Here is a 53,350-nt window from a genome sequence, read left to right as displayed (position 1 = left end):
ATATCAGCTGTGGCGGCCCGAGCCGAGGCGAGCGGAGCCGAGCGGGCGGTGCCGCGTCTAGAGACGGCGGTAGCGGGGCGGAGGAAAGCGGGGGGTGGATGGGTTGGGGTGGGGGGGGCAAAAGCGCGTCCGTTTGCTGCTCTCCGGGACCGGCCAGTGGGGCCTGCCCAGGCCCGGCGGGGCGGAACGGCTCGGCTCGGCTGAGCACCGATCGGCTCAGCTAAGCTCAGCTCGGCACGGCTCTGCTGGGCACGGCTCAGATCGACGCGCCGCGGCTCGGCTTGGCTAGGGACGGCACGGCTCGGCTCGGCACAGCTCGGCTTGGCTCGGAACGGCACGGCTCGGCTCGGCACGGCTCGGCGGGACATGGGATGGAGCGGCGGGTGCTGTGTGCGGGGCTGTACTGGCTGCTGCTGCCGCTCGCTCTGCTCGCTGGTGAGTGCTCGGGGAGTGTTTTTGCGGTGCAGGAGGGCTTTGGGGCGCTCGGGTTATGTGCCACGGCCGCGAGTGAGCCGGGCGCGGAGTGTCCCCACCCCGGGAAGAGCCGCCGGCAGCCCCGGGAGTGGTGACAGAAGCCCCCCTCTACGAAGCCTGGAAGGTGGGACCCACCCCAGCCCTAAACCACCTTGCACGGTTCCCCCCAAACCCACGAGATGCCCCCGGCGCTATGGGGGACTCCTTCCAGACTTCCCCAGCCCCACATAGGGCCATTCTACGTGCCCCCCCCCCAGCGCTATGGGGGACTCTTCCAGACCTATCTTCAGCTCTTGCGGCGGACCATGCTGCATGCCCCACCCCAGCCCCACGGGGGATTCTTCCAGATCCCCCCCAGACCCACACGGGACTCTTCCAGACCACCTCTCCAGCCCCCCGCGGGACTTTATTTTGCATGGCCCCCTCCAGCCCCGCAGGTACTCTTCCAAACCCGCCAACCCCACGGGGGACTCCTCCAGAGCCCCCCAGGGGAGCACCTGCCCTCCCCGTCCCATAGGGAGCTACCCTATGTGTCCCCCTTGAGCCCCACGAGTGACTCCTCCACCCCCCACCTTTCAGCCCCACGAGGGACCCTCCCAGCCCCATGCGGAACCGAGCCCAGCCTCAGGAAGCGCTGCAACTTCTCCCGGTCGTGTCTGTGTGTGCGTGTCCCTCCTGTCCCCCACCCCGGGCACAGCCAGTGGGCACCCCCACCTCTGCCGCTAGGGGCCAGCTGATACCGAAAGCATTCCAGTTTGGACACCCCCTTGTCACCCCGCTCACTCCTGTGGCTGTTGCATGGTGGGAGGCAAAGAGGGTGCTGGGACAAACCAGCTCACGGGGTGCAGCCGGCACGGGTGATGCTTGGGGGAGGGTGCATGTGCGGGGAGGTGGCACCCATGCGGGTGCCATCCCAGTGCCGTGGAGGGGAGCAGGGCACCCACCTCGGCTGCACGCTTTCCGAGCCGTTCCTAACGTTCGGAGGTGGATCCACCACCCAGCGAGGCAGCCGTCTGGCTACTGCTCTGGAAAATCCCCGTGTGCTGGGACGCGGAGCAAGAATCGGCTCTTTGAACCCTGGCTGCTGGGGTGGAGGGGGGAGCCCCTTTTTGGGGGGGACACACAAACTCTGTTTGCCTTTCGGTAGACGCAAAGGAAAGGAAAAAAAAACCCTCTCCATAAACAGGATTGTTCAACGGGCTCCTTGTGCTGGGGGGGGTGGGGAGGGCACGGACAGGGCTTGGCTGCCCTCGCTGCCTGCACGCCGCCCATACTGCTGCACCGGCAGCCGGGGGACGATGGGGTGGCATGGCTTTTGGGGGGGGCATCACGCCGAAAAGAAAAGGGTGGTGCACCCAACACGGTGGCAGATCCACCTGAGCGGCCCCCTGGCCTGGGTTGTGTTTATTTTCTTTCGGGGGGGGGTGGGGGAGTGGGGGAGGCGGTGTTGGTTGTGCCACCCGTGTGGGGTGAGCGCGGCTGGAGAAGGAAGTTGGTGATGGTTGGAAGGGGGGGGGGGAAAGCAGCTTTTTCTTTACTGGTTTTTACTGGAGTGACTCAGTGCGTGGCGCAGGATGTGAGGAGGTTTAATTATAACCCTGAGGAGGAGCGGGGCTGGGGAGGGAAGGTGGCCCACTGCCCCCTCCTCGGCCTGGGGGGGTGACAAGTGGGGGCAGGGGAGCTGCTGGGTGCGTGCCACGGGCACACGGGGTGACACGTGGCTTTTGGGTGCAGGCTCCCGCTTGGGGCCCTTGTCCTCGGCTGTGCCACTTCGGCCCCAGGTCCGTGCTGGGTTTGCTTGTCTGCTCGCCCTGCTTTGTCATGGGGACTTGTACCGGGGGCCCGCCGCCTCCCGTGGCTGGGGGTGCTGGGGGTGACGTTAATGTGTCCCCACAAGGAGCTCAGAGGTGGCTTGTTTAAATCTGGGGCTCCACTTGGGCAGGGGCTGTGATGGGTGAGCAGCCTTCCCCCTGCTCTGGATGTATGTGAGGGGTGACTCGGGGGGATCCAGGGGACCCCAAGCCCCCCACACGTAGATGGGGGAGACTGAGGCATGGGGGAGAACGGAAGAGCTGCTGGACCACGACCTGCCTGTAGCCTTTCCTTCCCCAGCAGTTAGGCTCTTCCCAAACGTCCGGAGGATGTTTGCTCCCGGCTCCCGGCCAGCTCTGGAGCCCGTGGAGGGGCAGGAGCTGGGCCCCCCCTCACGGCACAGGTTGGGGCAGCCTCCCCCACCCCCCAGCTTCCCACAGCTGGCACAACCATGGGCCCCCACGCTGCAGGTCCACGGGCTGTGTCCCCACCCTGGCACAGGGCAGTGCCAGGCTTTATGGGGATAGTGGGATGCATGGAGGTGGGGGGCACACAGCCCGTGGGGTGACTGGGGTAGGGGCTCTGCGTGGCAGCCCCCAGGCTGGGTGGCAATCCAGGCTGTGCCAGTTGCAGTGTGGCTCTGTGAGGGGTGACAATGACACTGCCCCTCTCTGTGCCATGCCCCCCAAACTGAGGAGCTCGATTCAGGGTGGGGTGAGGACACACCTGGCTAACCCCCCCCCCCACGGAGGAGGTGTTGGGGTGCCCCTGGCTGGCTGTGGGTGGCACAGGGGGCTGGTGCCCAGCTGGATGCTGGCAGGCGTGTGGGCTGCAGCCGGCTGCCTCCTGCGGTCAGGTGCTTTTTATAAAAGAAAGGGAAATAAAAAGAGGAGGAAAAAAAAACAGCAGAACGTTAAAAAAAAAAAAAAGACAGCAAAGAAATTAAAGAGGCAGCAGGGCCAGGGCTGTGTCCAGCAGCAGCTCACTGCTGCTTCCTGCCCTGGCACGCAGGGCAATGGGAGGCTGCCTGCAGCCTGCCCCGGTGCTGCCCAGCTTGAGGTGCCAGCCGCCCCTGGGTGCCCATCTCCCTGGATGCCCACCTCCCAAGGTGCCTGTCTCCCTGGAGTGCCCAGCTCCACAGAGTGCCCATCTTCCCAGGGGATCTATTTCCCTGAGGTGCTCATCTCCCCTGGGATGTCCATCTCCCTGGAGCACCCGTCTCCCAAGGGTGCCTTTCTTCCCCAGGTGCATGTCTCCCTGGGGTGCCCATCTCCACAGGTTATCTGTCTCCTGGAAGTGCCCCTCTGCTGAAGGTGCCTGTCTTCTCAAGGTGCCCATCTCCCTGGGATGCCCATCTCCTTTGGGATATCCATCTCCCCCATGTGCCCATCACTGTGAGGTGTCCATGTCCCCGGGGTGTCCATCTCCCCAGAGTGCCCATTTCCCCTGTGTGCCCATCTCTCCCAGGTGCTTCTCTCCCTGGAGTGCCTGTTTCCTTGGGATGCCCACCTCACCAGGGTGCCCATCTCCCTGAGGTGCCTGTCTCTCCAGGCCTGAGCCCTTTGTACAGCTCTATTTATCCCTTTCCCCCCTTATCACCTGAGTTGCCGCAGAGTCCTGGGGTGCCTGGGGAGTGGGTGAGGAGCTGGGGGGTGGGGTGGTGGTCTTTGGATTCTGCTTGGCAGTGCCATATGGCAGACATTGGCATGGCCCTGAGCTGAGTGTGTGAAATACTGTGGTGGAGCTGGGAATGTTTGATGCAATGGGAATATGGGTCCTTGTGTGCCGTTGGGTGGCATGCATGGGCATCCCAGTGCTGAGCCCGTGGCTCTGGGGATTCCTTGGCATGAGCTGTGCCATCCTGGCATGTGCCCAGTGTAGGGGCTGCAGGTGCCAGGCAAAGGGGAGTCCCCAGGCCCTGGGGTGGCTGCTGCATTCCCTGCCTCACTGCATGAGCTGCTGGCTGGTTACTGGGATTTCCCAGGCTGGCAGCAGTGGCACCAGCTGGCACCCAGCCTGTTGCCCTCCTGGGGTGTCTCCCATGGGATCCCCTGGGAGCAGGGCTGGCTGCTGCCTCAGCGCTGGCAGGAGTGGGATTCACTTTCCATAAAAACAGGATATGGCAGGAGGGCTGGTGGGGCTGAGCCCTCTTCCCGGAAAGAGGAGCTGTGCCTGGGAACGTGCCCGCGGCAGGCTCTGCGGGCACGGCCCTGGCGCTCTGCAGGCATGGCCGCGGGCTCCCTGCTTCGGGGCTGACTGCATTCTGGGATGGGCAGAAATCCCACGGGAAGGACCTCCAAGGCTGGAGCTTGTCAGCCTGCCTCTGGTTTGCAGCCAGCTGGTGCAGAAGGCAGAGTGCAAAGTGGTGCCCAGGAGGACGCTGCCTGGGCTCCCCTGACCCTGGGGATCTCGGCTGGGGGTTGGTTAACTGGGAGCTGGAGGGAAGCAGCTTGGCCGAGCTGCCTGGCTCCGGCAGCAGGTAACGGATCCGTGTGGATGCAGCAGGGCAGGCAGGGAATTAATGAGCTCCTCTAATTAATGCTGGGTGGCCACAGGTCCCAGCAGAGCCAGTGCCGGTGCCAGTTGCTGTATGGACGTGAGGGGGACGGTGCTGGGGGACTCAGACCCACCTTTCCCCGGGTGGTTGGGTATAGAGCTATCCCTGGCGCTGCCTGGGCACGGAATGGTGCCCAGTTTGCAGGGAGGGGACTGGACCAGACCCCAGCCCTCTCCCTCAGCCACCATTCCCATGCTTCCCCATCCTGATGGCAATAGGAGAGACCTCAGTGCCAGCTCTCCCCACCAGGTCCCTGCCTTCCCCTGGGATCCCTGGCAATCCCAAACCCTTCCCACGGGATTATCCCACCAGTGGTGTGAAGGAATCCCAGCACGTCTCTCCCATCTCCCCTGCACTGGGATTTGTCCTCATTAAGGCTGTTAATGCTGGAAGCTCAGGCAGTGAATTCCCTGGCAGTTCCTGACTCCCTAGGGTGATGGGTCTGGGAAAGCAGGGATTTGGGGTGTGGATTTGGGATAACCTCGGGGAGCACTGCAGAGGTGCACGACATGGGCCAAATCCTGCCCGGTGCATGCAGCAGAGGCGAGGCCACAAGGGATTGTGGGTGCTGCTGGCATGGGGAGGGGGTCATTGGGTGCCATGACCCTGCACCCACCCACCCACCTGGCTCCCCATGGGGAGGTGGGTGTGGGCAGACAGGTTTGGCTGCGGGGTTGCTCTCCCCACACACCAAACTGGTTTTTCTCCCCGTGCTGGCACTTTCCCTGCTGTCAGCAGGGCAGGAAACCGGTTTCCTCCCACTCTGAAGGATGGAGCACCCACACCCCGCTGCAGCCAGCCCCGCTGAGGAGATGTGGGTGCCAACCTGGGCACTGTGGGTGCTCCCCAAACGGGCTGTGTCGTGCTGGGGGGCTGCTCCCTTCAGCATATTTTTTTTCCCGACCCCTTTTCTCATCCTCAAGTTCTTAAAAGCTGGTTGAAGCTGCTGCTGCAGTGAGCACTGACCACCCCCCGGGAGCTCTCCCGGTGATACTGGGAGCTGCCAACCAGGGGGTCCCAGGGTGCTGGTGCAGCCTTGGGGTGCTCTGCGTTTCTCTTCCCCCTGCCACCGGCAACCCTCGGCCACTGCCACTGGGATGCCTACTGTGTTCTGGCTAATGTCCCCAATCCCGGGGGGCTGGTGGCATAAAATGCCATCACGGGTGCCCAGTGATGCCCGTGGGTCTTCCCACAGTGCCCCACAGCCCTACAGCCTTTGGGTAGACCCCAACCCCGGCAAGGCGAGAAGGGTTCTGTCCTCTCTGTGCCACCGGCACCGCAGCTGGGGCAGATTCACCCTGAGGATCCCGCCCTGGCTCGGGTGTCGGTGCCAGGATGGGGGGTGTCGGTGGCAGTGGTCGTGCTGAGGGGGTGCCGGCTGGCTCCCAGTGCCGCGGAGCCGCTCGCCCCCGCGGCGGGAGGGCTGCTCGGAGCTCCTCTCGGCTCCTCTCGCCCCGCTGGCGCGGGACGGGGAATATTTGCTCCATGAGATCATGGTTTGCCGAAACAGGGCCAGCAACCGCTCTCGGCAGCGTGCGGGGAGGTGACGAGCCCTGGGGGTCATCGCCCAGCGGCAACTGGTGGGATGGTGGTCCCGGTCCCCCCCACCCATGCAGGGGAGCTGCCTGTGCAGCCCGGGGGAAGGCAGTGGCTGGGGACCATGCTGTGGGGCCGAGAAATGAATGGGGTTAGCCCCAATGAGTGCTGTGGGGGATGTGTCCCGGTGCACGCCTGGGTGCTTCCCCTCCCACCGCCCCTGCGCCCTCTGAGGACCCCTTGCTGTCCCCAGGCTGCGTCGTGTGTGTGTCCCCTGCACTGTCCCCCGGCCCAGGATGGGCTGTCCCGTTGCAGCCCGGTAAACACAGGAAGGGCTGTGCCGGGCTGGTGGGACACAGCACGTCCCCTGGCTCCCAGCCTGGCGCCCCTCACTCCCTCTTCCCGAGGGCACACTTGGTCCCCTCTGCCTCATCTCCTTCCCAAGTGGGCTGCCAAAGGGAGCACCCCACGCAGAGCTGGCATCCCCAACACCATCCCTTTCTGAGGGGTCCCCCCTGCCAAACAGGGGTCCCCCCAGCGTGCTGGGTGGGGGCATGGGGACATGTCCTTCTGGCTGGCCGGGGAGGAGCCAAGAGGGATGTCCTGGGACCATGCAGGGTGAGGGCACAGTTGAAACTTTTGTGTCCAGCACTGATTTCTTTGGTGGGTGTCTCACAGTGGCCATGCCCACCACCGCGGCCTCACGGCTGGGTGTTCTCAGAGCTGTCCCACGGCTGGTTCCCAGCTCACACCAGTGCATATGCTGGTGTCTGTCACCGCTGGCCTGGCATATGCATGCAGGGAATGCTGTGTCCCCAGCCAGGGTGGCAGCTGCCCTGGGCTGTCCCTGTCCCTGTTCTGTGGGGTGCAGGCTCAGCCCAGCTCCTCCAAGGGTTTCATGCCTGCAAACAAGCTGTAATTTATGTCTAAAAATAAGCAAGGGGAAAGGTGATGAGGTGCTGGCACACCCAGAGCAGGCCTGGGTTCAGGTGAGGGGCTGGGTTAGCTCTGGGGTGACTGTGGGTAGGAGTCCCAGCATGGTCACGGGGGTCCCGTGGCTGTGGGGTCCCTGCAAACCTCAGCATGGTCCTGTAGCAGTGATGTGGAGATGCAGCAGATTTTGCTTGTGGTTCTCATCCCCCTGTCACCCAACACGTCTGGGGATGTTCCCCCAGCCCTGTGCCACCTGTGTTGGTCACTGGGACTGACCCAGCCTGGAGTTCTGCTCATGTCCCTCACTTCCCGCTGGCATCTCTGGAAGGCTTGAGCCCACCTGGGACTTGCTGTCACGCTGGGATGCCTCTCGCTTTGGGGTGTCCCTCACCATGCAGGTTGAGGTGCCATCCTCTGAGATCCTTGGGGTGGAGGGATGCCACCAGGAGCCTGGTGGGGTACGTCGCCCTCCCCATGCCACCTCCCCAGCACTAATCCTGCCCATACCTTTCCCCCCAGCCTGCCTTTTCCGCTTCAACGTCCTCTCCCTGGTGTACCTGCTCTTCCTGCTGCTCCTGCCCTGGTTCCCGGGGCCTTCCCAGAGCTCTGCTCGAGGTAAGGGGCTCAGCTTGGGGTGCAGAGACCGGGCAGGTAGAGTGGGCAGCGAGGTGGGCACCATGCGGGCAGCGCGGGGGCTGCCAGCTGCTCTCTGGCAGGTACCTGCTGTCCTTCCCCTGCGGTTTGCCCGCCCTGAGGCGGGCAGCGTGGCTCCGTGTGGCAGCCTGGCTCTGTTAATTATAGCCCAGCATGGCTATTAATAGGCCTCCAGCTCCAAAATGGCCAGTTCTGAGCCCCAGCCTTATTAACCACAAACCTCAGGGCTGGGCTGTGCCCACAGGGTGGGCAGCGATGTGCCACAAGCGGCCCCGTCACCCTCTGAGGGCACGTGGGGCACGTCCCCCGTGGTGGGCATGCGTTGGAAATGCATCATTTGTGGTGGCTGCATCCCCCCCACAATGGGTGCATGGAGTTTAGTGGGCACTGGGTGCCCACAGCTCCACTGTCTCCTTGTCCTTTGTGCCAGGCTGAGCCGCGCTGTAACACAAGCCGGGCAGCGCCTGGCACGGCCGCAGCTAAAAGCTCTGCCCTCTGAATATTTCATGGGCTCCTAGAGTCCTGCAGCCTGGATTTCACGTGGATTTACAGGAAAAAACAAGCAGAGGGAGAATTTTTGGCCCCAGTCCTCTCTCCAGCCAGCGTACAGCTGCGGTGGGCTCGCTGCCTGCCCCGTGGCCAGGAAAATGGGCACGCCGCCCGGGGAGCAGGGTGGGATGGGGGCATGGCTGCAGCTGGTGGAAGGTCTGACAGGGCTCACGGTGTGGGGGAACCCTTGGCACCCACCCACGACGCCCCCTCGCCCCTCTCCCTCCCCCCCCAGGATGTTCCATCAGAGATCAGGATGGGCTTGGTGAACTGCAGCCTGAGGCTAGTGCTGGGAAGCACCCAGTGCCAGCTGGGTGGGGTGGTTGGTGGTCCTGGGTCCCTGTGTCACCCCGAGCCTCGGTTTCCCCAGTGATGCAGCAGAGAAGCTGTTCTTTGGCTGGGTGGGTGCACAGTGGGACATGCAGGGTGCTGGTGGGACCATGTCACTGGGACAGACCCCTGGCATTTCTGGGCATGGCTGTGGTGCAGCCCTTCCCATCTCTTCTAAAGGGCTGCTGGGTCCTCTGCTGGGGGATGCTGGCACATTCTGCTGTCACCTCAGGTGGTGGGTGATGGGGTGCCCATGTCTTGCAGGTCACCCTGGCCGCTTTCTCAAAGCTCTGCTGGGGACCAGCATCCTCTTCTCCGTTGCCCACGTTGTTTTCCAAGTATGCCTCTACACACTGCCCGTCCTGGACCAGCTGCTGGGGCCCAGCTGTGAGTACAGGGCGCCAGGGCATGGAGGTGCCAATGCCTGCCCTCACCCCCCTTCACCTCCACTCCTTCAGGCTTCACCTGCTTCCCATTGTTCCCTGGGGCTGGGTCTCCAAACTGGTGACCCTGGGGTGTAGAGATTCCATCCCTCTGGGTGCTGGGGCTCCGGGGGAGGGTCCCAGTCACATACCCAGCACTAGGGGCATTCCGTGCCATGCCAAGGGTGCCTGCTGGGTGCCTACTGTCCTGGACACAGACACCATCCTGAGTGGCAATGGATATGAGGTGCTCTGGGAGAGGCTGGGAGCCTGCCCATCAGGCTCTGCCCAACTCAGCACCCCCCCTGCTTTCCCACAGGCAGCTCCTGGGAGGTCCTTGCCCGCCACATTGGGGTCACCAGGTAAGGACACGCCAGTGGTGGTGGGCTGAGGGCTGGCAGTGGCAAGGAGGACACCCCTGAGCCCTGCACTGTTCTCCTCCCTTTAGGCTGGACTTAAAAGATGTCCCCAACTCAGTGCGTCTGGTGGCCCCTGACGTTGGCATCCTGCTGGTCTCCTCCCTCTGCCTCTGCCTGTGCCGCTCCCTTGTCCCCAAGGCCAGCGCTGCCACCCGCAGCCCAGAGCCCCTGGAGCCCTTGGAGCAGGTGAGAGCCAGCCCTAAGTGCCTTCAGCAGCCTCTCACCCACCACATCCCACCGAGCCCCTGCCGCCTTCCCCGGGCAATGCCGGCTGCGCCCTGTCCTCTACCCAAGGAGGGCAGCCTGGCACACTGGGGATGGGCACATCCAGGGGGGTTGGGGAGCTGGGCAGGAGAGGTTTTGGCCATGTGAGTGAGCGGGAAGAGGTGGAGGGTTGGGTCATCATCATCATCACAGCACCTCACCCTGGCCGGGGTGACTCAGCCGTGGGGGAGTGCTGGTGTTTGCTCCTGCGTTGCCGTAGGGATCCCAGCAAACAGCCCAGCACATCATAGGATGTGGCAGCTGTGCTGTGCCAGCCCTGCCTGGCAGTGCCAGTGGGGCACCGGGGCGCTGTGCTCACGGCACTGGGCTCACCAGATGGACACAACCCCGCACTGGTGGCACCTCCCCAGCTCAGCAGACACCCCCCAGGGCTCAGTCCTGCATTGGGGTGCTCCCCAGGCTGTAACTGGAGCACTGATGGATGCCTTTGCTGTGAGTGGGGAGGCAGCCTGGAAAAAAGCTGAGTGCTGGGAACCCAGGAGGCAGTGCCAAGATCAGCAGCTGCCTGTGGAGGAGCTTTCCAAGAGGCTAATGGGATAAACACAGCCAGGAGCTGCACAGCAGCAAGCAAGGTATCCTGGCTGTCCACCCTTGTTCTGACCAAACCCCAGCATGGTAGAGGTCAGAAGGGACCTCTGGAGATCACCTGGTCCAAGCCCTCTGCTAAAGCAGGGTCACCCACAGCAGGCTGCCCAGGCAATGTCCAGGCAGGTTTGGAATCTCTCCAGAGAAAAAGACTGCACAACCTCCCTGGGCAGCCTGCTCCAGGGCTCCAGCACCCTCACAGCAAAGAAGTTTCTCCTCATCTTCATATGGAACCACCTGGGTTCCAGTTGGTGCCCACTGCCCTTTATCCTGTCACTGGGCACCCTTAAGAAGAGTCTGGCCCCATCCTCTTGCCCCCCACCCTTTAGCTCTTGCTGAGCATTGAGCAGATCCCCTCTCAGGCTGCTCTTCTCCAGGCTAAACAGCCCCAGGTCTCTCAGCCTTTCCTCCTCACAGAGATGCTCCAGGCCCCTCAGCATCTTTGTAGCTTCCACTGGACTCTTTATTAACCACAAGTAGTTCCCTGTCTCTGTTGAACTGGGAAGCCCAGAACTGGCCACAATACTTCAGCTGTGGCCTCACTAGGGCAGAGTAGAGGGGAAGAAGAACCTCCTTTAACCTGCTGGCCACACTCTTCCTCATGCACTCCAGGAATCCATTTGCCTTCTTGGCCACGAGGGCACATTGCTGGCTCATGGGGAGCTTGTTGTCCCCCAGCACTCCCAGCTCCTTCTCCCCAGAGCTGCTTTCCAGCAGGTCACCCTCTCACCTGTGCTGCTGCAGGGGTTATTCTTCTGCAGGTGCAGGACCCTACACTTGCCCTTGTTGAACTTTGTGAGGTTGTCTCAAGTGTGGAAACCAAGGCACAGCCAGGAGCAGCCTGGAGCTGCCTGGTGTCCAGTCACAGGGCTCACACCACGTTCTCTCATGGCAGGGGGAAGAAGACACAGAGCAGCAAGGCGGCAGGGCTGAGAGGGCTGCGCTGCTCAGCACCAGGCTGCGGGAGACAGCTCACTGGCTGCTCTGGGCCGCTGGGAAGGGTTTGGCCGTCCTGCTGCTGGCCTTGGCTGGTGGGTACAGAATGTGGGGGGCATGCAGAGGGCTGGGGGTGTCTGGTGGGCATGCTGATTGGTCCAGAAGTGAATGCTTCATGCAAGAGGGTGTTCAGTCTGAGGGTTATTTGGTCCAGGGAGATGCTGGGTCCAGTGGGATGCTTGGTCCAAGGGGATGCTGGGTTCAAGTGGTGCTTGGTCCAGTGGGATGCTTGGTCCAAGGGGATGCTGGATCTGGTTGACACTCAGTCTAGGGAGAGGCTTTGTCTGGATGATGCATGGTCCAGGAGTGTGCTTGGTCTGGGAGATGTTTGCTCCATGTTGGGATGCTCAGTCTGGGCCATGCTGGGTGCAGGGGGACACTCAGGCAGGGGCTGCCTGGCTGGAGGAGCCTCAGCCGTGCTCTGACTGCCTGCTGCTCCCCAGGGATCACCCTGCCCTCCGCCTCCTCCAGCATCTACTACCTGCTCTTCGTGGGGCTCTGCACGTGGTGGGCCTGCCACCTCCCTGCCAACCGCCTGGCCTTTGACATCCTCTGCATCCTCGTTGGCATCTACACTGCCAGCCACATCCTCTGCCTCTATGCCTACCAGACACCCTTCATCCAGGGGGTCTTCCCACCCCCCACCATCTGGGCACGGTGAGTCCATGGGGAGAAAGCCATGCCACAGGTCCCTGTGCCACCCTGGGGGAGCAGCCCGATGTCCTGCTTGGCCCCCATCCTGCTGCAAGGTCCCCGTGTGCCATGCCAGTACCAAGACAGGACACTGGCTCATTGGTGGGGGTCCTGGTTTGGGGGGTAAGGCCACCTGCTCTGTTCCCACAGGTTGTTTGGCTTCAAGGACATCATCCTGTACCACAACTGCTCCTGGCCCAACGCTCTGGAGCTCAACACCAGCCACCCCTGGCCTGTCTATGCCAACCCTGGCATCCTGCTCCTGCTCTACTACACTGTGGCCACCCTGGTGAAGCTGCGCCGCCGGGATGCCAAGGTGAGGGTCTGCTGGAACCCGTGGTGATGCCCCCTGTGCCCCAGGGCTCTGACTGCCGCAACTCTGGTACTGTGGGTGCCCAGTGAAAGGGAGGTGGGGGGCAGTGGGGTGAAAGTGGCTGGGTGGTGTCTGAGCAAGAGGTTGGAGCATGATCCTGCTCCCTCAGTGGGTCTGAGCTGGCTCTTGCCCCTCATAGAGATCCATGGCACGGGCACAGCTACCAACAAGATGCCCGGCAAGGGAGCTGGTGGAGCTGGAGAGCTGGCCCAAGGACACTGACGGTGTGACTGAGGACACCAAGGTGAGTTTGGGATGGCTGTGCCCCAAGGCGATGCCCAAGCTAGGAGGGGAGTGGGTGTGGGTTGCTCCAGGGCCGTCAGGGTGGGCTCTGAGTCCTCTCTGCACCCCCAGCCCATGCTGTCCCCCAGCACGGGGAAGCCAGGCAGCGGCACCGAGAACTGCACCGTCCATGTCATGGCCAACTCGCCACAGCCAGGTAAGCTGTCGCTGTCACCTCCCCAGACCCTGCCTGGGCCCTGGGGGGTGGCTCACTGTCCCCCTCCCCATGGCCAGGCAGGAGGCGTCCCTCCGAGCGACTGCTCCTGCGCACCCTGGGCCACGTCGTCATGAAGCAGAGCTACGTCTGCGCCCTCATCGCCATGATGGTAAGGGCCTGGGAAGGGGACATGGCAGGGGGAGGGGGGGATGTGGTGGGGACCTCCTGGGCTTGACATGAGCTGGCAATGTGTACTGGCAGCCCAAAAAGCAACCATGTCCCAGGTTGCATCAGAAAAAGCAAGGGAGGTGATTCTGCCCCTCTGCTCTGCTCTTCTGAGACCCTAGCAGGGCTACTTTGTTCAGCTCTGGAGCCCCCAACACACGAAGGATATGGATCTAGTTGGAGAGGGTCCAGAGGAGGGCCACAAAGATGATCAGAGGGCTGGAGCACCTCTCCTATGAGGACAGGCTGAACCTGTTGGCTCTGTTCAGCCTGAAGAAGAGAAAGCTTTGGGGAGACCTTAGAGCAGCCTTCCAGTACCTGAAGGTGGCTACAGGAAAGCTGGAGACATACAGTGCTTCATAAGGACATGTGGTGACAGGACAAGGAGTAGTGTTAACCTAGAGCAGGGTAGATTGAGATTGGGCATTAGGAAGTTGTTCTTTACTGTGAGGGTGGTGAGGCACTGGAGTAGGTTGCTCAGAGAAGTTGTGGAAGTGTTTAAGACCAGGCTGGATGAGGCTTTGAGCAACCTGGTCTAGTGGGAGGTGTCCCTGCCTATGGCAAGGGGCTGGAACTAGCTGATCTTTGATATCTCTTCCAATTCAAGTCATTCTATGATGAATGTCTTATCCTGCCTGCCCCTAGGTGTGGAGCATCACCTATCACAGCTGGCTGACCTTCGTGCTGCTGCTCTGGGCATGCCTGATCTGGATAGTGCGGAGTCGGCATCACTTCGCCATGCTCTGCTCGCCCTTCCTCCTCCTCTATGGTATCACTCTCTGCAGCCTTCAGTATGTCTGGGGCATGGACCTGGTCCCCGAGCTACCCACCCGTGTTGGCTTCATGAGCCTTGAGCAGCTGGGCCTGGTGCACCCCAAATATCCCTGCTTGGACCTGGGGGCTAAGGTAAGCTGGGTGTCCCTTGTCCCTGTCCCAAACAGCACCCAGCTGTCCCCGCTCACTGCTTGCCCCCACAGCTCCTGCTCACCTTGACCTTCTGGCTGCTGCTGCGGGACTTTGTCAAGGAGAAGGTGCTGACGAGGAGGAGTCCAGCCACCCCACTCCTGGAGGTGACTATCTCCTCAGATACAGGTGAGGACTCCTGGTGTCACCCATCTGGAGAGACCCTGCGCCGAGCAGAGCAGTCCTGAGGGCCTGGAGGGAGCCTGCTCCTGGCTGAGCATCCCCATGGTGCAAGCACGCAGCGCCCTGCCTGCCCTTGCAGAGTCCAGCCGGCAGCGGGAGGTGCTGAAGGCGCTGGGCGCCCTGGTGACGGACTTCTACGCCAAGTACTGGATCTGCGTCTGCGCCGGCATGTTCATCGTGGTCAGCTTCGCCGGCCGCCTCGTGGTCTACAAGATTGTCTACATGTTCCTCTTCCTCCTCTGCCTCACCCTCTTCCAGGTAAGGGGCACCAGACTCCTCTCCTGCAGTGCTCAAGGCTTGGGGTGGAGTGGCTGGAAAGCTCCCCAGTGGAAAAGGGCCTGGTCTGGGGTGGTTGGTCCACAGCTGAAGATGAGCCAGTGTGTGTGCCCAGGGGGCCAAGAAGGCCACCAGCATCCTGGCTTGGATCAGCAATAGTGTAACCAGCAGGACCAGGGATTGTCCCACTCTACTCAGCACTGGTGAGGTCATACCTTGAGTACTGGGTTCAGTTTTGGTGCCCTCACTCCAAGAAGGGTATTGAGGTGCCAGAGTGGGTCCAGAGAAGGGCAACAAAGTTGTTGAAGGGTCTGCAGAAAAAGTCTTGTGAGGAGCAGCTGAGGGAACTGGGGTTGTTCAGCCTGAGGAAAAGGAGGCTGAGGGGAGACCTTCTGGCTCTCTACAGCTCCCTGAAAGGAGTTTGGAGACAGACAGGGGTCAGTCTCTTCTCCCAGGGAACAAGCAACAGGACAAGACAGGAAGAAATGGCCTCAAGTTGCACCAGGAGAGGTTTAGGTTTGACCTGAGGAAGAATTTCTTCCCCTTGAAGGCTGTCAAAGCCTGGCCCAGGCTTCGCAGAGCCAGAGCAATTTCAAAGCTGTGCAGATGTGGTGCTGAGGGACCTGGTTTAGCGGTGACCTGGCAGTGTTGGGTGAATGCTTGGACTCGATGGTCTTAGAGGTCTCTTCCAACCTACACTATTCAATGATTCCCCAGTGTGTCCTCACGGACGTCCCTGTCCCCACAGGTGTACTACAGCCTCTGGCGCAAGGTGCTGAAGGGCTTCTGGTGGCTGGTGGTGGCGTACACCATGCTGGTCCTCATCGCCATCTACACCTTCCAGTTTGAGGACTTCCCCGTGTACTGGAGGAACATGACAGGTCTCACCGATGAGCAGTGAGTGTCTCTGACCCTGCTGCTGGCAGCCCTCTGGTGGCACCAGGGCATGGCCAAGGGATGTGTTGTACATGGGGAAACTGAGCCACAGGGGGGAATTGAGGTTGAGTTGCAGTGTGGTGGTTCAGTGCCCGTGCAGGGTGGGAGGGCTGTGGCCCCATGCTGACTGTCCTCTTTCTGCCCAGGCTTGGTGACCTGGGTCTGGAGCAATTCAGCGTCTCCGAGCTCTTCACCAGCACCCTCATCCCAGGCTTCTTCCTCCTGGCCTGTATCCTCCAGCTCCATTACTTCCACCGTCCCTTCATGCACATCACCGACCTGGAGCACGTCCCCACCACCACTCCACCCACCAGCCACATTCCTAGGTAGGTCTCCATGCTGGCATGACCCCAACCTTCACCCTGAGACCTCCTCCACGCCTGTTCTGATCCCTCCTCCCTGCAGGCCTGAGGAGCTTCACGGGAGCCGGCTGCTGCGGGACGCAGCTGCTGCTGAGTGCGCCGGGGAGAGCGACTCTGGCACCACATCCCAGGGTACTGAGCAGGCTTGGGCTGGGGTCAGGGCTTGGGAGGGCAGGGAAATGGATTTGAGGTGACCTCTGAATGTGGGAGGGTGCAGTGATGGGTTGGGATGTCACTCAGACCAGGAAGAGGCTGGTTGTGTATGCAGATGGATTTGAGGTGATCTCCAAGTGTGGGAAGGTACAGGAGTGGATTGGGTTGCTCTCCAAGACAGGAAGAAGCTGGGAGGGTTGGGAAATGGATTTGAGGTGACCTCCAAGTGTGGGAGCATACAGCAGTGGATTGGGTTGCTCTCCAAGACAGGAAGAAGCTGGGAGGGTTGGGAAATGGATTTGAGGTGACCTCCAAGTGTGGGAGCATACAGCAGTGGATTGGGTTGCTCTCCAAGACAGGAAGAAGCTGGGAGGGTTGGGAAATGGATTTGAGGTGACCTCCAAGTGTGGGAGCATACAGCAGTGGATTGGGTTGCTCTCCAAGACAGGAAGAAGCTGGGAGGGTTGGGAAATGGATTTGAGATGACCTCCAAGTGTGGGAGCATACAGCAGTGGATTGAGTTGCTCTCCAAGACAGGAAGAAGCTGGGAGGGTTGGGAAATGGATTTGAGATGACCTCCAAGTGTGGGAGCATACAGCAGTGGATTGAGTTGCTCTCCAAGACAGGAAGAAGCTGGGAGGGTTGGGAAATGGATTTGAGGTGACCTCCAAGTGTGGGAGCATACAGCAGTGGATTGAGTTGCTCTCCAAGACAGGAAGAAGCTGGGAGGGTTGGGAAATGGATTTGAGGTGACCTCCAAGTGTGGGAGGATACAGCAATAGATTTGAGGTGACCTCCAAATGTAGGAAGATAGGAGGATGGACTGAGATAACTTCTGAGCCAGGAAAGGGCTGGGCTACAGGACTGGATTGGTGTGTCCTGTGAGCAAAAAATTGAGTGGGAGGGTAGGGTTATGAATTTGGGATGCCCTTCAAGCCAGGATGGAGCAGGGAGGGGATGGAATAGGATGTCTGCCAAGCCAGAGAGGTGCTAAGAGACTATAGAGATGGATGAGGCTGTCCTCCAAGTGTGGGAGGTTGTGGGAATGATTTGGAGTATTCTCCAAGCATGGGAGGATGTGTTGGGATGTCCCCTGAGCCAGGGTGGCTGCAGAGGTGTCCATGATAGTCTGTGTCCCTCTGTCCCTGCAGTGCCCACCAAATGGGGTCTGGTGCTGGAGCGCCTGATCGTGCTGGGCTGGACCTTCTCAGACATGCTGACCCGCACCCAGGTCTTTGTGGGACGGGTGCTGGAGCTCCACATCCTCAAGCTGGTGGCTCTCTACACTGTTTGGGTGGCCTTGGAGGAGGTACCAGCCGTGGGGTGCTGGGGTTGGGGAGGATGCTCTGCTGGGCAGCCCAGGGTGCTGATGTGTCTGGTGCATCACCAGGTATCAGTGATGAACTTCTTGCTGGTGCTGCTGTGGACCTTTGCCATGCCCTACTGCCGCTTCCGGCACATGGCCTCCTGCCTCTCCACCGTCTGGACCTGCATCATCATCATCTGCAAGATGCTCTACCAGCTCAAGATTGTCAACCCCAGCGTGTACACCAGCAACTGCACCCAGGTGCCCCATGCTGAGGGCATGCCTAGGTCTTGGGGTGCTTGCATTGGCACAATGGGGATTCTCTTGCTGGAGGTGGGGTCTGGTGGGAGAGGCTGAGGGGTGCTGATGCCCGGTGGTGCTTCTCGTTGCAGCCTCAGCTCAACAGCACCAACCTGAGCCCTCAGGAGCTGGTCAACTCCACGCTGTACCGTGGCCCTGTGGACCCTGCCAACTGGTTCGGTGTCCGCAAGGGCTACCCCAACTTGGGCTACATCCAGGTAGGCACAGGGACAGCCAGTCCGTGGAGACAGCGTGGGAGGAAGCTCAGTGGCACATTGTGGTCCTGAGCATCCCCTGGTGCCCCCCAGAACCACCTGCAGGTGCTGCTGCTGCTGGTGTTCGAGGCGATGGTGTACCGGCGCCAGGAGTACTACCGCAAGCAGCACCAGCTGGTGGCCCCCGTCACCGAGACCATCTTCGAAGACATCTCGCGCGAGCACCTCGACCAGGGCATCATCAGCTGTGCCAAATACTTCCTCAACTACTTCTACTACAAGTTTGGCTTGGAGGTGGGGAGCAGGTGCTGACAGGGGCCAAGGCTCCCACCATCACTGGCAGCACCCCTAGGGCTGAGCCTTTGCATCTCTGCCCCTCAGATCTGCTTCCTGCTGACGGTGAACGTGATCGGGCAGCGGATGAACTTCCTGGTGATCCTCCACGGCTGCTGGCTGGTGGTCATCCTGACGCGGCGCCGGCGGGCGGCCATCGCCCGCCTCTGGCCCAAGTACTGCCTCTTCCTCGTCGTCTTCCTCCTCTACCAGTACCTGCTCTGCGTGGGCATGCCACCCGCCCTCTGCGTGGGTAAGGGGCAAGGGTTGGAGGAACCCATCCTTTTGGGGAGCACCCACCCTTTGGACGGGTCATGGAGCTAGAGGGCTGTGCGTGGGCACGCTGCCCGCCTTGGGTAAGGGGCTCAGCGTGCCCACTGTGTCCCCCCAGACTATCCGTGGCGCTGGAGCAAAGCCCTCCCCATCAACTCGGCCCTCATCAAGTGGCTCTACCTGCCTGACTTCTTCATGGCACCCAAATCCTCCAACCTCATCAGTGAGTAACCTCCCACCCCAGACCCTGCCACCACCCTGCTCATGGCAATGCCAGGGACATGGGGCACCCCCTGTTCACGGAGTGCCCCAGCCCTCAGTATTGCCCACCCCGTGGGGTGCCCCAATCTTCAGCCAGCTCATGGAGTCCCCCACCCCCTGGTGTTACCCTGGCTGTAAGGTGCTCTAGCCCTTGGCGTTGCCCTTCCCATGGGGTACCACAGCTCTTGGCATCACCCTGCCCACGGAGTGACCCAGCCCCTGGCATCACCCTGCTCATGGGGTGCTCATGGGAACGGAGCTTGTGAATGCCACACCCGTTTCTGGTGGGAGTGGCCTGTCTGAGCCCTGCCCACCCCCTGTGCCACCCTGTGTGCCCACAGATGACTTTGTGCTGCTGCTGTGCGTGGCGCAGCAGTGGCGAGTGTTCGAGGCCGAGCGCACCGCGGAGTGGCTGCAGGCTGCTGGGGACAACAGCGACAGGCTCGACCTGGCACGGGACCCCCACAACCCCACCCCCAACTTCATCCACTGCAGGTGGGTACCTGACACCACAGTGGCACTGCGGCGTGGGCATGGGCATGGGGCGGGATGGGGCATGATGGGACGTGGGGGTGAGAATCTCACGCCTGGGATGGGACAGCCTGGGGTGTGGGCAGGATGGGATCCCCCAGGCAGTGAGACGTGCTGGGATGGGTTGGGACCCCCTTGAAATAGACAAGATGTACACGTAAGGCAGTGAGACTGTTGGGCTGGGACCTCCTAGGATGAGATGGGATGCCTTAGAAGTATGAACAAGATGGGAACCCAAGGCAGTGGGACCTGCTGGGCTGGGATACCCTAGGATGGGGATGAGTTCCTTAGCGGTGGTGCAGTACCCCCATGGGTGCCAGGACCCCCCCAGACTGGGACAAAGCACTCTGTCTTCCATTGTGGAGCTGATGCAGGGAGTGGGACCATGCTGGATTGGTTGGGGAGTAGCACCTTGCAGCACTCCAAAGCCAGCCGGTGCTGAGTGTGGGTGCTCGGAGGGGACAGGGACCTTACTCTGAGCACCCTGTCCTGCAGGTCATACCTGGACATGGCAAAGGTAGTGGTGTTCCGCTACCTCTTCTGGTTTGTGCTGGTGGTGGTCTTCATCACGGGGGCCACCCGCATCAGCCTCTTCGGCCTGGGCTACCTGCTGGCCTGCTTCTACCTGCTGCTGTTCGGCACTGCCATGCTGCGCAAGCCGGCGCGGGCTCGCCTCGTGCTCTGGGACTGCCTCATCCTCTACAACATCACCGTCATCATCTCCAAGAACATGCTGTCGGTGAGGGCTGCTGCGCCCCGCCTCTGCGGTGCTCCCCAGGCTGCTCTGCAGGGACACCCAGCCCTTGGCCATCCCCTGGGGAGGGGATGGGTAGCAGGGCTGTCCCTGGGCAAACCCTGGCGGGATCTGGAGAGCAGGTCTTGTGAGGGAATGGGAGAAAAGGAGGCTGAGGGGAGACCTTCTGTCTCTCTGTAACTTCCCCCAAGGAAGAAACCATAAGACAAGAGGAAACGGCCTCAAGTTGGGCCAGGGGAGGTTTAGGTTGGAGGTGAGAAATTATTTCTTCCCCTTGGGGGTTGTTCAAGGCCTGGCCCAGGCTGCCTGGGGCAGTGGTGGAGTCCTCATCCCTGTAAGAGTTTCAAAGCTGTGGAGCTGTGATGCTGAGGGACATGGTTTAGTAGTGACCAGGCAGTGCTGGGTTAATGATTGGACTCCATGGTCTCAAAGGTCGCTTCCAACCAAAACTATTCCATGATGCTGAACTCTGTCCCCACAGCTCCTCTCCTGCGTCTTCGTGCAGCAGATGCAGAGCAACTTCTGCTGGGTGATTCAGCTCTTCAGCCTGGTCTGCACCGTCAAGGGCTACTATGACCGTGAGTTGCTGGCACCGGGAGGCTCTGGGGGTTGCCCTACCTGAGCTGGTGGGAATGCAGGCAGTTTGGGCTGCTGCCTGACCTGCCTGCACCTCTGCCTGCCAGCCATGGAGATGGGCAAGGACCAGGACTGCTTGCTGCCTGTGGAGGAGGCGGGCATCATCTGGGACAGCATCTGCTTCTTCTTCCTCCTGCTCCAGCGTCGCATCTTCCTCAGCTACTACTTCTTGCATGTCATGCTGGACTTCCAGGCCTCTGCTCTACAGGCTTCCAGGTGGGACTGGAGTCCCAAAGGGTCCCCATAGGTGTCAGGGTGCAGGTGCCCCCCTCACTCTCCTTCTGTCCCCAGGGGCGTTGCGTTGTTCAAGGCCAGCACCCTGAAGAGGATGCGCTACCACCGGCAAGCGGAGAAGAAGTCACTGGCCCAGCTGAAGCGGCAGTGAGTGGGTTTTGGGGGGCACTGGGACCTCCTCTTGCAGCCACCAGCACATTGGGGCACCCCGTGGGTGGGTGGGTGGGTGGATGGGGGTGCCCCTGGGGTGGAGTTTGGCGGAGCAGGCCCTGCAGCAGCCTCTGCCTGGCAGGATGGAGCGGATCCGAGCCAAGCAGGAGAAGCACCACCAGGGGCTACTGCGCAGTGGCATCAGCGAGACAGAGGATGCCAGGGCAGGTGAGAGCTGAGAGGTCCCCCATGTCCCCCAGTCCCTCTCTGGGTACAGTAAGTGACCACAGCCTATTGCTGATGCCCATCCTGGTGGAGCCACACAGATGATTTCTCCATGGGTTGAGAACCTGGCTGAAGGACAGACCTCAGAGTGTTGTGATCAGCTGGACCCCTGTAGCTCGTGGTGTTCCCCAGGGGTCAGGACTGGCTCCAGCCTTGTTCAACATCTCCATCAATGACCTGAGTGAAGGGACAGAATGGACCCTCAGGCAGTTTGCTGATGGTACCAAACTGAGAGGAGTGGTTGCAGCCATTCAGCAAGAGCTGTCCAGGCTGGAGTTGGACAGAGGGGAGCCCCATGAGGTTCAACCAGGGCAAGTGTCCTGCACCTGGGGAAGAATCACTCCCTGCACAAGTACAGGTGAGGGGCTGACCTGCTGGGAAGCAGCTCTGTGGAGAAGGACCTAGGTAAGCTGGTGGACAACAAGTTGCCCAAGAACCAGCAGTGTGCTCTCATGACCGAGAAGGCCAATGGTCTCCTGGGGTGCATGAAGAAGAGTGTGGACAGCAGGTTGAGGAAGGTTATTCTCCCCATCTACTGTGCCCTAAGGAGGCCACATCTGGAGTAGTGGGTTGAGTTCTGGGCTCCCCAGTTCAAGAGAGACCGAGAACTACTGGAGAGAGTCCAATGAAGGCTACAAAGAAGCTGAGGGGACTGGAACATCTCTGTGAGGAGGAAAGGCTGAGAGACCTGAGGCTGCTTAGCTGGGAGGAGAGCAGCCTGAGAGGGGCTCTGCTCTGCAAGAGGATGAGGGGCTAGAGGATGGGGCCGGACTCTTCTCAGTGGTGCTCTGTGACAGGACAAGGGGCAGGGCACAGATTGGAACTCAGGGAGCTCCATGCGAAGATGAGGAGAAACTTCTTTGGTGTGAGGGTGCTGGAGACTCCTTCCCTGGAGAGATTCTAAACCCACCTGCACATTGTGATGCTGGGCAAGCTGCTGTGGGTGACCCTGCTGTAGCAGGGGGTTTGGACTAGAAGATGTCCAGAGGTCCCTTTTTACCCCTACCAAGCTGGGATTCAGGGATTGTGGTGATCCCCTCCCCACCCCCAGGTGCCTTGGGGGGATGCACTGAGCGTGTCTGTTCTCAGCCCCCATCTGCCGTTCCCCAGCAGATGCCCCCAGCAGCCCTGTGGAGCCCTCCCAGCAGAGGACGCGGTGGTGGCAGCCATGGTTAGAACACGCCGCAGGTACAGCCCTGCCACAGGGCCTGTAACAGGGCACAGCCCCTCGGCAAGGTCCCTCCGCAGGGGACCACTAACACCCGCGGGGAGCAGTGGTGATGGTGCTTTGGCAAGGTGGCAGCCTGCATGTCCCCCTACCCTGTGCTCAGCTGCAGGGCACTAACCAGGGCTGCTCTGCTTCCCAGCACTAACAGGGTGTTGGACTGGGAGCGCTGGGCTGCCTGTGGGGTTACTAGCAGAGATCAGCTCCAGGCTCCAGTGCTGGAGGGAGCTCTCTGTCAGGGTTGGGTCTTTGTCATCTTTGTGGGGATCCCAATGGGTGTGCTTGGCACTGTGTTGGCACTGCTGCTGTGTCAGGCAGAGAGCCTTGGGGTGACAGTGGCCATGCCATACCACCCCGTGCTGCTGGGCACTGGCTGTATCATTACACCGTGTTCCACGTCACCAGGCTCCAGATGTCCTGTGGCACTGTGCCATGCCACTGGCTGTGCCATGGCATGGTGTGACACCCCCATGCCATGGTACTAGCTGTGCCATGACAGAGGGAGTCACGGTACCAACCATGCCATGACACACCAAGCTGTGGCACCAGATATATCATACCCTATGCCATGCCACCAGGCACCAGGTGTGCTGTGACACCTTGTGCCATGGCACTGGCCATGCCATGACATCTTGTGCCACCCAACAGTGCTCCACTCTGGGGAATATGTCCTCTTCGAGTCAGACAGCGAGGAGGAGGAGGATACAGCAGTGCCAGAGGAGCCACGGCCAGGCAGGCACAGTGCCTTCCAGGTGGGGACGGCTGGAGGCTCTGGGGGTTGTGTCTCGTGGTGCCCATGGGGTGCTGACAACCCTTCTTGTCCCCACCAGCTTGTCTACCAGGCCTGGGTGACCAACACCAGGACAGCACTGCAGCAGCAGGAGCAGCCGGAGGCGCCCGGTGCTGAGAATGCTGCAGGTGGGTCTGGCTGCCCCCAGACTGGGGCTGGGCATGGGCAGGAGGGGGCACAGCCCAGCCTTGTGCCCACTGTTTGCCCTGGCATCACCTCAGTGGGGTGTTCCTGCTTTGCTTGTGGACTCTTTGGCGGCTACAGTGGGGTTGTGCAGGCCTTCCTTTGTGTCCATGCTGGTTATTAAGCTGGATGGAGGGTACGAGAGATGGGGCCATGAGCAGAAGACCCCCAATGAGGGCCCCAATGACCCACTGAGTTGGTGTTACCCCTCCCTGGGGGTCTGACCCTTGCAGGGGACAGTGGAGCAAGGGAGGAGGAGTTGGAGACACCTGAGCAAGCCGAAGGCCAGGAGGAAGAGGAGGAGGAGGAGGAGGAAGGCTCTGGTAGGTCAGCGGCAGACTCGGGGTGCTGGGCGGGGGAGTCTGAGTGGGCAGAGAGTGAGCCTCCCTGTCTCTCCTCGCCCTGGCAGTGCACAGCAACGTGGTGCAGCGGGTGCTGAGCGTGCTGCGCTTCGGGTGGGTGCTGTGCCAGGCCGTGGTGGATGGGCTGACCCAGTGGCTGGACGCCTGCACCCAGGAGCACGGCCACATGTCCTCCGTCCTGCGCCTCGAGAGATACGTCCTCAGCCGCCGCCTGGCCACGGTGAGCGGGGGACACGCCGGGGGGCTGCCGCCCACCCCCGTGACGCGTAGCAGGGACGTAGGCAGCAAGCTGGCAGGTGACACCAAGTGCAGTTGGCATACCTGAAGAATGGGGTTCGTCCAGAGGGACCTAAACAGGCTGGGGAAGTGGGACCATGAGGCCAAGTGCAAGGTCTTGCAGCCGGGTCAGGGCAATCCCAGTATCAGTCCAGGCTGGGGAGCAGCCCTGTTTAGAAGAATTTGGGGGTGCTGGTGGGTGAAAAGCTGGGCATCAGCTGGAAATGAGTGCTCACAACTCAGAACTAACTGTGTCCTGGGCTGATTCCCAGCAGTGTGGACAGCAGGGGGAGGGAGGGAATCCTGCTCCTCTGCTCCACTTTGCTGAGACCCCACCTGCAGTGCTGGGTCCAGCTCTGGAGTCCTCAGCACAGGAGGGACATGGACATATTGGAGCAGGGCCAGAAGAGGCCACAGCAATGATGGGAGGTGTGGAAGCCCTCTGCTGTGAGGCCAGGCTGAGAGAGTTGGGATTGTTCAGTCTAGAGAAGTGAAGGCTCCCGGGAGCCCTTCTGGTGGCCTTGCAGTGCTTCAAGAGGCCAATTGGAAATCTGGGGACAGACTTTTGAGCTGGGCCTGTTGTGACAGGAAAAGAGGTGATGGTTTGAACTAACAGAGGGAGATTTAGACCGGATAGAAGGAAGAAATGTTTGCCCTGAGGGTGATGAGACCCTGGCCCAGGTAGAGGTGGGAGATGCCCCATGCCTGGCACCGTTGCAGGTCAGGTCGTTTGGGGCTCTGAGCAACCTGCTCTAGTTGCAGATGTCCCTGCTGATTGCAGGGGGCTGGACTGGATGACCTTGAAAGGTCCCTTCCAACCCAAACCATTCTGTGATTCTCTGATTCTCTGATCTCTGCCTGCTTCAGGGAGAGGACTTGCACCGTGGGGTCCTGGATGAGCTCTACCTGACACCATCATCTGAGGAGCCGCCTTCACAGGGGGCAGGGGGTGCAAACTCCCAAACTAACATCACTTCCAGGCAGGTGCATAGAAACCCCCCAAGGGGGCAGTGGGAAGGGCCTGCTGGGCACAGGGCTCATCCCCGTCCCCATGCCATTCCCAGCGGGCACCAAGTAGCTGTGCCCACCTCTGGTGGACGTCCGCTGCCCGCTGACAACCAGGAGCAGGAGACAACCTGGAGGTCCCTAGAGAATGTGGCTGGGTCTCAGGAGCTCCTGGCTCTGCCCCAGAACCGGAGCCGGACAGCCAGCGAGCTCCTCCTGAACAGGTAGGGGGAGGTGGGGAGGGTGGGGGCAGGGGTGTTGGGGTGGTGGGGCTGGCTGACCCCCCTGCCCCCTGCAGGAAACTCTGCTTCCCTGAGCTGCAAGAGTCAGAGAAGTTCTATCAGTCCCGCAATCGGTTCCTGAAGCTGCTGCTGGCCGGGTACCGCTGCGTGGCCGCCCACTCGGAGCTGCTCTGCTACTTCATCATCATCCTCAACAACATGGTGACCGCCTCCGTCATCTCCCTCTTCCTGCCCATCCTCGTCTTCCTCTGGGCCATGCTTTCCATCCCCCGGCCCAGCAAGCGCTTCTGGATGACTGCCATCATCTTCACTGAGGTGAGCAGAGGGTGGCCGGGGAGGGGCCGGTGCCAGCCAGCTGCCACCCGCTGACCCCAGCGTCTGCCACAGGTGACGGTGGTGGTGAAGTACCTCTTCCAGTTCGGGTTCTTCCCCTGGAACGGCTACGCCATGCTGGTGCGCAACGAGGGCAAGCCCTTCTTCCCACCACGCATCCTGGGCTTGGAGAAGACCGACCGCTACGTCAAGTACGACCTCATCCAGCTCCTGGCGCTCTTCTTCCATCGCTCCCAGCTGCTGGTGAGCCCAGGGGCGTGGGCACCGCTTGGGTGGGTGTCCCCAGGAGCTGGGAGTGCTCCCGGGGTGATGGTGGCTCTGCAGAGCACCCAGCGGGCGCCTGCTGGCTCTGTTGTGGTTTCCACTCAAGGTACCCATTGCTGATTGGGTCCTTGGGGTGCACCAGGACTCGATGCTGTGGGATGGGGGTGAGATGTGTGGGGCAGGGGGGGAATCAGGAACTTCATCCCACTGACCGTGGCCCTCCCTAGTCCTACGGGCTGTGGGACCATGAGGAGGATCCCTTCCCCAAGAAGAAGACGGAGGATGAGGAAGAGGAGGAAAGGCAGGAGGAAGCAGCATCCCCACCACTTGCAGTGGGTGAGGAAGTGACAGAGGTGGTGGCAGCAGAGCCAGGGGCACCAGGCACAGCTGTGGGGCCAGAGCCACAGGCTAATACCGTGGGGCAGGAAGAGGGATCTGGGACCACGCAGCTGCGCTTCAGGAGGAAGAGGAGGCGAGGGAGGAAGCAGCCGGAGGTGGCTCTGGAGGAAGGTGAGCACCAGTTCCTGACCCTCGTGTCCCGGTGAGGTCCCAGGGAGTGGAGAGGTCCTGGGGCCAGGCAGAATACAGTATCCCATGTGCCTCACCCACAGAGGATGAGGTAAAGGAGGAAGAGGGTGAGAAAAAGGAGGGAGAGAAGGAGGAGGAAGAGGCCAAAGAAAACCATGCTCAGAGGAAGATGAAGGCATTTGGGCTGCGGGTCAAGCTCTTCTTCCTCACCATGTGAGTGCCCCGTGGTGCTGGTTGGGGTGTGGGGGATGCAGGGTGCAGTCTGTGGTCACCCATTCCCTCTGTCCCCTTCAGGGCACAGAACATGTACCAGCCAGTGCGTGGCTTCTTCCGGGACATCCTGCACACCCAGCACCGGGCGGCCACCGACGTCTATGCCTTTATGTTCCTGGCTGATGTGGTTGACTTCATCATCATCATCTTTGGCTTCTGGGCCTTCGGGGTGAGCAGGGGGGTCCCATGGGACACTAAGGAGCCTGCTCCCACCACGGGCCGTATCCTGACCTCTCCTCCATCTCCAGAAACACTCGGCGGCCGCGGACATCACCTCCTCACTGTCAGATGACCAAGTGCCAGAGGCCTTCCTGGTCATGCTGCTTATCCAGTTCACCACCATGGTCATTGACCGTGCCCTCTACCTCCGCAAGACTGTGCTGGGCAAGCTCATCTTCCAGGTCATCCTGGTCTTCAGCATCCACCTCTGGATGTTCTTCATCCTGCCAGCCGTCACTGAACGGTACGGAGCATCCCCTGGGGATGTCTCTGAAGACACGGTGTGGTCTCAGGGTGTCCCCAAGCCCACATGGTAGCCCAGCCTGGCTGAGGAGGTGGCCAGAGGGGTGACAGCTTCCTTCCACAGGTTGTTCAACCTCAACATGGTGGCCCAGCTGTGGTACTTTGTGAAGTGCATCTACTTCGCGCTGTCAGCATACCAGATCCGCTGCGGCTACCCCACCTGCATTCTGGGCAACTTCCTCACCAAGAAATACAACCACCTCAACCTCTTCCTCTTCCAAGGGTAGGTCACAGGGGGCCATGTGGACCTCTGGGTGCCCAGAGGGTGCTGTACCCGTCCCCTCTCCCTGTGTTTCCCTGCCAGGTTTCGCCTTGTGCCCTTCCTGGTGGAGCTGCGGGCCGTCATGGATTGGGTCTGGACGGACACCACGCTGTCCCTCTCCAACTGGATGTGTGTGGAGGACATCTACGCCAACATCTTCATCATCAAGTGCAGCCGTGAAACGGAGAAGGTACAGCCCCACCCTGCTGGGAAGCCCCAGGAAGACCCTTGGTTTTTGGGGTCCTCCTGAGCCCTCCTGGCACCATGTGCTGTCTCCCCCCTCTCAGAAATACCCCCAGCCCAGGGGGCAGAAGAAGAAGAAGATTGTGAAGTACGGCATGGGTGGCCTCATCATCCTCTTCCTCGTGGCCATCATCTGGTTCCCGCTGCTTTTCATGTCCCTGGTGCGCTCCGTGGTGGGAGTGGTGAACCACCCCATCGATGTCACTGTCACCCTCAAGCTGGGGGGGTACGAGGTAAGGATGCTGGAGGTGGGTGCTGGGGTGTCCAGCCTGGGTACCAACGTCCCCTGCCCTGCTGAATGGCACCTTGTCCCCCTCCCCAGCCACTCTTCACCATGAGTGCCCAGCAGCAATCCATCCAACCCTTCACCCCCCGAGACTATGAAGACCTCACCAAAAAGTTTGAGAGGCAGCCGGTAAATCACCACCCCCCCACCCTCCAACCCACCCCTGCTCCACCCTGCTGGGTGCTGGGGGTGCCGTGGGACGGGGTTGTGGTTGGGTGGGGGCTGAGCTGAGCCGTGCGCCCCCTACTGGTGGCAGGTTGCCATGCAGTTCATCACACTATATGGCTACGAGGACATCGTGACGGCTCGCATCGAGGGCAGCTCGGGCTCGCTGTGGAGCATCAGCCCCCCCAGCCGCGAGCAGATGCGCAGGGAGCTGCAGAACGGCTCCTCGGACATCACCCTACGCCTCACCTGGACCTTCCAGAGGTACCCCTGGCATGGTGGGGGTGGGAGGGGGACAGCTCTACCTGCATCATTTCCCCTGCTCCTCCCCATCCCCAACACACGCCCCCCTTGCTCAGCCTCTTGTGCCCGCAGGGACCTGGGCAAGGGGGGCACGGTGGAGCACACCTTCGACAAGCACACCACCGACCTGCAGCCTGGGACGCCTCAACGCATGGAGCTGGCCCAGCTGCTGCAGGGCACCCGCAACACCCCTGTGTGAGTGTCCTCAGGAAGGGGACAAGGAGCAACCCCCCCCTCCCCTCCCTCCCCCCATTGCTTCATGCTTCAACCACCTCCCAACTCACCCCACTCTTCTGCAGGCGAGTGCCCAAGCTCTTCCCCAGGTACATCCGGGCACCCAATGGCCCAGAAGCCAACCCTGTCAAGCAGCTGCTGCCAGGTGAGTCTCACCATGTCCCCACCCCCAAAAAATCCCCACCACATCAGTGTTGGGGGCACAGCAGCAGCAGCTGTTCTGTGCCCTGAGGGTGCCAACTTCACCCTGGCAGATGGGGAGGACAGTTACCTAGATGTAGAGGTGCAGCTGAAGCGGGAGCGCGCCGGCACCGGCCGAGGAGGAGGGGACAGATTCTTGGAGTGGTGGGTGGTGAAACTGAAAGAAGACCCTCCCCGGGACGACAACATCCTGCCCATGGTCATCTTCAACGATAAAGTCAGCCCCCCCAGCCTGGGCTTCTTGGCTGGCTATGGGTATGTGGAGAGGGTCCACAGGGTTGTGGTGATTGTGGTGGTGATAATGATGGTGATGCTGGGGATGGCGGTGGGGATGGTGGTGGTGGTGATGTTGGGGATGATGAAGGTGATGGCTATAGTGATGGTGATGGCTGTGGGGATGGTGGTGGTGATAATGATGGTGATGATGTTGGTGATGACAGAGGTGATGGCTATGGGGATGGTGGTGGTGATGATGATGATGTTGGTGATGACAGAGGTGATGGCTATGGGGATGGTGGTGGTGATGATGATGGTGATGACAGAGGTGATGGCTATGGGGATGGTGGTGGTGATGATGATGGTGATGATGTTGGTGATGACAGAGGTGATGGCTATGGGGATGGTGGTGGTGATGATGATGGTGATGATGTTGGTGATGACAGAGGTGATGGCTATGGGGATGGTGGTGGTGATGATGATGGTGATGATGTTGGTGATGGCTATGGGGATGGTGGTGGTGATGATGACAGAGGTGATGGCTATGGGGATGGTGGTGGTGGTGATAATGATGGTGATGTTGATGATGGAGGTGCTGGTGGTGGTGTCAGGGGTTGGAAGGGACCTCCAAAAATTATCTGAGTCCAACCCCCCTGCCAGAGCAGGACCATAGAATCCAGCACAGGTCACACAGGAATGCATCCAGATGGGGCTTGAAAGTCTCCAGAGAAGGAGACTCCACAACCATCCTGGGCAGCCTGTTCCAGTGCTCTGTGACCCTCACGGTGAAGAAGTTCCTCCTCGTGTTGAGGTGGAACCTCCTGTGCTGTGGTTTACACCCACAATGCTAACAGCAGTGGTGATGGTGATGATGGAGGTGATGGTGATGATGGAGGTGATGGTGATGGTGTGGTGGTGGACCGCCTGGGTACAGCCCTGGGTGTGATCCGTGCTGCCCCGTCTCCCGCAGGATCATGGGGCTGTACGTCTCCATCGTGCTGGTGATCGGGAAGTTCGTGCGGGGCTTCTTCAGCGAGATCTCTCACTCCATCATGTTTGAGGAGCTGCCCTGCGTGGACCGGATCCTGAAGCTGTGCCAGGACATCTTCCTGGTGCGGGAGACGGGCGAGCTGGAGCTGGAGGAAGAGCTCTACGCCAAGCTCATCTTCCTCTACCGCTCCCCCGAGACCATGATCAAGTGGACACGGGAGAAGGAGTAAGGGGAAGGGGCTCTGGACCCCCCAAGCCCATTCCCAAGGACATCACCACCAATGCCTTAACCAGCCCCTGCCAAGGCTGGGGCCGTATCCTGCCGGGGGAGGCAGTGGGACGCAGGGTGCTCAGCGCTCAGTTTTCAGGAGGATGGTTTTTCTTACTCTTGTCCTGAAGCCATCCAGACCTGAGGAGACCACGTTGTGCCTTCCTGGGTGGGGGACAGGAGTGCGCCCACCACCACCACGCTGGGCACCTTTGACTGTTGGGCTGGGGTGTGGAGGGGTGAGGATCTGGCCCACGCACCCTCCCCACTCTTCCCAGCCCTGCTCCAGAACCAGGGTGAACTCAAAAGCAATAGCCCCCCAGCCCCAGGATGGGGGGCCCTGGGTCATGGCCTCCCAACCCAAGCCAAGCTGGGTGGGTGGGGGCTGGTAGCCCCAGCTGGACTCTAGACACTTGGGACTTTGGTTTTGTTTGGGTTTTTATTAAGTCAAATGGTTTATTTATACAGAATCCAATAAAACCAAGTTGAGGCCTCCCTGGCTGATGCATGGATGAGGTTGGGGGGCAAGGAGGGCCAGGGTGGAATCTGCTGCCCAGGGGGAGTTCCAGCACCCCTGGCCCCCACCAAATGGGGACTTGGGGCAGGGGGGGGTCTTCCTGCCCTCTAGTAACCAAATGGGGTGTAAAAGCAGCTGCCTGGGTGCCCCAGGGGCTCTGATCCCCAGCCATCCAACATGGGGGGGACCATGAAGCTCCACTGGTGCTCCAGAGGGATAGGGGGGGAACCTCTGTGGCCCCCCTGTCCCAGCCCCTTCAGCTCTGGCTAGGCTCCTCATCCTCCAGAGCCTGCTGTCTCTGCTGCATCATCTCTGCTCTGTAAGGGATGGACATGACATGCTTGCATGGGATGGATGCAGCATCAGGGGCTGACCCAGCTGGGAGGGGACCCCTGTTCCCCCTACCTGTGGATCCTGCGCTGTCCCTCAGTGCGCACATAGGGTGGCAGCGTGGCAAGGGGACCCTGCAAGAAAGGGGTGGTGGGGCTGAGGACCCCATCCCCAAGGAGTTCCACCCCACTACACCCCAAAAGCCTTACCAGTTCCTTGAAGGTGAGACGGCAGCCGTAGCACAGCAGTGGGATGAAGGCAGCTTTGCGCTCAGCACTGTGGGGACAGGGACCATCAGTGGTGCCAAGGTGTTAGCCTCAGTGCCAGCATGGCACCCTTGGTGCCAGTGCAGCACCCTCCTTGTGCACATGCTTACCATGCTGCTGGGACATCCTGGCAGCATCCGTTCTTCTCTGGTTCCTCCAGGATCAGTGTGGGCTCCAGGGCCAAGTCCTCCTCTGCAAGAGCCACAGGACAAGGGTGAAGTTTGGGGGTGCACAGCTGGACCCCACTCCTACTTCCCCTGAACCCACCACTGCCCCCCTCACTCACCCCAAGCGATGTCCAGGGCACAGAGGCAGAGCAGGCAGCGCTCCTCCTCGCAGCTCGCCTTGGCTGGGTCTGGGCTCAGCTTCTCACTTGTCCTGCACCCAGCGTTGTGGAGTGGGGGTTGAGTGCATGCACCCCATTCACCCTCAAACCCACCTCCCCACTTCAGCCCGGGGTGCTGTACCGGTAGACAGTGCTGATGGTGGAGGGGAAGTCCTCCTGAAGCCCCAGGAGGAAGTCTTCGACCAGGTGGTGGATGCTGGGCTTCTCCCGGCGCTGGGGGAGCAAGCCGAGAGGGAAAGGCTGCTGTGAGGTCATGGAGCTTGGGATCTCCTCCATGGGGTACCAGGGGTGGCCCTACCTTGGTGAAGAGGGGTGGCACAGTCATGGTGGGGACGCCAAAGAAGTGGTTGTAGAAGGCGATCTCCTTGGCCGTGTAGTCCCGCATGGGCCGCACCACCATCACGTCGCCGTGGCGGTCATCCATGAAGCCCTGCGAGAGCCTGGCTGTCATGGGGCAGTGCCACTACCAACCTACAGACCACCCCTTCTGGTGGAAAACGGCTGTCCCCAGCTTGGGGAGCAGGTGCTGGAGGGTTGCTCACCGTATCAACAGCCACGAAGGCGCCACGACCCAGCGACATGTTGGTGAGGACCTTGATGGCCACACGGGTGCAGCTCTCGCCTGTCATCACCTTGGCGTAGCCCCGGGTCCGGGCTGTCTGCAGGATGAGGTGGGTCCTGTGGGCCAAGGTGACAGCTCAGGGCCACTGTGTTGTGCCCAGTGCTGGAGCGGGGGCAGGATCGGTCCCTCACCGCAGCATCTGCAGCAGCTCCTCTCTTGCTGTTGTCGTCTCCACAGCTTCAAAGAGCTGCAGCAGCTTCTGGGTTTGGGCAGCAGTGGGCAAGTGGGGGCTGGCAGGGGGCACATTCTCAGTGCCAAGGCCAGGCAGTGAAGTGCCACCATCCCTGTCCCCATCCTGCTGCTGCTCCTGGATGAAGCCCTCCACAGCTTCCTTGTAGGAGGGCCCAGGCTCTTGGGACCCCCTCGTCCCCGGCCGCAGGATGGATGCAGGCAGCTCCAAGGCCTGTGGGGCACAGAAGGACACCAGGGTGGGGCTGGGAGTTGGCAGGCACATACCCTTTGCCCTGGTGTGTCCCCCTCGTTGTCCACATACCTCCTCCAGGTGCACTAGGTGGTAGGGGAAGCCGGTGGCCTGCAGCAGTGTCTCCATGTGGGCCAGGTTACTCTCCCGCTGTGCCAGGCTCTGCCTGCGCACTGCTCCCTCTGCAAAGGCAGGTGGGCATGTCCGGGGCCACTGCCAGCACAGTGAGGAGGGGACACCCACCACGTCCCCAGGGTGTGGGGACACCTGGGAGGTACCCCAGCCTTGATAGGCTTGGGGGCAGCCCCCAGCTCTAGCGTGGCACAGAGGAACTGTGGGCTGGCAGCGGGCAGCAGAGTAGGGGCTGGGCAGAGGGGAAGGCAATGGGCAGCAGGGCAGGGAGTGGACAGCAAAGGGGCAGCGGGGCCGATCCTTACCGTCAACGTAGATGAGGCCAGGGATGAAGCGGAGCCTCTTGGCCGTCTCTCGGCTGAGCCCCTGGCAGAGGCACAGGGTGAGGGTGGTGGGCAAGCCCTACCCCACTCCCCAGCCTCACCCATCACCCCCTTCTCACCTCCTGGACCTGGCGGAGCATGGCGCTGGAGGCTGCCCCCCCCGACAGTGCCAGCAACACCTGTGGGGACATGAGGGATGGTCATCAGCCACGGTGCCACCACCCAGGTCCCCGCCGTGTGTGCCCCCTGGTACCTTCTCTCCTGGGAAGATGACTCGGTTCTTGCCCAGCATGGCACGGAACTTGTGCACAAAGTACTCACGGAAGCAGTCTCTGTGGGGACAGGGCCCTGAGCCACGGCATGGCCCATGGCCCCCAGCCCTCATGGCCCCAAGCCCCACTGTCCCCAAGTTCTTGTCTCCAAGCCTTGATGCTCCTGAGACCCGATGGCCCCAGGCTGCACAGTTCTGGTGCCCTGCTATCCTGAAAGCCTTGATGCCCCAGAGACCCAACATCTGCAGCTCCCAATGTCCCCAGACCTTGATATCCCAGACACCAACTGTGCCCAAGCCCAATGTCCCCATACATCAAACCCCATCCCGCCCCGTCTCACTCTCTTACCGGCAGAAGGCGTCCCCAACACGGATGATGAGGGAGGCAGAGCCCTGCCTACACTTCATGCAGGGCCGTGGGTGGCTGTGGGGATATAGGTGGTCACTGGGCAGCATCAGGGGCACCAGTCCCCAATGCACCCTGGGGGTGGCACCAGGCAGAGGGGTAGTGATCTTGGCCCATTGGGTAGCACTAGGGGTACTTGGGCCAGTACTGAGGGGCACTGGAGACAGCATCGAGAGATAACAGGGGGGTACCGGAGCGGCACCGGGGTGCAGGAGGGGGAACAGCACCAGAGACAGCTCCTGAGGGGTACCGGGACCAGAACCGGGAGGCTACCGGCTCAGTACAGAGAGGAGGGGTTACCGAGGGTAGCAACAGGAGGGGACTGGGGAGCTATCAGAGGCAGCAGGGAGGGGATACTGGGGACAGTACCGGGAAGTATCAGAGGGCAGCACCGGGGCAGTACCGGCGGCAGCGACGCGGGGAAGAACCGGGGGCAGCACCAGATGCAAGTCCAGCGATTACCGAGGACTGTACCAATGCGGTACCAGGGGGGTATCGGCGGGGTACCGGGGACAGCACCGAGGGTGTACCAGAGGGTAGTAACAGGGTACTGGGGGTGGTACTGAGGGTGATACCACGGGTGATAGTGGGGGTGGCACGGGGAGACCACCGGCGACAGCACCGGACTAGCTTCGCAGGCGGCCCCGAGGGTCTATCCCGGATCCCGGTTTCGGGCCCCCACCTGTCTGCTGGGGCTCGTCGGCGCCGTGGCGGTGCCATGTGGGCACCGCACTCTCCATCGGGCCCCGCCGCCTCGCACATGGCAGCTCCGCTGGGTCCCGCTCGTCCGCCCTCGGCTCCGTCCCGCTCCCTCCTCGGCGCCGCTGCCGGCACACAGCGGTGACGCAAGCGCCGCGCGGTGACGTCAGCGCGCCGCCTCCTCTGCTGCCGCCGCCGCCGCCGCCATGTTCCGGAGCCTGCTGGTGGCGGCGGCGCAGCGGCCCCAGGCCCCGGGTGGATCCCCCCGATCGCCGCTGCCCCCCGCCGGCCCCGCCGCCGAGGCGCTGGAGGCCCAGTTCAGCTGCCCCATTTGCCTGGAGGTCTTCCACCGCGCCGTCGGCATCGCGGGCTGCGGGCACACGTGAGACGGGGCCCCGGGGGTGGCGGGGGTGGCAGTGGGGACCCCCCAGGCCTGGCACAGCCACCCCCCGGGGCTGGGACGGCCGCGCTCAACGGGCATCCCGGCTCTTGCAGGGGGAGCCCGCCGGGCTTTCTGCCCTAGCACCCCAGCTGGTACTGGTCTCCCATCCCCTCACTGGGACTTCATTACCGAGACCCCCAACCCAGCACCAAGACCCTCAATCCTAGCCTGGTACGGAGATCCCCAACCTACCCCTCAGACTAGTGCCGGGATTCCATCCCAGCCTTGTGTGAGGACTCGCACCCCACTCCCCAGTCCGGTACCGGGATTCCCAGATCGGTGCAGGGACCCTCATCCCACCTGGCAGCTGATACCTGGGACCCTCTTCCAGCCTGGTTTGGGGACCCCCATTCTTTACCCTTCTTTCAGCCCCACAGGCCCCCACCGGCACCCCCCCATCTCTGGGATTCCCAGACAAGTGCTGGGGTCCTCAGCCCACCTCCCGGGTGGTGCTTGACCTCCCTTCCTCCCTCCCTGCTGCTCAGCCCTGGGACCCTCTTCCCATCCCCAGAAGCCTCACTAGCACTGGGCACGATGCCCCAGTCCTGTACCCAATCCCCTGTTTGGGAGCTGGGTGCTGCCCTTTCCTAGCCCACACTCAGGGGTCCTTCAGGGGTCCTTCCCCTGCTGACCTCCCTCTGCACGCAGACCTGGTTCCTGCCTCCAGGAGCTCCCCCAGACGCTGCTCCCAGCACCCTGGCACTGCCCACTGGGGTGAGAACCCTGCCCTGACCTCCTTGGGTGCTGTCATGGGAAGCTGGAGTCTGCTTGTCACCCTGACATTTTAGTGACACCCTTGTCACCCTTCTCTGGCCTGTTTTTGGAGCATCTTGGTCTCCTGTGGAGGCTGTGGCTTTGCTTGCTGCCTCAGAGTGGTCTCCTTTCCTCCCCTGTCCCCCTAGCTTATTTGGGGACATAATGACTTTGTCCCCCCTGTGCCTGTGTTGGTGGCTTAGCAGCATTGTACCCCCTGCTGCTGGCAGGCTGAGGGGATGGGGCTGCTGTGACAACTGACTTTTTGCCTGGTCTCCCTGCAGCCTGTCCCAGGCTCCCAGTTCTGTCCAGTTCTCCCAGTAGGGGTGCCAGTCCCTGCATTTCCTGGCTGCCCTGCAGCCTGGGGTGCACAGATGTCCCCAGGAGTAGGGTTTTGGGGTCCCACTTCTCCTCGCGGGCCATGGACGCCGCTGTCTGTGCCCCCAGGTTTTGTGGGGAGTGCCTGCAGCCCTGCCTCCAAGTGCCATCCCCACTCTGCCCGCTCTGCCGCATGCCCTTCGACCCCAAGAAGGTGGAGAAGGCTTCCAGCGTGGAGAAACAGCTCTCATCCTATAAGGCTCCCTGCAGAGGCTGCAGCAAGAAGGTGAAGCTTGCGCGGAGGGCTGCGTGCCTCCGTCCCGCGGCGTCCGGGGAGGCTCTCTGGCTGCCTGTGGTTCGGTTGGTTGGGTCCCCAGAGCCTTGGTGGTGAGGTGCTGTGCTGTGTCCCCCCGTGTGCCACAGCTGCTGCTGTCAGCCAGGAGAGCAGGGCTGTGAGGAGATGAAGGTGCTCTCCTAGCTGCCTTTGTCAGCAGACTGGAGCTATTATTAGACACTGGGACCTTCAAAAGCAGGTTGAGGTTCTCCTGCGAGGCGGGAGGGGCTGGCAGCCAGCTCTGCTGCTGCTCCTGATGAGGAGAAGGAATTGGAATCATGGAAATCTTTTTGTTGGAAGACATTTTGAAGATCATGGAGTCTCCAACCATTAACCCAGCACTGCCAGGTCACCACTAAACCGCGTCCCTCAGTACCACATCTCCGCAGCTTCGAAGCCCCTCCAGGGATGGGGACTTCACCGCTGCCCTGGGCAGTCTGGTCCAGGCCTTGACAACCCTCAAGGGGAAGACATTGCTCCTGTCTACCCTAAACCTCCCCTGGTGCAACCTGAGGCTGTTTCATTTTGTCTGGTCACTTTTTTGTTGGGAAAGGAAACCAGCCCCCACCTGGCTCCAGCCTCCTTTCAGGGAGTTGTAGAGAGCCAGAAGGTCTCCCTCAGCCTCCCTTTCTCCAGGCTGACCGACCCCAGGTCGCTCAGCCGTGGATTAGATGTTGATAAGCTGTCCCGAGGAGCTGTGACCCCCATGGCTGTGCAGAAGCTGAACCAGCAGCGTGGCCTGGCCCAGCCCAGGGCAGTCAGGTCTGGGGTGATTCAGGGAGTGGCCATGATGCTGGGATTCGTGGAGCATCTCCCCCAATGCACCTTCTGGCTTCCTTAACTTTGGGGGATCTTGTAACTCCCTGGCTGCAGCCCAGGAACCATCTCCTGCAGTGTCAGAGCAGTTTGGGGTTTTCTCTGGTCAGCAGTTCCTCTTTTGCAAAGGCAAATGGAGCTAGTGCCATGGTAACACAGCTTTGGTGCCTTGTGTGTGACCTCTGGGGACACATCCAGCAGGCACCCTCTGTCCTGTGAGGAAGGATGGGCTGCTGCAGCGCTTCCACACCGGCGTGGCTCATCCTGCACGCACCAGCCTTTGCTCAGCTGACCAAAACTGCCCTCCTGAGCTGTGCTGGAGGCTCCAGTGCTGCACCTGGAGGGTGTTGCAGCATCCAGCAATGTTTCTTCTCTTCCTTTTCCAGGTGACCCTGGCAAAAATGCGCTCTCATGTCTCATCCTGTGCAAAGGTGCAGGAGCAGATGGCCAACTGCCCCAAGTTTGTGCCAGTTGTGCCCACGTCCCAGCCTATCCCCAGGTACTGCCATGTGTTGGGTAGGGGAATGTGTCCCTCCTTGCAGTCTGCACTGATGCTTGCTCCCCCCACCCCTGCCCTGTGTTTATTACAAGCCCTAAAATCTGAGGGTGTGTTTTAGAGTCACAGAAATGTTTTGGTTGGAAGAGATGTTTAAGATGATCATCAAGTCCAACCCAGCACTGCCAGGCCACCACTAAACCATGTCCCTCAACACCACATCTCCATAGCTTTGAAACCTCTTCAGGGGTGGGAATTCCACCACTGCCCTGGGCAGCTTGGGCTTGACAGCCCTCAAGGGGAAGAAATTGTTCCTCATGTCCAACCTAAGCCTCCCTTAGTGCAACTTGATGCCATTTCCTCTGATCCTATCCCTTGTACCTTGGGAGAGGAGACCAACCCCCACCTGGCTCAAATCTCAGGGAGCTGCAGAGAGCCAGAGGGTCTCCCTTCAGCCTCCTTTTCTCCAGACTGAGCCAACTCAGTTCCTTCAGCTGCTCCTCACAAGGTTTGTGCTCTAGACCCCTCACCAGCTTCCTTGCCCTTCTCTGGACCTGCTCCAGCACCTCATTGTCCTTGGAGTAAGGAGCCCAAAACTGAACCTGGTATTTGAGGTGTGGCCTCACCAGCGCCCAGTACAGGGGCACGATCCTTGCCCTGGTCCTGCTGGCCGCACTATTGCTGATCCAAGCTGGGATGCTGGTGGTCTTCTTGGCCACCTGGACACATGCTGGCTCATCTTCAGCCAGATGTAGGCTGAACTAATCACAGCCAGAAGCCTCAGCTCCCTCTCTCCCCAGGCAGCCGCCCCACGTTTCGGAGCACGGTGTGGGAGGGACAGCACAAACCGGCGTGGCTCTTCCCACGGCCGGGCTGGGAGCGGGCTTGAGCCGGTTCCCGCCGGGGGTGGGTGTCACAAAGCCGAGCAGGGGGTGGCTGGGTTCCTTGGAAGGAGTCAATCCAGTCCTTTCCCAAGGGGTCTGAGCTCCTCCTCACCACCTTTAGCAACATTCCCAACCGCTCGACGTTCGTCTGCCCGTACTGCGGGGCCCGCAACCTGGACCAGCAGGAGCTGGTGAAGCACTGCATGGAGAACCACCGCAACGACCCCAACAGAGTGGTGAGTGACACGGGGGTGGGCTGCTGCTCTCGGGGGTACCCCCTGGAAATCCAAATACCCCCCAGCTGGTGCTCTACCTGAGGCCCAGCTGCTGCATTTCCAGCTGGTTTCAGGTCCCTCTGACGGGTGCCTTAGGAGGAAAGGCTGAGAGCCCCGGGTAGGGCTTTTTAGCCTGGAGAGAGGACTGAGAGGGGATCTGATCAATGTCTATCAATATCTGAGGGCTGGGGGTCAAGAGGGAGGGGACAGGCTCTGCTCAGTTGCACCCTGTGATAGGACAAGGGGCAGCAGCTGTAAACTACAGCATGAGAGGTTCCACCTCAACATGAGGAAGAACTTCTCTGGAGCAGGCTCCCCAAAGAAGTTGTGGAGACTCCTTGCCTGGAGACTTTCAAGACCTGCCTGGATGTGTCCCTGTGTGACCTGTGCTAGATTCTGTGGCTCTGCTCTGCATGATGTTGGACTCTTAAGATCTCCAGAGGCCCCTTCCAACCCCTAACATCCTGTGATCCTGTGACCTGCCTCTGGTTGCTTTGGTGCCTGTGACCTGGGCGGTGCCGGATTTCCTCTCCCCATGCCTCATGGGGTGACTGAGGTGGAGAACTTGCAGCTCTGGCGCCAGCACAGAGGTGCTCATGTTCAGCTTTTAGCCACGTTGCAGAGGCTTTGTGCACTGAGAGATCTGCTCAAGGGGGGCTGAGGGGCCCCTTGTTTAGCACATTCTCTGCAGGTCGCTGTCAGAAAGGGGACAGATGCTTGCACATGCTTCACTGCAGGGTTTGTGGCCACAAGTCATAGTTGCCCTTCAGGTCATGAATGTCCTTCATCCCTGCCTGCTGCAGGTGTGCCCTGTCTGCTCAGCCATGCCCTGGGGGGACCCCAGCTACAAAAGTGCCAACTTCCTCCAGCACCTCCTCCACAGGCACAAGTTCTCCTATGACACCTTTGTGGTGAGTACCTTGAGTACAGCCCTAAGCCAAAGCAAGGTCATCTTCCCCACATCCCGTGCCAGGACCAGTGTGCTTCCCTCTGCACAGCCCCTTGGGAGTGGGGGGGATGGATCCCCCTTTGGGTTTTGTGGGAGGCACGTGGCACACACACTTGAGAAACCTCTGGGGGGTGGTTCTTGAGCTGATTGTCATCAGACATGAGGAACAGATCTTTGAAGGAGGAGAGGAAGATGTTCCCACTCTCCTTGAAGATGAGTTATTTCCTCCTTGTGCTCCATTCAACTCTTCCCCTGAGGATCTGTAACACAAAAGCTCTTTTCTTGGAGCTGTCACAAGCAGTGGGAGGGGAGCAGCCCAGCCCTGGGGCTTCGAGGGGGGATCTGGCTGCTGCTGCATGTCCAGGGTTACTCATGGCCCACTTCCCAGGGGTTTACTGACCCCTCCTGTGTGGGGTGAGGGTGTGATCACCCAGCCTGGCCTGCAGGGAGCCAGGGAAGATTTTTTTACTTAGCATCCTGCTTTTAGTGCAGTGCTGCTAGATGAAATCATGGATTGGGTGGGAAGTGACCTTTAAAGGTTGTCTAGACCAACCCCCTTGCAGTCAGCAGCTTAGAGTAGATTGCTCAGAGCCCCATACAACCTCCCTGGGCAACCTGGGACAGTGTCTCCACCACCCTCAGTGGAAAAAGTCTCTTATATCTAGTCTGGATCCCCCTCTTTTAGCTCTGTAAATAGCTGGGGAGTCCATTTCCTTGACATCTTCCCTGATACTGCAGCCAGCTCTGGAGTCCTCAGTGCAGGAGAGACATGGACCTGTTGGAGCATGGCTAGGGGAGGCTACAGCAATGATGGGAAGGCTGGAAGTCTGCTGCTGTGAAGTCAGGCTGAGAGAGTTGGGGTTGTTCAGCCTGGAAAAGAGAAGGCTCCAGGGAGACCTTCTGGTGGCCTTTCAGTGCTCAAAGGGAATCTGGGGACAGACTTTTGAGCAGGATCTGTTGTGATAAGCCAAGGGGTGATGGTTTTGAACTAAATGAGGGAGATGAAGGCTGGATAGAGGGGAGGATTTTTTATGTTGAGGGTGGTGAGACCCTGGCCCATGTTGCCCAGAGATGTGGGAGATGCTCCATCCCTGGCACCGTTCCAGGTCACGTCTGGGGCTCTGAGGTAGTTCCAGACGTCCCTGATGACGGCGTGGGAGCTTGCCTAGATGACTGTTGAAAGGTCCCTGTCAACTCAAACCATTCCATGATTCTGTGATCCCTGCCCACTGCCATGTCTAAGAGCAAGGCTGATGTTGGCAGATTCCAGGCAGGAGAGGGACTGTGGGCACAAAGGACACCCAAAAAAAGCACAACGTTCCTGTGTGCCAGAGGAGATGGAGGCTCACAGCCTCAGTGAGACCATGAAGAGCAGGGCTGGCTTTGTGCTTGCTGTGGAAGTGGGTGTCCTGGCCATGTGCTGTAGGTTAAGCTCTGCTGAGCACCCCTCTCTCCCTGCAGGACTATAACATCGATGAGGAGGCAGCGTTGCAGGCTGCCCTGGCACTGTCTCTCTCCGAGAACTGAGGCTGACCACGGAGCATCGCTTCGGACCCCTCTCGCCACCCTGGTTCCTTTTGCACACTCAGCCTTCCTGCCAGGGAGGCACAGACCTCATCACCCCCCCTGAGACCCGCTGCTGCCTCTCCTCCCTCTCCTCTTTGGCCAAATTCCACCTTGTTGAAGAAGGTGGAGTCTCCTCAGCGGCGTGCTGGACTGGTGAGAGCAGAGCCATCCACCTGCTGCCGGGAGGAGCGAGGAATGGGCACTGAAGGGAGGACCACTCCTCAGTTAAGGTTTCCTCTCCATGTTTGGGTTGTCTACCTGTACCCAGATCTGCTTATTAGGAGATGCTTTTTGGCACCATTTGTCTTCACACTCTCTGTTGCAGCTGAGTAGGTAGCTAAGCCTCTGATGGGTTTCACGCCAGAATGCCCTGATCTGACCTGAAATCATCCACCACCGCCTCCTCCTTGAAAGGGAAGAAAACAGCACGGAGCATCTTGGTGGCTTGGTTTTGTGGGGTGTTCTTAAGACTACAAAGCTATTTGCAGAGACATCAGCAGGCAGGAGCTGCCTCTTGGCCTGCTGCTGCCCGGGCTGGGTCGAACCCCCGGGGGGGCAGAACGATCGGCCCGCAGGTGCGGCGGGATCGGAGCGAGCTGTGGGGACGGCCTCCAGCGAAACTCAGCTTCCTCCTTTTGTACCAGCTCTTGTGATACCGAGCTCCTGCTGTTCATTTTCTACATGCAGTACCCCGTGTGATGGCCTTTTTCCACCTTTTCTAGAGCAAGGACAAGCAGCTGCTGCTCTTGCCGCTGCCACAGCCGCCGCGGGGGACGAGCGTTTTTATGGAACACTCTTGAGAAAAGTCTATTTTTTACAGCAAACCCCAACCAGACCAACGTGGCTGCGGCTCTCAGACCTGCTGGGAGGCAGGACCCAGGCCCTGGGCTGGCAGGTGGGACCATGGGAAGCACGTGTGCGTCCTCTGGGGTTCTGTCTGGGCTGTCCTCTCCTTTTGTCGCCGTGTTTCTTCGTGGGCAGGTGGTGATGGAGGAGGAGCTGGGGCAGAGCAGCACCTCGTGGGCTGGAGGAGCAGGTGCTGAGCTGCCTTTTAGAGCAGCAGCAGCAGCATTTGTGTTGTGGCCACTAGCCTGTGGGGTGCATTCTACCTACTTAACCCTCTCCGAGGTACATTCTCGGGGTCACTATCCCTTTCTGGGGCACATTCTCCTGCCCACTGACCCTCTTTGGGGTGCCTTCTGCCCACTGACCCTCTTTGGGGTGTCTTCTGCCTACTGACCCTCTCTGAGGCATGTTTCCTGCCCACTGACCCTCTTTGGGGTGCCTTCTGCCCACTGACCCTCTCTGAGGCACGTTTCCTGCCTACTAACCCTCTTTGGGGTGCCTTCTGCCCACTGACCCTCTGTGCGGCGCATTCTCCTGCCCACTCGTGCGGTTGAGCTCATGATGGCTTAATCTTGCAGGCAGAGCTCCGTGGCAGTGCTGGATGTGGCCATGGGCAGGGTGTAATCCAGAATGGTGGTTTTCCAGATGGTTTTCTCCAGTAATCCGGAGCAGGCAGGTTAGTTGTGGCTGCTGGCACTTGGTCTGGGTGATGGGTCTGCAGGAGGGATGTCTGCCCACTCAAGATCCCAGCACTGAGTGTCTTGTCCCTCTGAAATAGGGGATGGTGTCTCCCTCTCCCTGGGAATAGGGCACACCTGGGCAGGTGTTGATCCAGGAGGTGCTCCACAGCATCCTGGTGACGTGTCCCTCCTGCTGCTGGTGGAGTCTGCTAGGCTGGGTGAGGGTGGCAGATCTGTCACGAAGGGTCATTGCTGTTGCTGGGGGTGAGGAGCTTTGTGCTGGGAGCCTCCCACCCCTTGAGGTCACACCAGTGATGGGATCAGCCCAGAGCTCTGGGTGAAGGAACCAGAGGTGTGGGTGAGCAATCCCTCTGCATGTCTCTGCAAGGGAAAGTGCCCTTCCTGGTTTCTCCAAGACCTGGCTCCAGTTCTGCTCTAGCAATACCCTCTTGTTTTTCACTTTGGATTTCAGCAGTCCTGGGTGTGCTTGGGGGGCTGTGAAGCTTCCCTGCGCCACTGGCAGCCCTACAAGTGGGCAGAGACCATTTGCTCCCCAGGCAGAGGCCAGGGAAAAGGCTGGAGCTGCTCTGCTCCCCTCTGTTGAGCCAGGCTAGCAAGGAAGGATGAGATCTTCCCTTACCAGCTTGGCACCTGCCCAGACCAGAGGATGTCCCTGGTGCCACCAAGAGCACTGGTGTCTCCCAGAAGAGCCCCAAAAGGGTTTTCCCATCCCATCCTCAACTGGGATCCTCCGTTCCTGGAGCAGGCCTCACCAGAGCTGTCTCCTTTTCCTCCTCCTCCCTTTGCCCCCCAGCGCCAGAGCAGGGGCAACAACAGCTGCTTTTGTAAAGCACTTTAAGGTCCAGGCTGCACAGGCAGCTCCTGCCTGTCCCCTCTTGGCAGGGACTCAGTTGTGCCTGCTGCCAGCTGGGCTATGCCATGCCAGGAGCTCCCCCTGTGCCCCTGGCCCTGCTCGTGTCAGTGTTACCCACCACTTTTTTTGCAGAACTAGAACTTTTAACCAGACCTACTGTTTTTTGAAGAAGAAGAAAAGGAAGAAACCTGACAACCTTCTTTGTAGCAAAGCATTTTTCTCAATAAAGGCAGTTTCATCCACGAGTGGCCTCCCTCTGAACTCCCTGCAGGAGGGTTTCAGGAGGTGGCTGGGGGTGGGTGCCCCCCACCTCCCCACCCAACCTGGCTTCTCTGTGCTGCTGCTTTCCCAAACACAGGACCTGTCTTCACAGTTCCATCCCCACTTTGTTGCCTCCTCCTCTGATACTACCAATATTTCATCACCCATGGTCCTCCTCTCTGCCCTGGACTTTTTCCCCTGCCCCTCACCCAGCCCTTATCTCCCTCAGCCCAGTGCCAAGTGGGATCTTGTGTGCTGCTGGAGGGATCCCCCCATGCCTATTCCAGTACCTCCTCGCCTGCATGTGCTGCTGGTGGTAGCCATGACCCCCTGCCTTGGCACTCAGGTCCTGGCACTCAGAGTGGGGATACTTGGCACCATCTCCTGTCTTCAAAACATTGCTGTCCTGCAGGTGTTCCCAAGAGGTGTCCTGGCTATGAGCCCCTGTGGAATTCCTGAGGGACATAAGGTGGCTCTGCACGTGTGATCCAACCTAGCCACTGGTGTCCTCTCCGAGGGGTATGAGTGTTTGCCTTTGTCCTGGCCAGAGTGTGAGTCCTTTCCCAGGGGCAGTCTTGGGGACTCAATGGCCAGGACTGATCGTGTTGAGGAACCACCTTGTCTGCTCCTCAGCTCTCCCTGAACAGCCCCTGCCAGGCCGCTGGGGCCAGGGAGGGCACCGCGGTGGAGGGAACGCGTGTGTCCCCACGCAGACACGGGGAGTCCTGGGGTGGCACTGGAGCACTGAGGGGGTTATTGGGAGCACTGGGAGGTGGTGGGGACAGGAGTTGTGGGGAGCACCAGAGGTATGCTGGGGTCTTTGGAGCAGTGCTGGGCTAACTGGTAGAACTGGTGCATTGGGGATACTGCGGGCAGGAGGAGCAGGGCGGAAGGGCGTGTTGGGGGGCACTGGTGTGATGCCGGGATAGTTAAGAAGCGGGCGTGCTGGGGGGCCGGGGGGCGGTGAAGGCGGCGGGAGCACCGCGAGGGCACTGGTGTGATGCCGGGATAGTTAAGAAGCGGGCGTGCTGGGGGGCCGGGGGGCGGTGAAGGCGGCGGGAGCACCGCGGGGGCACTGGTGTGATGCCGGGATAGTTAAGAAGCGGGCGTGCTGGGGGGCCGGGGGGCGGCGAAGGCGGCGGGAGCACCGCGGGGGCACTGGTGTGATGCCGGGATAGTTAAGAAGCGGGCGTGCTGGGGGGCCGGGGGGCGGTGAAGGCGGCGGGAGCACCGCGGGGGCACTGGTGTGATACCGGGATAGTTAAGAAGCGGGCGTGCTGGGGGGCCGGGGGGCGGTGAAGGCGGCGGGAGCACCGCGGGGGCACTGGTGTGATGCCGGGATAGTTAAGAAGCGGGCGTGCTGGGGGGCCGGGGGGCGGCGAAGGCGGCGGGAGCACCGCGGGGGCACTGGTGTGATGCCGGGATAGTTAAGAAGCGGGCGTGCTGGGGGGCCGGGGGGCGGTGAAGGCGGCGGGAGCACCGCGGGGGCACCCCTGCGAGCTCTCGCAGGTGCATGCGCAGCTCCCTCCCGACTCGAAAATGGCGCCCCCGCACGCCCAGCCCAGCGCCCGCGGGGGCGGGGCCTCTCCGTGGTCTGATCGCTGCTATTGGTCAGTGAGCCCCGAGCGCTGCGCACCGACCAATAGCAGGGCGGAGACGCGCCACAGGTGACGGCCACGTGTGTGGCGCGGAGGCGGGGCTTGATGCCGGCCCGGCCTTAGGTCTGAGCTCGGGAGCGCTGCGGGAACGGCGGCAGCGCGATGGCAGAGCAGCGGCCGATCTCTATCGTCACCTGTACGGCCCCGGTCAACATCGCCGTAATCAAGTACTGTGAGTGCCGGACCCTATTCGGTGTGCTGGGACCTGGGTGGGGGTGGGGGTGAGCAAAGAGACTGAGACGGGCCGTGCCAAGCTGTGCCATTCTGTGCCAGGCTGTGCTATGCTATGTTGTGCCATGTCGTGTCCTGCCAAGCTGTGCCATGCTGCTTTGTGCTATGCTCTGCCGTGTCCTGTGGTGCCATGCCAAACTGTCTCATGCCATGCTGCGCTATGCAGGCCCATGCCATGCCAAGCAATGCCATGCCATGCCATGCTCTGCCAAGCTGTGCTTTGTTGTGCCATGCTATTCTGTGCCACTCTGTGCTATGCCAAGCAGTGCCATGCCATGCCACGTGATATTAAGTGATGCCAAGCAATGTCATCTCCTGCCATGCCATGCTCAGTTGTGCCATGTCATGCTGTAGTGTGCCAAGCCAGCTCACGCCAAACTGAAATCCTGTGCTTTTCATACTTTGCTGTGCCAAGCCAATTTATGACAAGTTTTGCTGTGCCATGCCAAGGCAGCCATGCAATGCCATGCCATGCCAAGCCATGCCATTTCTTGCAGGGGGCAAGCGGGACAATGATCTGATCCTGCCCATCAACTCCTCCCTGAGTGTGACACTGCACCAGGACCAGGTTGGTGTGGGGGCAGGGCGGTCCTTGCCCTTGTTGTGCCCCTCCCCCAGCCCATGCAGGTTGGAGTTGACCCCCATGCTCATCTCCCTGGCAGCTGAAGACCACCACCACAGCTGCCACCAGCCGCGACTTCACCAAGGACCGGCTGTGGCTCAATGGGGAGGAGGTGGACGTGGGGCACCCCCGGCTGCAGGCTTGTCTGCAGGAAGGTGAGCGTGTCGCCCATCCCATGGCACTCTGAGTAGGGTGTCCCCTGTCCTGCCCCCCTCACCTGGCTCCTGTCCCCTCGCAGTGCGACGCCTGGCCCGTAAGCGCCGAGGCGGCAGCTCCGAGGACGGGTCCCCGCTCAACCTCTCCTACAAAGTCCACGTTGCCACCCAGAACAACTTCCCCACCGCCGCCGGCTTGGCGTCCTCCGCTGCCGGCTACGCCTGCCTGGGTGAGTGACTGGGGACAGCGGGGGGCCAAGAGGACGGGGGTGACAGCGCTGTCCCCCGTCCCTCACGCCGCGGCGTGCCCGCAGTGTCGACGCTGGCGCGGCTGTACGGCGTGGAGGGCGAGCTGTCGGAGGTGGCACGGCGTGGCTCGGGCAGCGCGTGCCGCAGCATGTTGGGTGGCTTCGTGGAGTGGCGCCGGGGCCAGCGACCCGACGGCAAGGACAGCCTGGCCCAGCAAGTGGCCCCCGAAACGCACTGGCCGGAGCTCAGGGTCCTCGTGCTGGTGGTGAGGAGCGTGGCTGGACCCTCCACCCTTTGGATGGGTGGGATTTGAGGGGAGGGTGCTGGGAGAACCCTGAGCCTGTGTGGTTGCAGACCCTGGTGCTCAGGGGGCTTAGAGTTGGGAGTCACAACCCACCATCTGTTCCTCCTCCCCAGGTCAGTGGAGAGAAGAAGCAGGTGGCCAGCACAGTGGGGATGCAGACCAGTGTGGACACCAGCCCCTTGCTGAAGGTATGGGGATGATGGGTCTCATACTGCCCAGGGCAGGGTTTGGGGGTCCCATGTCCCTTAGAGGGGAACATTTCTCCATGCTGGGCAGCACAGAGTGAAGGTATGAATGCTGTGCCCATGTGGCTCCCCAGAGGAAGCCCAAAGGGTCATGATTGTCCTCAAAGTGGGGTGACCATGACCCACCTGCCATGGCAGCACCGGGCTGAGGTGGTGGTTCCAGAACGCCTGGAGCTGATGATGCGGCACATCCGTGAGCGGGACTTTGAGGGCTTTGGGCAGCTCACCATGAAGGACAGCAACCAGTTCCATGCCACCTGCCTCGACACCTTCCCCCCCATCTTCTACCTCAATGACCTCTCCCGGCACATCATTGCCCTGGTACATCGCTTCAATGCCCACCATGGATCCACCAAGGTACCTGCACGGCTCCACGGGGCTCTCACTTTGCTGTGGCGCTGTGGTTCCTCACCATGTCCTTGTGTCCCCCATCACAAGGTTCCCAGCTTGCCCTGGTGCCATGCTCCCTCACCATGTCCCCATGCCATGGTCTGTCACACACTGGTGTGTCCCCCACCACAGGTAGCCTACACCTTTGACGCCGGCCCCAACGCTGTCATCTTCACGCTGGCTGACACCGTGGCTGAGTTCGTGGAGGTGGTGAGACACAGCTTCCCCACTGCCACCAACGGGGACCAGTAAGGCCAATTCCACCTCTTCCTGGGGGAGCAGTGGGGTGGTGGTGGTGGGGTCGGGACTGAGGGCCCAGCTGTGCCCCCACAGGTTCGTGCGGGGGCTGCCCGTTGGCTCGGCAGTGCTGCCGGAGGAGCTGCTGGCAGCTGTGGTGACCGAGCCGGTGCCAGGGGCTGTCCGGTACATCCTGCACACCAAGGTATGGGGCTGGGAGGGGACTCTGGGGCCATGGGACCCATCTGCTGGACCTGTCCCCATGCCCAGGGGTGCTTGTGGGACCCCATCCCTGTCCCCAGGGTTCTGTGTGGGACCTCATCCCTGTCCCCAAAGGTGCACAAGATCCCATCCCTGTCCTCATTCCCAGGGGGTGTGTGGGACTCCATCCCTAGACAGGGGTGTGACCCATGAGGTGGACTTTGTTGGGGTCTGTGGGTCCCAGAGCAATTCCATAGCCCCAGTGTGGGGGGTCCTTGGTGCCAGGATCTGTCTCCTGCTGTTCCTAAACCCACCTCCTGCCCCACAGCCCGGCCCTGGCCCCCAGTTTGTGGACGACCCCAGCCAGCACCTCCTGGGAGCAGACGGGCTGCCCCGCTGAGCACCGGTGATGACATCAGGGATGGCTGTGACATGCTGAGGAGGAGCTCTGCTGCTGCCACCCAGGGGACGGGCTGCTGAGCCCACCTGGTGCAAAACTGTCCCTAGCCCTGGGGCAGGATGTGACCCCTGGGCTGGTTTTTAACTCTTTTTTAAAGGAAATAAGAGAGTTTCTGGCAGTTTCTGGTGCTGCTTTGAGGTGTTTGGGCTCTGCAGCCAAAATGTACCCTTTGTATGGCACCTGTCACCTCACATGGTCCCTGTCCCTACTCAGTCTTTTATGGGGCTGCTCCTGTCCCATCTCCTCCAGCTGGCGCTGCTGAGACTGATTCTGTCCCCACTACGTGGCCCCTGGTCTTTTGGGTCCCTTGTGGAGCTGATCCTACCCTCACACATGGTCTCTGTCCCCACAGTTGCCCCTGCTGGGATTGATTCTGTCCCCTTACATGTCCCCTGTCCCTCCAAGTCCCTTGCATGGCCCATCCTGTCCCCCAGCACATGCCCTATCACTTTACATGGACCCTGTTGCTTGTGTGTCTGCTGACTCCACTATGTCCCTTGCAGGACTGATCCTTGTCCCCCGTCCCTTTGATGTCCCAGCTGGAGCTGATCCTATCGCCTTGTGCCTCGTTTGTCACTCTGACATGTCTCCTGTCTGTCTGTGTCCCTTGTGGGATTGGTCCGGTCCCCCTTGCACCCTCCTTGTCACCCTGTCTCTCCGTGCCCCTCCCGGGGCTGAACTCATCCCCCTGCACTGGATGAATCTTGTTCCTTCACACCACCTTTTGTCACCTCACATTTCCCCTGGTGAGGCTGCTCCTGTGCCTCCACGTCCCTTGTGGGACTGATGCTGTCCCCTCACGCGTCCTCTGCCCGCTCTGTCCCCGTGGCCGCTACCGTGTCGCTCTCGGGGCAGCCCCCCGGGGGGCGTGGCCTGTGCGGCGTAGGCGTGGTCTGTCGGGAATGGGCGTGGTCTGGTGAGGGGGTGGGGCCCGCGCTTGGCTGGCTCCGTACAGCCGCGGCCGCCTTCCGGGTCGGGACGAACCGAGCGGAGCCGAACGGGACCGAGCCGGACCGAGCCATGGGGCAGATCGAGTGGGCCATGTGGGCTAACGAGCAGGCTCTGGCGGCCGGGCTCAGTGAGTGCGGGGCGTGGAGAGGTGCCTGGGATAGTCCTGGGGATGGGTGCTGGGGGTGCGGAGAGCACACGGGATGGGGGGCGCTGGTAGTGGCTACAGGGGGTGCTGGGGGTTCCGAGGGTTCCGGGATAGCGCAACCAGGACGTGTCGGGGACAAGGGGGAAGTCCCAGTCCCGCCAGGGATGCGCAGAGAGAGAGGCTCATCTTCCTCCTCCTGCCCCTCTTTCTTCTCTTCCTCCTCCTGCCCCTTCTAGACTTCCTTGTCCTTCTCCTTTCCCCTTTTCTTCCTCTTTCTTTCCCTCCCTTTCCCCTCTCTGGCTTCTTTCTCTCTTTCCCCTCTCTTTCCCCCTCTATCCCCTCTCCTTCCCCCTCTTCTGTCACCTAGTCCTTTTTGTCCCTTTTCCCTCTTCCTCCTTTCTCTTCCTCCTTTCTTTACCTTTGTCCCTCTCTTCCCCCTTGTCCACCTCTTCCTCCTCTTTCATCCCCCCTCTCTCCCCGCTTCTCCCTCTTTCCCCCTCTTACATTTTCTGCCCGTGCAGGAACAGCCAGAGGATTGCAAAGCTCATGGTGGAGGAGACAAGTGGCTGGGAGGACAAAAGCCTCCTGCAACCCCCCCCAGCCAAGCTGGGGCCCCCCATTTCCCTTCCCTGCATCCAGGAGGGAGGCACAGAGCATCTCTCCAGCATCCCTGGAGCCATAATCCTGGGTTTGGGGGGTTGGTTCCTGGTTGGGGTGGTTGAATCACAGTTGGGGGGTTGGATTTTGGTTTGGGGGAGTCATATCCTGACTGGGGGGGGGCATACCCCCAGTCAGGGACCCCACTCTGCCTTCTCTGTCCCCACAGTCATGCTGACAGGTGGGATCGTGGCCGTGGCAGGGCAGTTCAAGGGCTGGTACTTTGCAGCCTATGCCATGTATCCTTGCACAGGGGATGCTCAGGATGCAGGGAAAAACCCTGCCCTGGTTCAAGTGTGATGCAGGAACTCACAGGTGGGGGGAGACATCCTCATCCTCCTCTCAATCTGGGATCAAATCACTCTTTCCCTTCCCCCAACATCCCTTTTCTTGGGGACTGAGGATTTTGCCTAGGCACTAATCGTGGCCCCCAGCACCCTTTTCCTTGACTCCCCCTGGCAGCGGGGCAGGCGTCCTGGTCTGCCTGCTTGAGTACCCCAGGAGCAAGAGGCAGAAGGGCTCCACCATGGAGAGGTGGTAAGTGATGTGTGTGTGTCCCTCACCCCTGGCACTGGGGGTCATGGAACTCCCTGCCCCCCGCCTCCCCAGCCCAGACACAGAGACCTGGCACCAGGGTTGGGAGCAGGGGGGTAGTAGCAGGGCTGGATCCTACAAGTGTTCAAGAGGGGACTGGACGTGGCACTTGGTGCCATGGTTTGGTCTTGGGTGACAGGTTGGACTTGATGATCTTTGAGGTCTCCTCCAACCGTATTGATTCTATGAGTCTATAAGTGGATTCTGTGGGGTGCTCCATGCAGGGACAGGGGGGAGATGGGGGCCCACCAGGACTGGAACTTCCCCTCAAGGCGGGGGGCAGCCCCTCTGACCCCCACAATGCTGTTCTACAGTGGCCAGAAGTACTTGACAGCAGTGGTGAAGGTGTTTGGGCCCCTCACAAGGAATTACTACATCCGAGCCGTCCTGCACGCCGCGTAAGTGGGGTTGGGACTGGGATTGGGGTCTCTTTCCCCCTTGCTGCCCCCTGACCCCCAAATTGTCACACAGCCTGGCTGTTCCTGCTGGTTTCCTCCTCTCCACCATCCTGGGCACCGTCTGCCTGGCCATCGCAAGTGGCATCTACCTGCTGGTGAGTGCAGAGTGGCTTTGGCGGAGGTGGGTGGTGGGTTTTGGGGGTCCGTGGGGGCCCCCCGTGACCACCCCCATGGCTTTGCAGGCGGCAGTGCGTGGGGAAGAGTGGAGACCCATCGAGCAGAAGCCTCGGGAGCCACTGCACAAGGTGGAGACCATCAAGCAGCCACCCAGCAACCCCCCGCCCCGGCCCCCCGCCGATGCCCGCAAGAAGCAGCCAGCGGAGGTGGGGGGGCAGGTGAACCCCATCCCTGTAGAGGCTGAATAATGGGGCTGGGGGGACACCCCCTGCTGCTGTGCCGCTCGTGCTGCTGCTTCCCAGCTGCACCCTGGCCCCTCAACCAGGAAAAATCAGGGTGCCTGGCTCCTGGGGATCCTCAAATCCCTGGGCTCCCCTGCTCCTGGGGATACCCAAATCCTCAGGGATTCTCAGCTTCTCAGGAGGCTTTCCAGCTCCTGTGGGCTCCCAAACTCTTGGGGATCCCCAAGTCCCCAGGGATACTCAGCTCCCTGGGGGATCTCCAGCTCCCAAAGGCTCCCCAGCTCCTGGGCATCCCCAAATCCTGAGGGTGCTCAGCTCCATGAGGAGCCTCAGTTCCTGGGGATGCCCAGATGCCTGGAGATGCTCGGCTGCCCAAGGTTTCCCCAAGGATGTTCAGCTCCCTGTAGAAGCCCCAGGTCTCCAAGCAGCCCCCATTTCCCCAGGGGACCCCCAAATCCTTGTGGAACCCCAGCTCTGTGGGGGGATCCCCAGCTCCCTGAGGGGCCCCCAGGCCCTGCAGCCCCAGGGGATGGAGGGACTCGGGCTCCTGTGCTCCTCCTGCTGGCTCTCGCTGGGATTTTGTCACTTCTGCCATTGCTGTTGCAATAAAAGCTGGGCAAGGCTCTGGCTCCCCCTGACTAAACTGGCTGCTGGTGGCTTGGATGAGTGGTGGACACTTTGCTAGGTGAAAACCTGGCTGATGGCTGGTCACTTGTGGTGTTCCACGGGGCTCAGCTCCGGGACAAGGTCCTTCAGTGGGCTTACTAGTGGGCTGGATGAGCAGATTGAGGCACCCTCAGTCAAATCACAGATGACCCTCAGCTGGGAGGGAGTGCTGATCTGCTGGAGGCTAGAAGGATCTACAGAGGGACCTGGCCAGGCTGAATTTGATGGGCCAAGTCAATAGGATGAGGTTCAACAAGGTCCTGCTGGGTCCTGCACTTGGGTCACAACAACCCCATGAAGGCTCCAGGTTTGGAGCAGAGTAGATGGCAACTGCCCA

General features: G+C 60.9%; 5 protein-coding genes across 5 annotated transcripts; 4 read left to right on the top strand and 1 right to left on the bottom strand.

Annotated features, from left to right (window-relative positions):
* Window positions 1–338: 338 nt before the first annotated feature.
* Window positions 339–31,312, top strand: PIEZO1 (piezo type mechanosensitive ion channel component 1). The gene is given in 50 exon segments (XM_054170296.1): window positions 339–435; window positions 7,832–7,927; window positions 9,110–9,232; window positions 9,587–9,629; window positions 9,716–9,872; window positions 11,452–11,587; window positions 11,996–12,209; window positions 12,396–12,561; window positions 12,758–12,862; window positions 12,973–13,074; window positions 13,077–13,226; window positions 13,928–14,188; window positions 14,260–14,374; window positions 14,508–14,686; window positions 15,453–15,601; window positions 15,787–15,966; window positions 16,046–16,134; window positions 17,307–17,464; window positions 17,546–17,722; window positions 17,854–17,979; window positions 18,070–18,270; window positions 18,358–18,562; window positions 18,701–18,805; window positions 19,185–19,338; window positions 19,870–20,113; window positions 20,610–20,706; window positions 20,812–20,980; window positions 21,056–21,145; window positions 21,291–21,376; window positions 22,547–22,621; window positions 23,307–23,410; window positions 23,489–23,576; window positions 23,865–23,954; window positions 24,041–24,213; window positions 25,137–25,498; window positions 25,573–25,831; window positions 25,904–26,092; window positions 26,341–26,623; window positions 26,725–26,854; window positions 26,936–27,083; window positions 27,163–27,377; window positions 27,501–27,659; window positions 27,741–27,888; window positions 27,986–28,174; window positions 28,264–28,356; window positions 28,484–28,656; window positions 28,768–28,890; window positions 28,995–29,074; window positions 29,184–29,385; window positions 30,317–31,312. Coding segments are annotated over 50 exon segments (7,674 nt in total). The 5' UTR covers window positions 339–371; the 3' UTR covers window positions 30,567–31,312.
* An 18-nt stretch (window positions 31,313–31,330) lies between these two features.
* On the bottom strand, window positions 31,331–35,029 carry CTU2 (cytosolic thiouridylase subunit 2). The gene is made up of 15 exons (XM_054170297.1): window positions 34,921–35,029; window positions 34,182–34,256; window positions 33,815–33,893; window positions 33,681–33,740; window positions 33,544–33,604; window positions 33,179–33,288; window positions 32,817–33,088; window positions 32,606–32,741; window positions 32,362–32,493; window positions 32,185–32,276; window positions 32,004–32,095; window positions 31,828–31,909; window positions 31,661–31,727; window positions 31,527–31,585; window positions 31,331–31,438 (listed from the first exon to the last, which is right to left on the bottom strand). Exons 1-15 carry the CDS (start codon window positions 34,998–35,000, stop codon window positions 31,378–31,380), a joined length of 1,458 nt encoding a protein of 485 aa, XP_054026272.1. The 5' UTR covers window positions 35,001–35,029; the 3' UTR covers window positions 31,331–31,377.
* A 100-nt stretch (window positions 35,030–35,129) lies between these two features.
* Window positions 35,130–42,319, top strand: RNF166 (ring finger protein 166). The gene is made up of 6 exons (XM_054170175.1): window positions 35,130–35,319; window positions 36,580–36,736; window positions 37,987–38,099; window positions 39,102–39,216; window positions 40,059–40,166; window positions 41,666–42,319. Exons 1-6 carry the CDS (start codon window positions 35,144–35,146, stop codon window positions 41,729–41,731), a joined length of 735 nt encoding a protein of 244 aa, XP_054026150.1. The 5' UTR covers window positions 35,130–35,143; the 3' UTR covers window positions 41,732–42,319.
* A 3,823-nt stretch (window positions 42,320–46,142) lies between these two features.
* Window positions 46,143–49,932, top strand: MVD (mevalonate diphosphate decarboxylase). Its single transcript, XM_054169996.1, has 10 exons — window positions 46,143–46,261; window positions 46,818–46,888; window positions 46,983–47,097; window positions 47,181–47,327; window positions 47,412–47,611; window positions 47,764–47,838; window positions 48,034–48,252; window positions 48,418–48,533; window positions 48,619–48,727; window positions 49,052–49,932. The coding sequence occupies exons 1-10, from the start codon at window positions 46,192–46,194 to the stop codon at window positions 49,121–49,123; spliced, it is 1,194 nt and encodes a 397-aa protein (XP_054025971.1). The 5' UTR covers window positions 46,143–46,191; the 3' UTR covers window positions 49,124–49,932.
* Window positions 49,933–50,130: 198 nt separating this feature from the next.
* Window positions 50,131–52,980, top strand: LOC104303781 (cytochrome b-245 light chain). Its single transcript, XM_009904459.2, has 6 exons — window positions 50,131–50,261; window positions 51,106–51,175; window positions 51,399–51,473; window positions 51,845–51,928; window positions 52,002–52,083; window positions 52,171–52,980. Exons 1-6 carry the CDS (start codon window positions 50,204–50,206, stop codon window positions 52,351–52,353), a joined length of 552 nt encoding a protein of 183 aa, XP_009902761.2. The 5' UTR covers window positions 50,131–50,203; the 3' UTR covers window positions 52,354–52,980.
* Window positions 52,981–53,350: the final 370 nt, after the last annotated feature.

The sequence above is a fragment of the Dryobates pubescens genome, chromosome 19 (genome assembly GCF_014839835.1).
Source record: "Dryobates pubescens isolate bDryPub1 chromosome 19, bDryPub1.pri, whole genome shotgun sequence".
Classification (NCBI taxonomy): Eukaryota; Metazoa; Chordata; class Aves; order Piciformes; family Picidae; genus Dryobates; species Dryobates pubescens.
This window is presented reverse-complemented; position numbering and strand designations above follow the sequence as displayed.

Coding starts and splice junctions, on each gene's coding strand:
- RNF166 (XM_054170175.1), top strand. CDS start 35,144: ATGTTCCGGAGCCTGCTGGTGGCGGCGGCGCAGCGGCCCCAGGCCCCG. Junction 35,320..36,579: donor ATCGCGGGCTGCGGGCACAC/GTGAGACGGGGC, acceptor CTGTGCCCCCAG/GTTTTGTGGGGAGTGCCTGC. Junction 36,737..37,986: donor GCAGAGGCTGCAGCAAGAAG/GTGAAGCTTGCG, acceptor TTCCTTTTCCAG/GTGACCCTGGCAAAAATGCG.
- LOC104303781 (XM_009904459.2), top strand. CDS start 50,204: ATGGGGCAGATCGAGTGGGCCATGTGGGCTAACGAGCAGGCTCTGGCG. Junction 51,176..51,398: donor TACTTTGCAGCCTATGCCAT/GTATCCTTGCAC, acceptor TCCCCCTGGCAG/CGGGGCAGGCGTCCTGGTCT. Junction 52,084..52,170: donor CAAGTGGCATCTACCTGCTG/GTGAGTGCAGAG, acceptor ATGGCTTTGCAG/GCGGCAGTGCGTGGGGAAGA.
- CTU2 (XM_054170297.1), bottom strand. CDS start 35,000: ATGTGCGAGGCGGCGGGGCCCGATGGAGAGTGCGGTGCCCACATGGCA. Junction 33,894..34,181: donor GTTGGGGACGCCTTCTGCCG/GTAAGAGAGTGA, acceptor CTGTCCCCACAG/AGACTGCTTCCGTGAGTACT. Junction 33,605..33,680: donor TGCTCCGCCAGGTCCAGGAG/GTGAGAAGGGGG, acceptor TGCCTCTGCCAG/GGGCTCAGCCGAGAGACGGC.
- MVD (XM_054169996.1), top strand. CDS start 46,192: ATGGCAGAGCAGCGGCCGATCTCTATCGTCACCTGTACGGCCCCGGTC. Junction 46,262..46,817: donor CATCGCCGTAATCAAGTACT/GTGAGTGCCGGA, acceptor CATTTCTTGCAG/GGGGCAAGCGGGACAATGAT. Junction 48,534..48,618: donor ACTGCCACCAACGGGGACCA/GTAAGGCCAATT, acceptor GTGCCCCCACAG/GTTCGTGCGGGGGCTGCCCG.